Source organism: Lepeophtheirus salmonis, chromosome 1 (genome assembly GCF_016086655.4).
Source record: "Lepeophtheirus salmonis chromosome 1, UVic_Lsal_1.4, whole genome shotgun sequence".
NCBI classification, from domain to species: Eukaryota; Metazoa; Arthropoda; class Copepoda; order Siphonostomatoida; family Caligidae; genus Lepeophtheirus; species Lepeophtheirus salmonis.
Window position 1 is genome coordinate 8,120,154 of NC_052131.2, and position 72,089 is coordinate 8,192,242.

The 72,089-nt window shown below is 31.1% G+C and overlaps 2 protein-coding genes across 3 annotated transcripts in view; one reads left to right on the forward strand and one right to left on the reverse strand.

The window, feature by feature from the left end:
• Positions 1–7,722: 7,722 nt before the first annotated feature.
• On the forward strand, positions 7,723–51,735 carry Invadolysin (leishmanolysin-like peptidase, invadolysin). The gene is made up of 10 exons (XM_040709949.2): positions 7,723–8,065; positions 8,132–8,342; positions 37,697–37,794; positions 45,772–45,802; positions 47,536–47,918; positions 48,611–48,811; positions 48,879–49,101; positions 49,174–49,494; positions 50,423–50,582; positions 50,652–51,735. Exons 1-10 carry the CDS (start codon positions 8,043–8,045, stop codon positions 51,104–51,106), a joined length of 2,106 nt encoding a protein of 701 aa, XP_040565883.1. The 5' UTR covers positions 7,723–8,042; the 3' UTR covers positions 51,107–51,735.
• An 18,625-nt stretch (positions 51,736–70,360) lies between these two features.
• LOC121115810 (uncharacterized) overlaps positions 70,361–72,089 on the reverse strand; it is a 7,636-nt gene continuing 5,907 nt past the window's right edge. The window contains exons 5-6 of one of the 2 annotated variants that reach the window (XM_071888282.1): positions 71,620–71,678; positions 70,361–70,534 (exon numbers count right to left, since the gene is read on the reverse strand). In XM_071888282.1, coding sequence (XP_071744383.1) covers positions 71,623–71,678 — 56 coding nt within the window. In that variant the 3' untranslated portion in view covers positions 70,361–70,534; positions 71,620–71,622. The remainder of the gene's footprint in view (positions 70,535–71,619; positions 71,679–72,089) is intronic. The other variant, XM_040709959.2, reaches the window with a different exon arrangement.

Consider the following 72,089-nt stretch of genomic DNA (forward strand, 5'->3'; position numbering starts at 1 on the left):
CCTACATGGGTATCGCATGAAAATAAAATGTAATTTCCACTTTATATAGTGCCAGGCTCAGTTTGTAAGTTGAAAATCTTACATTTTGAGTTAGATTCCTTGAAATCTTAGAGCAAAATACAAGTACGGTCTAGCATTTTTCACACATATATGACGTCATTAAAATGGGATGCTTACCCCTCTCAAATTATAAAAGTCGTGAACGACACACCTTTATAATACAGTACCTTGGAGGAAGTGAGTATCTTCCCATAAATGAATCTAAAACAGAAAACCAAATAGTAAAACCTTTATAGTAAACATGTCGAAATCAAGGAACATAATTTATATAGTTAATTTCTTTTAATTTATTATGAAATATATACCCTTCATCTGAGGTCAATTCAAAAAGCTTAATAAAACCCAAATTCAATATTGCTTTCTTCTGTAGACTCCTCTTGAAGGTTCCATCAAAATTAAATAAGTGAATGGATAATAATAGCAAACATAAATGATAATGGCATCCACGACCTCTTCATTCAAATTTATAATAAGTTATAACTCATATGTACGTCATACATAAAGTGATTGTATTATTATAAAAGTATTGTATGGATCACTTCATGTTTTCTTTCAATATAAAAATAAATTTGATTGATTTACTACCCCCGACAACAGCTGATATGAAATGCTGCGAAGAGAGCTCCCTTAAGCAATTTATAATTATATATGGGAGAGAGCAATAGAAAAGAATAAAAGACCATCTTACCTTAGTGCAATACTAAAGTATTGAAATTTATGTAATAAATTTTTTTATTTTTCATAAGTTTTGAAATAGTGCTCCCATAAATATTTTTTTAACATTTTTTCTAGTAAAAAAAAAACATCCAACTTTAAATAAGTGTATTTTACCGTATGTTTCTTTACAAAACAGGGACTCAAAGTCATCATCATGTAGCATTTATATAATTACATACATTAAGGTAAATAATTTTATGTAATGTAAGCCTTGTGAAAACTATTTCACAATAACTTATGTATTAAGATAAAAAAATGAGTATGTAATTGGGTAGGTACATTGCTATACCACATTGTTACCTTTATTGCATCTCGCAACATTTCCAACAAAAAAATATATAAAAAACGGCCCAAAATCAGTAGGTAGTCCGCAGCCGATAGGCTTAAAAAAAATAATATATGGGGTTTTTTTTTTTAAATTGAATATATTAAATTTATTAATCTATTTTTATTCCATATTTTTTCCAAAAATTTAATTTTCTTTGAATAGCTATGGATTTTCGAAATTTTTCTGTGTAAAAATTTGCTACTTGAAATTTTTTTGGAAAAAAAAAATCAATATTTGAAATTTTTCTCCAAAAAAAATTAATATCCGAATTTTTTTTGTGAGCAGTTATGGATTTTTAATTTCTCTTGAGCAGCTATGGGTTTTTGAAATTTTTTGAAAAGCAGTGAATTTGTGAATTTTTTTTCCAAGAAGCAGAAACATCAATAGCTGACAACAAAATGCAGTGTACACTTTTTCGTTAGTGCGATAATGTTGTGATGTACGGGTTGGTTCATAATTATAGACCCATTAACTTTGGTGTAATTAAATCAAGAGAATTGTGTGTAGATATTCCATTACTTAAGGGAAAAAAATTGTTACAGCAAGAGCTTACACTTAAAATTAAGTGCAAACAATGTACAATAAAGATTTTGAAGCATTTTTGGGGCTAAACTTTTTGGACTCCCTCTTCACCTGTTCTTAACTCCCTTGACTTTGCAATATAGGGTATGGTTGAAGGTGAGTCCAATGCAGTTTCCAGGCTCAGCAATAAGTGAAGAGATGCCTCTGCCAAATTTTGCAGAACGAAGGCAAGCGCATTGAATTATATATAGGTCAATTTGAGAGCAATGTAATAACAAAACATAATATGTTAGGTCCTTTATATCCACGCAGGAATTTGTGAAATCATTGCTTTTCCAAGGAATTTCAATAAATCACCAAAGTATCAAAGGACTTCATGAAATTACAATTTAAAAAAACAAGTTCATGTTTAAGAGTTAATCTAATCGGGATTTTTTTTTTTTTAAACTGTGATTGTCATTTTTTGTAATTTTTGTTTTAAAATGGTCTTTTAAAATCTCAACACTTTGAATTTGAAACTAAGTCAAATTTAAACAGGGTGCCAAAAATGTCAAAAAAGACTTCAAAAGAGTTCCCAAGACTCATTCAAAAGTCTTGCAAAGGAGGATTTTTTTTTTTTTCATTGCTGGTGTCAAAAGTGGCCTCTCCAACCTCACAAGGATCTTTCCTCCCACTTTTTTTATAGATCTCTGGACAGTCTGATGTGAAACTCTGAGATCTCTTATATGGTACTTCGACTGGGTTGTTTTTTTAACTAATCTGCGGCCAGTTTGGTCATCTTGACAGAGCCCTTCTTCTTCTCCAACGTTTCTGACTTACTGACGAAATAGATGGTGGTCTTGGAGACGTCCAAGTGCTTGGAGTGTGCAAATAGAGATTCGTAGATCACGTCCAAGTGTCATTTTCTCGACTTGTGCGTAAGCTATAGAGCTCATGTGTTTTTTTATTTGGTACTAACTGTTTGAGCTATAAAATTTCGAAATATGAATTAATTTCAGTCACTAAATATTTATTGAATTAGTAATTGTTCAAATTTCAATGGACCATCCGATATTTTATTGCATGCAAAAGAAAAAAAAATGACGGAAGATATAAAAAAAATTATTATTCGTGATCATCATTAAGTATTGTACTACTTTGTTATTGGAAATATCCAAACATTTCATAAAGGATTTTTTGTTTTTGGATATCTAAAGTCTTCATTGTTGTTGATGGATTATTCATCTTTCTTATATTGGATGAAAACCAAGCCTCCATTATCAGTATAACGGATCACCTTCTAACATCATAGAAGATAATGTATTACTCTATCAGAAATGAAAATTAAGGCTTCAGTTATAACTAGTTAGGGTCAGGGCTCTACAGATGAAAAATATTCTTCTCCTGAAGAAAAAATAAGTAGATTATATTAAAGAAGTATAACTATTCATGAATTCAAGTTTTTGTGATTTTAAAATACTCGCAACATACACAATGCTCTTAAACCAAAATTTAAATCATTAATATTAGTAGTTTTAAAGTATTGAAATAAGCAACTTTATTCTATAGTTATCTAAAATTTAATTTGTCATTATATTGGTACACATGTTCATAACGTTTGCATTGTTACTCTGTTTTTGACCCATAAAAAGGGTATATCTTTTGGTTTCTAGTATTAACAAAATGGATAGAAAAAATCAGGAAAATTCTTTAAAATTTTCAAATATTATTTATTCTTCTAAAATATTTTAGTCATGTAAAAAAAATTCTAAATTTGAAGAATAAACTATCTTTCAAAAGTTTTAATGAGTTTTCACTTATATTGATTTTATCTGTTTTTTTTTTTCAATAGTCCAATATTGCAGAGCACACCAAAAGACGTTTAACTTTATTATCTGCCAGAAAGAACCTAACGATACAAAATGGCTAATATTGTCAACATACGTTCTAAACATGTGTACCAACATAATAAAGAAATTAATTTGAGAATATAATGAGAATTGAGTTCCAAATTAGAAAAAAACTAGTTATTTTATAGCACAGTAAAATGATTATTATTGTTTATTTATTTTTGTACCTTTTAATCGTCCAATCAATATATCCAGGTGAAAAACCCATTGTCAGAATTGTTAAATTTTGAATACGCACATTTTTTTAACGTCCGGGTATTATCCCAGTCATCATAAATCTATAACAATTTAATAATTTACCATTAAATTTTGGGCACTGCCTACTAAATTTGACCCAGTGACGGGTCGGAACGGAGCTGCACAAGCGTTTTACGTCTAAATTGTCCTCTTAAAATGGTTGATTAAACACAACTAATTTTTGAAAAGGCGGGACTCTTATGGTACTCGGAAAATTACAAGATGTTATTAATATTTAAAAAAGTTTTATCACGTACATGTATAAAAATATATACTAGAACTTTATAATTTCAGTGCATGGTTAGAATACGTTTTCTATAGAAACTATTATATCTCTGCTTTTATCCATAGTCCATACATGGAATATTGAAGAGTAAACTATTTAGAAATGACTAATGGACGTCCAGGAAATTATAATGAATTTGATTGTTTGTTTCTAGTTTTTGATGATATTTTCACCCATTCATTAAATATACATACATTATATAATCAATTTACATTGCCATTAAAACATTTTGGTTTAATCAGATTTAAGAACACCGTACGTGTTTTCTTGACCTCAGAAGTATATGTTTGGTTATCTGATATTAAGCGAGAACATTTCAAATGTATTCAACCCATTAATAGTATCATGGAATTTTGATCACACCATCTCTATATATAACAGCAATATTTTGACCATAATTAGTAAAATGAATATTTTTGGCTTATTGATTTAAATATATTTCTTTATAATTAAAAAAAAGTTAATCTTTGGATTTTTGAAATTTTTTCCAAAGAATAATTGGGATATTATCCGAGTTCCAAGAACATATTTTGCTTTGGTTTAAAAAAAAAAGAAAATGTGCCTAATCAGGGACACTTTTAAGAGTTTAGGGAGAAAGGAGTTGTGTTAATATTTTGACGTTACTTGAGTTTAATAATTCCTAAAATATTAATAGGATTAAACTAAATTTTCCTTTTTACGTTTCTTTATCTTTAGTTTGACTTTTTATATTAAATTGAAGTGATTTAAAAAAGGGGAATACTAGCAAGGGCGTCTGTAGGATTATATTTTGAGGTAGGGCTTGGTTTTTGGAATTTAAAAAAAAAGGAAATTTAATATTTTTTGGAAAAAAATTCCAAAAATCAAATTTCAAAATATTGAATTAAATAAGTATATTTATTTAGTAAAGAGTAAAAATTCCTTTATTTTTTGGATATAATTTAATTTATTTTGGATCTTGATAAAACTCATAAAATGAACGTTTGATGGATTCATAAAAAAATCTCCGGACACCTCGCAAAAGGTGTACAAAAGAGATAGAACTCTAAATACCTGGAATGAGGAGGTTATTTTTCCATTTCTCAAATGAGTCATTATTTATTTTATTATATACAACAGAGTAAAATAGAGCCGGAATATATTGTGTTTAACGTTCTTAAAGATCTGTCTTCCTAACATTATTTTTATCACACACTTTAATCTCAATAATTTTGGAGAGAAATTTTATTTTTCTATATTTTAAATAAAAAAGTCATTAATTAACACGAATATCGTTTAATATGTTTATTTCCAAAGAATGATCAACAAAACATATATCAAAATCAGGTAAGTTGGCAGGGGGTGGGCTAGAGGGGATGAACCCTCCCCCCCCTATCAGAATTTTCCCAAAATTTCTTCAAAAAAACTTTAAAAATAATTTAATTTTTTGTGAATGGCTATGGAATTTTGATAATTTTTTTCAAAAAATTTAATATTTGAATTTTTTTATTAACAACTGTGGATTTTTTCAGTTAAATTTTCTGTTAATAGCTATAGATTTTAGCAAAAAAATTTCAAAAAATGTAATTTTCTGTGAATAACAATCAATTTTTGAAATTAAAAAAAAAAAATTTTTTTTATAAAAAGTATTTTATGGGCACACACGAATGTTTAATCAGGTTTTGAATATAATTGAATCTATTTAGGAAAGGATTTTCACTACTCAGGAAATAAATAATAATGACAATTGCTAAGGAAAAGAAAATTCATTCTTCAGACTACCAATTCCAAGAAAAGAAAAAAAAGCCGGCTAAAAATTACAGCGGATTGATATCACTACAAATATGGATAGAGAGGGTATTGTGTAGATGTGACATTTAAGCTATTCATTTTAAATAACAACAATAGGTACAGCCCTCTCTTTTAAAGTATTTGAATTCTATATTATACCATCTTGGTGGAAAAAAAAAAGAACACATTCTTTCACAAATAATAATGGCTATATGATTGATTGAATTATTATGTTTTTTCGGAGAAATTCAAGCGAGGGTTTTTTATCATTACATATCATTACTGTTTATTTCTCTTTTTAATAATAATTTCTCTCAAAGATCAAAGATTCTTTCGATTATAGTTATACTACATATATATAGGTATCTATAAACAGCAGATATTATCAAATTTCTTAGAGTAGTTGGGACAGGAGTCCGTTGCAACACTTTTTGTTTTTTAGTTCCATTACTCCGAGCTAGTTAAACTTAACTATGCCACATTGTTACACATTTATTGTACTACGCAACTTTTTATAAGGAAACAAACAGAAAAAGGTCTAAAATCAGGGGCGTCCGCCTGGAAAGGCTGTAACTTACCTCCCCCTTTTTTATAACGGTGAAAAAAATATACGCCCACTCCCAACAGGCGCCCCTGCTATTCTCTTCTGCTAGGTGGGGGGTATACAGTCTACAAAAACCATATAGACTTGAATAATATTCTAAAACGGCATACATGACGTCCCAAGGAGCATGTTACAAAAGTTCCAAAAAATGCCAAACGTATTTTATTCCATTGAAATTTAATTCGTGTGTTATTGCATTTTTTTTTTATTGGGGGGGGGGAATAAAAAGCCCACACATGTCTGCTTAGGGAAGGGTAGGGGAGGGGGTTATAATTATGTGAAAAAATATAGCCACATGGTCTATAAATGACCATAATTAGTAACTTTTGTGTTTTAAAAATTAAATTAATTATGATTTTTCACTCCTACATGCAAGACTCATTTTAAATCACAAGACTTCTTTATTTTGAAAGGGAGAGTGGTTGAGATTTGAAGATTTAAATATACAAATTTCTTAGAAATAAATGGTATATTTGCCTATTATATACAGTACACACATGATAGTTTTGGTAACCCACCTTTAGACTTGACAAATTTTAACACAACATAGTTACTTCATATATCAGCTTTTGTTTGAATCTATTTAAAGGTTAAACCAGTTAATAGTTTTTCCCAAATTGTATTTGAATACCACTTGTTAAACGTTGGAACAATCCCCGTAGCTTGGAACGGTAACAACAGTTTAAAAAATATTTGATTTGACTAAATCATATTTGTTGATTTATAAATAAATAACCTTTTTGTGATGTTGAACGACATTAAAATTTCACAGTATTATATTAGATGTTCATATAATAATATTTATATTAAAGATCTGATAAATTCACTTCTAAAATCCGCTTCAAAGACCTGTTTTGGCTAAAAAACTTTGCTGATGGGAAGTATAATTATATTTGTACTCACCGATACAATATCTCAAATTCATCTTTACTGAGTTTGAAAAAGTATATCAACAGATAGCAAAATAAACAATGATTTAAGTTATTTCATTAATAACAATGAATGACTGACTAACTTCATTATTAAAAAAATAATCATCCTAATAAAAAACTATTTTTAGCCCTCAAAACATTTTTTATCCAATATTTTGTGGAAAAAAGTGTCAAAAATTAATTTATTTTTATTTTCACAACAACTCCCATAATATTATATAATATTTTATGGATCGAGAAAAGGGGACTGTCCGGGATCTCCCCTATTTATATTCAGTACTTATGATAGTTACGCCTTCCCTCACCAGCTTTCTTTTTTGCTACCTCTGGTGGTGCGCTTGTCAAAACAATAAATAACATAAAAGGGAGAACCCTTCCGAAAACACCCAAGAGATGGCGTTACACACCAAGAACGACAACAACAACCGACAAGAGAGGAAGAGAGGGAGAAAATATATCAATAGCTGCTTGAAGAGTCAACTACTACTGCTTCTAGGGGAAATGTCATGAAAGAAAACTCTTTTGGCGAGTTTTGTTGTGAATTCTATATTTATTATATATCTGCGTTAAAGTGATGAAAATTGATTAATTATTGTTTTGTGATAACTGATAATATGTAGAAACCCTGGTTGTACATACTATTATAGTACGTTGAGTATTCGTCTCGTAGTACCCTACGTGCGAGCCTTGTGTGTGGATATATAGAATAAACAGTACAATGCGGACACTTTTTGAAGACAGGCACGCTTCCATTTATTATTATTTATTTTTTCATTTTCTTTAAAACTAATATTGAATTAAAATCAGTTCGAATTGGGTCTCGGATCCATATAAGCCTGTGAGTGTGTATTTTTGTGAGGTGGATTCCCGTAGTATCTTCATTCCTGAGAGGAGAATGCGCGGCTTGGGGTATTCTCGTGTTTTCTTTATACTTTGCAGCTCAGTCATTTTACTACACTCTAGTAAGCCCATTGTTGCACATGGAAATTGTAGACACCATTATCCTAAAGCGGATGAGGTAAGGCATTGGAATGTTATTATATGTATATTAGCGTTTATGCAATTTGAGCCCATGTTGAAGTGGAGGAATATGATACGTTGATGGTTTCTATACAATAAAACTATTCAAAAAAGAAACCACAAGCTACGATTGTTGTAGCATAGTTTCCGTTGTAGTTTTAATAAATAATATGTCTTTAAGGGCTCTTAAATACCTGTTTTATACTTCACTTAAATACCTATAATTGTTCATTGTTTGTCTGATGATAATATCAATTAAACGCATGGGATCTTAAGTGTTTTTGTTACCCTATTAAGATTAATCATTTATAATTCCAAAAAATAAGGCAAAACATTACAAATGCCTGTTTGTTAACAAATATTTGATATTTGGGCTCTTTCAAAACAAAAGTTAGATAAATTATTTTCTCAAAATTGAGTCTCAATTACATTTGTCTATTTCTATCTACAAATTAATCTAATTAACCCTTCAGAGTGGCTGCAAATTGCACTTAAATTAGCAAAAATGGATCGTCAAAATACAAGAATAATCGATTGATTAATTATCAATCTAATGAACTATAGCTAAAAATAAGTGGTTTCTTCAATCACTTATAAAATTTGAAGCCTATCATTGACTCAAATATGTATTTCCAATATGAAATAAGAAATATATATTATTAATTTTTGTGAAGATTATTTTTATGTTGACAAAAAACATTAGAGTTATTATTTTCATAAAACTCTATAGGAACTCTCATAATTGGTAATATTACAGAGGTGGGGAAAAAGTACAACTGGAAGTCCAAATCAATTCCCAACTCTTTTAATATTCTCATCTATTCCAATTCGAGTCCTCAAAAGATATCTTTAGAGCTCTTTTCAGTCGAGTTGCTGAAATGAAATCAAAATCAACTTAAGTCCAAGGCAAGTCTTTGATTGTGAGATCAAGTCCAGTTGCAATTCTTCAAAATATGTATGGACTAAAGTCCAAGTCGAGTTGCTAGTCTCGAGTCCCCGGCCACCTATGGGTATATATCAAGTCAAATTCATAGAAAACTGTCATTTGTACAGAATCAAAATGAGATTTTACAATATTTTAGTATTGATTACACGATTTAAATAGTAATTATACCATTTATGTGTAAAATTAACTCAATTATCATTCGTCTATGGATTAGAATGAATACGTTATGTAAATATTTAATTAAATCATAATTTTTAATTATATATTATGATACGAAAATTTTTTACGGAAATGAATTAATTCATATCTATTAAATGCCATTTTGTAATTATCCAACTGTCAAATTTCCGTTATTTTCTCTTTATTTTCTACCATTGATTAAAGTATAATTCAATCAAAACTTTGGGGAATTATCTATATTTTGTAGCATTTATTTCCCATCCTAAAATTAGTGTACTCAATTATTATTCAAAATAAGCATTTTGTATCTACAAATAAGCAATATGTTGTACAACGTAATTTCTACTGAAATATGCATTTAAAATGCTGTAGAATTTCTCTTTGCTCATTCTAATGATGTCGACATTGTTGCATGATTATTTTAAGCGATTAAATATCGTGGGATATCATACAATGGTTTGTTTTTGTAATATATATTAAAAACATTTATTTGCAGCCCCTAATCTATCAGAAGGCTTTTAATTTATGAGTATGTATCAAAGAATGGGTGTTAATCTCTTTTTAATGAAAAAAAAAAAAAAATGTAGAACATCAGATTATGACCTTTGTATGGATCCCATGTTTTAAAACACTCTCCCCATGGAATCATAAACACACAAATATAAAAATTGATTCTATTTACAAATAGATTTACAAATAGAATTTGTGATAAATGATTGGCTAATGACTACCAACTAATTTTGGGTCGTTTTTCTTTCATTTTTCATTTTTGAGTAAAGTTTGTGATGTATTCAATAAAAGTAACGAATGGTGTTGCAAATTGGTCCGAGACATAATTTTTTTTACCCCGGCTTGGACTTATGTGATTTTTTCGAAATTTTAATCGTTGACCGAAATTTCCTTGTATAAAAATCGATTTTTTAGCAGACATTATTTCACTACCAGATCTTTCCAGACCAAATTTGTACTTACACCGATCTAAGATTTTCAAACCAAACCAGAAAATTAGTAATAACGTTTTTAAAAATTGAATTCGTTCATTATAACCTCAAATATATATATTTTTTATGTAAGAATATAGATTGCTGCTAATTTTAATTACGGCAAAATCAATGTATATATTATTCTTATAAGCATTGGGTGTCAATAACTCTCTTAAATTGATGATGTCGTCATTTTTGGTATATATCTATGATGCTGTCATTTAGCAAAAATCGTTCCATGGCGCATCTTTTACCTTCAAATTGTACGCTTCTTACACACTGCGTTACTTCATTAACACAAAAATGTTCACTGTACATATTTTGTTGTCAATTGCCGATTTTTCTCTGTCTTTTCCACTCTAATCAGTGTTCTGAACGTTGATTGGTGAATTACGATTAGCTCTTATTAAGCTGTGAATAATTCCTAAGGTATAAGGAATTGCAAGAATAGTCCAACAGTTGTCAAGAAGAATTGTCTAACTACTAACTGATTTTAGTGTTTTTACTGTTTTATTTTATAGGAAAGTAAGATACAATAATGATGATGATAAGTAGAGTAGAGGATTCAACGTTTTAGGACTGATGTTTCCCTAGTACATATATTTCAAGACAAACAGTAATGTTATTTTTTGCTTTCTTCAGAAGCATGTTGTGATGGGTTCTCTAAGTAGACTTTTTATTTCCAAAATTATTTAATAAGAATCATTAATGTTTTTACCTATTAAAGTGTGCTCTGCTCTTTGAAACACACCTTCTCCTTTGTTAATTTGTGGATTTCTCTTCTTAATTATTAAAAATGATTTTTCGGAAAATAATTTCTAACTTTAAATAATACCTATCATATACCTATATTTTGTCACTTCGTTTTGAATGGTTAAATTATGATTGGGGTTTTGTTGTTTTGTAAGATACTCTGCATAGAACAAACATGAAGAAAAAAATCAACAAAAAGTCAACTTTTTCTTCGTTTTATTGCTATCAACTTCACAGGAATTCATTTAATATGAGAATGACGAATTTTCTTGATGTGTTTTCATTTCTTTATAGATACAAATATTAATATGGCACCAACATTTGTTTTTTTTTTTAAATACATTTCACATTGCTTTTCAATCATTACGGATACATATCATGAGTGTCCCTCAAAAAACACTTTTTCGGAAAGATGTGCCCCTTTTTGGGGCCTTCTTCTTAGAATGCGTCCAGATTTAAATTAATAACAGTTTTTTACATTGTAATATTTGTATCCATTACTAAAAAGTCCTTTAGTTAAAAAAGCTGTATTTTGTATAAAAATCCCTCCAAACCTTCCGACTCTTATAGTCCATGAGAGTTGCCACACACACTCATGGCATCGTCACTATCAGTTTAACTCCACTACATCATAAACAAATTGGCTCACCAATGACGTAACCTTTCAAATTTCTAACATTCAACCCCAAACAAAGTTATCTTTTTTTGTAAAAAAAGATAACTCCTACCCAAAACAAAAAACCAATGGTACCCCCTATAAGTGACATATCAACTGCCTCAAACGACATTTTTGTTACATATATTTTTACTCGTATAAGTATCAAAAAGTACTGCAACACGTTTACTTATATAGTTACTGGAACTGCTACAAAAATGTTAGGCTCGTAACAATCTATTATGGGGTATTATTTTATATAAAGTGACGTTTTGGTTCTGAACAAACATCTTGCTACACACCATAAAATAAGAGATATCATTTTAAATCTGTAGCTCACGTTTTTTTTTGTATAAGAATCTTTCCTATATTTTTCGTGTGTGTGTTTAATGTATACCTAATCTTTTTTAAAATACCTATATTTTATAATTACAACTTCCTTATTAATAATTAATTACCTATTTGGAGGCATACATGATGTGTTTACCATAATTGAAAAAACAATAATAAAATCACATAATTAAAAGTTTATTAAAAATTCATTAGGTTCATGCTTATTTTCGTCTATTTTTTTCTTCATATGAAAGAATATAATCCTCTTAATCAAAGTCATAAATCATAGCCAGGATCATTGATAGTCTGCCAAATGTAATATTATATTTTCCCCCTTACCTTTTTTTAATATAATATAATAATATTTAACTTTGGAAGGTAGATACGATTTAGTTTCTATAAAAAGTAGATGGATAACTAATATAAAAAGTTTCTCGGTGATGAATTTGTAATGTCATCTTTCTAGTGTAAAATCTACAAAAGAAAAAATATATATATATATATATATTTACATCATCCCTACCTTTTCAGATCCCCTTGGCCTATTTTTAGGGGTGGAGAGAGAGGAGCTAAATGCATTTCTTGACAAGTTTGTGCAGCTCTATGCTCTACTGCTCTTGTACAACCGGATCCCCGTTGGGAATCACTGAAATATAAATAAAGTCCAATTTATATTAATAAGGCAATGCTTATGAAAAACAGTCACCGGGTGCACTGTATAAAGTACTCTCTGGTGTATATTATTTATCAATACACTACAAAGAAAAATAAAGGGAGATCTCGCAGGCGTTCAATTCAACTCTTATTAAAAAAGAGAAAAAAGGGGGAAGTACTTTATATATAATTTTGAAAAAAAGCATGTTACTTTAGATGACGTTCAGGAACGAGTTAAAGTACTCCCTGGCGCATCAAATCATTTTTTTTAAATGTATGTTTTATTATTATTGAGGAAAGAACGTCCAAGTATTGAGTGAGGAGCTACGTGGGAGTGTGTTCATGAAAAACGGAGATTAACACATATCTATATTATTATAGCAAAATTTGAATGTTCGTCGACTCCTAAACACTACGTGCAATACCGTTTACTACCGCTAGTACTGTGTGGTTCTGAACACTTTGAATTGAAACTTCAACAAGATCTAATTCATTAATTATTCATAGGAATTCAACAAAATTAATACCATAATATCATTAATGTAGCTGCCTTTAGCGGCAATGATGGCTTCCACCCTGGGGATGTAGTCTTCTGTAATAGACTCCCAGTGATGACTGATAGTGGCTTTTAGGGCCTGGGTGTTTAGATGATGCACACTGCAGGCCTTCCTCTCGACGTGGACCTAAAAAGAATAGCTATGGATTTTGAAAATTCTCTCCAAAAAAAAAAATATTTGAAACATTTTCTCCAAAAAGTTTATGTTTGAGGCTCAATTTTTGATTTTTTTCTTTTTAAAGTTTAATTTTTATGAAAATTTTCTTCCAAAAAATCAATTTTTGTAAGAAGAGCTATGAATTTTTGATTTTATTTTTCTGAAAAATTTAATATTTGGAATTTATTTTGAACAAAATTAGTATTTTATATTTAATTTTTGTAATTTTTTTCCTAAAGATTTAATTTTTTTGTCTAAAAAAATTTAACTTTCGGATTTTTTTCGACAATAAAATCCGAAAAACATGCCCCCCCCAAAAAAAATTATAATAATAATACTATTTATATAATTCAACGGGTTCTCCCTTTGAACAGGAAGATCATTCGTTTATCGGTTAAGAATGCAATCCAGACTCCATTTTGAGAGAAAATATTCCGGCTTACATTTGTGTTTCATATCTATCCTTCAAAAAACTATGTGTCTTACTTTTTGCCCCCTTTGTAATTCTCATATTAACATGAGCAGTACATGTCTACAATATACGCTTGTCAATTAGGTATCTAAAAAGAACTTTCCTTCACATATAACCTGATTATTTACATAAATACATATTTGTTCGACAGTGACATATTAAATGTATCTTTTATGATTCAAAGTGAACGAGATTCCAATGACATATCTGGAAGGAAAAAAAATGCATCATACATAGTGAATGTCACGTTTGGCTCTTTTCAGTCATGGATTTTGGCCTTAGAAGGTACAATACATATTTTGTTATATATAAATATGTGTGTTCTACTACCATTTTCTGTGATTTACTTGATGCTGAATAATTTTTCTTTTTAAATGCATTTAGAAAGTTTTAGTTTGCTTAGGATTGCATCGGTCCTTAATTTGGGACTTCACGTCCTGTCTCCTCCCTGGAAGATTGATTTATGCTGACGCCACTTGTAGATTTTACTGTTGATTTTATTTTAATCATTGCTTTATTTCAATACCTCATAAGATGTGTTAGAATCATCCGATTTAAGCCAAGTATACCCCATTCTGTTCGATAACTTGTTACTAACGAGAATCCAACTTTATAATGCCCGTCTCGTTGAAGCCCTTGTTTCTATAGGCAAAAAAATCGGACAATTATTTTCACAGCCCTATATTTAGGCAAATTTGCACCCCAAGCCGTTGGCCATAGACAAGAACAGATGGTAAATATTCGGGGACATGCCTGGACTCCAGGATGGATACATAAGGAACTACCCATCCGAGTTCCCGGAGATTCTGGTGTGTCATCAAAGATGTGTGCAGTCTGATGTTGTCTTGTTATCTCATATTCACTAATGCCGTCCGCTTCTGTTGGATAACCAGCTTCAAACAGTCGTGTTGTTTTCAGTAAGGGACAAAATTCAGAAGAAATTTTTTTGCTTGAACCACTACTTTGCAACACGAACCGAAAGAGTATCGGCCCCGTATATATTGTAAATTTCGACGTGATTTTCCCTTTCAGGTAGTAAGGATGTAAAATATGGCGAATTTCTGCCTTTAAGACCTCCATACTCGATGCACGATAATTCATGAATGAGCCAGTTAAGCGCAATACTATCCAAAAAGCGTTTTTAAGGTGTGGGAAATATGAAATTACTTTATCCCCAACCCTATATATGATGACGTCATTCATGAAAAATTGTTCTATGGTACGGTTTTTTAAGTTCCATTTGGAGCTATTCTTAAAATTAAAAACGGGAGGTCCTAATTTTGAGACCTGTACATCCTTAATTTTTATTTCTCCTCTTTTACTGATGATGGTGAATAGAGGTGTAAAGGATGAGATGAATTTCTCCCGGGAAATGGTCTTTGAACGAGATCCTAGGATTTGTTTTTGTAAATTGCACTCGTAAAAAACAACACATACGCAACAAAAAAAAACCTTTTAACTAAAATGTGTCAAATTGCAACTTTTTTTTAAAATCTGAAATAACCCTGTTGGTAAGTATGAGTAGATTTTAATATGATTTTGCATCTGAAAACATGCTAAGTACGTAATTATTAATTAGAAAATAAAAATTTAGCCAGTAACCAAATTTTTCTATATGAACCATCCAGAGGCAACTTTTTAAAAGGACGGAATTAGTTGGTTCCAACAAAAATTATGAGGGCGGTCTATGATTTTAAGACCAAAATACATTGCACTACTTTCTACGTCCGTGATCCGTTGTCCAAAATACGGAACAAAGACGATTAAAGGCTGTCATTATAAATAATGTGTCTATATGGTAAAATAAAGACAAATGCTTATACATACGAATAGTATATACCTAGATAGGTATACATATATGTATAACACAATATCATATTAAAAAGAGAAAATCGTTTCTTTCAAGGTTAAGTTTTTACTATATTTAATCTTACACTTTTTTTCTAGTCGCCATGCGTCGTCCGTCCACGACTCTTTATAAAACGGATTCATATAATATTATGACCTACTGCATAATATCCTTGAAGATGCATTGTTGTATAGGGTTTCTCTTTTGGGATCCCGGGATTTCACACTTATTGAAAAACTGCATTTAATTATTATGTTTATATATGCGTAGCAAGTTAACTGTTAGCCATCGAGTCGGGTTGTGTATTTAACAATTGCACAAGCCAGCCAGGTCCGTAACAATGGGTATGGGGGAAGCCGAAAAATTATTAACACTGTTATATAATTACTTATATAAATTTTATATATATTCTAGCAGAGGGTACTGAGGTTATTTCGGTCAAAAATAGGCTCTTAATTATATAGGAGGCCTGAAAAATGTTCTATGTTTTAGACTGATTTGTTCAACCATTTTGGATTCACTATGTGACAAAACCAAAAACAGACTTATGAAAAAAATATATAAAAATACAAAGGGGCTAGCGATGCCACTATTGATGTACGAACCAAGGATATAGATTTATTTGAAATATAATGAATGCACTTTATAGTATTCCACTGTAAATCCCTCATTATTTATCAGAATTGAATGAGGATGGCGCAATGATGCTAATGAGATAATCAAATTGAATCTTAGTTATACCTCTCCTAACTATGTTATGGATAATTTATATACTACGTGGTTCTTGTAGTACCATAGGCTCAGCTCCTCCTTAAACGATCAATATATTTTTTTGAAATTAATGAATCACCATCTGGTGCTGCTGGGTACTTTATACATACGCAATGCTTGAATGATGTAAGAAGGATAATTATGCATAATGATCCGTCTTGTGTCGATTGTGAAATATTTCTTTATTATTTTTATGTTCAAAGTACTACATACTTTCAAGTGACTCCATACTTCTTTATGGATCTTCTTACTCTAAAAAGAGATGAGATGAAAAACTCACACATCCCATACTGGATGTTGCTCCGAATCTCTAGATATAAAGATACACTTATGAAACGTCAAGGTAATGTGAAAAATCATTGATCAATATGTTGGGAAATAGTTTTTTATATTTTAAACATTTATTATTGGTGAAAGTGTTCAACCTTTTTGGCAAAGGAAAACTTGATGGTGTTTGACTTTGTTCATGTGTATCACTCTACCGTGTGATTCTGAATAAGTACTCGTATAATAATATAGATTATTCGGAGTTGAATAAAGTTTCTTGTTTCTCCTGATTCTTGCTGATATTTGAAGGAATAACTATTTAGTTTCTCAATTACTTAAAATCTTTGTATTTGTGTTAATCAAGTCAGATTATAGTGCTCCGGTTACTTTAAGATCTGAAAACAAATTACTCGGATTTTTTGATATTATTAGGGTGGATATGACCCAAATTTCTTATCGAGCAGCTTTTTCAGACTTATTGTCGTACGTATTTCATTTGAGTACAATCTGGATATTTTATCAAGGTAGTGGATTCTTGGGAAGAAGGAGATAGTCAATTACCCAAGGCTCCGGGACATTGTGAGGGGGGTGAGGCAATGTGAATGTAAACCCAGTTGACTTCTCATTATGGTATGAACTAGACCGGATTCTATCTATCAAGACTCAGCCCAAACTGATATAACTGCTCAGGAGGATAGAGGAAGAAGTCAGTACCCATATTATCAAATTGGATTATACCTGGAGAACCGGATTCTGGTCTGGGATTGCCTAAGGTTCATATATAGAAGGAATTCGGGCAGCTAATCATGCCGAATCTTGAAAATCTGATTAAGTCTGAATAAGTAGTCTTTAAAAAGTTTATCGTTTCCTACGAAATTATCCTTATGTGGTATCTTGGGAAACCAAGTTTTAAATTTCAATATCCAGGAAATGTAGGAAAATGTATATATTCAATTTGTTATTGAATGTCAATAAGTTATCGTGTGGTATAAAACTCCCAAAAATACCCTATTCCTGTACATTAAAGTTTAAGAAATAGATAATATTGAGAAATGCAGCTCAGTCCGGGTCATATTTGGATTAAACAATGTCCTGAAAAGGACTGTTCCTTAAAAAAAACAAAAAAAACATTGGGTATGTCTTAATTTTGATGCAAAAAGGATAACATTATTGCCAATTGCAATATATTATGTTCCTCATCTATCTTCATTATCTTCTTTAGACTATTTTTCAATAGTCTATTACATATTTTAATCAATAATTATTATATTGTGTGTGGTTTTTATTTTATTTTCAATGTCGACTTTCACTCTGACTGAATTAATATTTGTTCATATGTAGGTAGATACATAGATTAAATCGTATAAATACTCCACCCTATGGAGGTAGTTCGATAATGAATTTTACAACCCTTTGATTTTTATTATTTCAATGCCAAGTCAATTTGTACTTGTTTTTATTAGTGATGTGTCAACTTCAGTTGATTGAATCTACTCGTTAAGGATCGACTCGTGCCGATAAAAAAAATACCTACTAGCTTTGGGTTTCGGTCTGGAAATCATAGAGCGGTCCAATAGCTTATAATCTTAACTAATTTGGTCCATCTTCGGTCTTGATCTGATCCCAGGTCATTTTTTTATAGAGTGGGGGCCCAATACTTGTGGTGGCTATGAAGTATAATTGTATCCATATTCTTTTTAATTGCTAGATTTTTCCACGCAACCAAACGACAGCTGAAACAAAATTAAACAGGTTTTGTGTTTATTCCATGTCTCTAAGTGTCAAAACTTTGGTGTTAGTTCCGAGAAGGTAGCAGAGACAATTTGCATCTTCATTCGGCTGCTTCCAACATTGAGAAGTTCATTACAGTCACATACACCCACGAAGAACCAAAACTTCGACAGCAATAATATGGCTGACTTCTTGCCTGCCTCCATGCCTCCCTCTTCCAGTCCTTACCTCAACCCCTTGGACTTTGCAGTTTAGGGTGTCTTGAAGATGAATGTCTCCCATATCTTTCATCCAAATTTGGATGAGCTCCGAGCTGTTATTATGACAGCATGGAACGCCATTCATTATCAAGAAATGCAGGTCGTCCGCAGGATTATATTGGGGAGGGAGGGCTACAGCCCTTCCAGGCCATACCCTGCGGACACCCTTGTCACTCTGTTGAACAGGAATGTCTGAACCAAAATATCGTCAAAGAACGGTCCAAAAAAATCACTTCATACCGAACGGGATGGAAAAATCGGTCTTGGACCAAATTTTTGTTACTATTACTGGTTAACTTTTCATTTAACTCTGTACTGTGCAGATAATTTTAAGTAACTGGGAGATTGTACAATTCGTTACAAAACCATGGTATACCTATGTTTAGTTTGTCTCCTCGAAGATGAGAACCTCATTAGAAATCGTGATCGATTAGAAAAATCACTTATTGCTACGAAGCTTGTGTTTATTCAAATTTGAGAATCGACACAACACTATTTATAAGATAAGTATAGATGTAACTCTGATTTTCTCTCTTTCCGTGAGGGTTTGTAAGAACATTAGATCGTACTAAGTACATACATATGTTTCTACTCTTATTTGGCGAATGTCGGGATTATGCAATGTCTTTTAGAAGAAGAAGCCTTTCGTAATGCAATTTAAAAAAGATAAATGATTAAAATCTTTTTATTTATTTCTCTTCGTCTTCTTTAGCTTAAGTATTTAGACGACATTAAATACAACGGACATTTAATTACTTATATCAATGAATTCTAAGATATAATTCATTGCTTATATATATACATAATGAAAGAAATACATTCTGGACTTTTTGAAGGACTATGTATGTTTGCTGATTTAACCTTTGATAATCATTATTGTTGATGGAATGGATCATGTATATTTTGTCAATAGTGCGAATAAGTGCAATTGGATTATGTCTTTTTTCACTGCTATGTGCACCTTGAAAATTGTATACAGATGCGCCCGCAGGGGGCAGGCTGGAGAGGCTTTAGCCCCCCGATAAAGGATGTGCAAAAAAAAATAATTTGGGATTTTTTTGGCATATTTAGTCATATACATATGTAGTGTTGAAAATCCTTAGCATTTATTCGCGTGCGAGTTTTTTGTTCTTGGCAAACCGACTCCGGCTACAAAATTATTATAGTTTATGATAATAAAACTAATTTATAATCTAAGGCTTACATTGAGTGTTTGTAAAGTTTTTTTTCTTTCTAAATGGTTATAAATTATAGGTACTCAGTACTATTAATTTATGAAACTTGAAAGTTCATCCATCTAAATGTTTATTCCACAAATTTCAAACGTGCTCTAAGTTTATACATTCAAAATTCCCGAACATATCCAAAGTCTAAATTATTATGCTGGGTAGAGCGTAGCCACTTGCCGTGTTAATTAATTACTTAGTTTTGTGAACAGTCAATGACGTCAGAGTAAAGAGTAACTTTGCAGTTTTCGTTTTTTTTAACATAACGATAGGTCTAAAAAAATTTACAACTCTCGTCTCCTAATTGAATTGCATACTTTCAACTGCGATTGGATTAATCATGCATAGCCGATATACTTAACTACTCCTTATTATTGGAAAGTATCAGAATAAATTAGTTTTGTAAGAAAATATTGCTTATTCATGGACGAAGGGTTTATAAATGTCTAGAAGTCATTCATTTCATTCTATACATAAAAATGGTAATAATAGTTATAATTGAAGCTCATAAATTTAGTAATTTGATTTTCTTGCATTTATAATTTTTTTTTTTACTGTTGTTGTTAATTGTAAGTCTGATTTTCTCTTTCTGAAAGAAATGAATATTGTATGTATTGTATATACTAACATTGTTAGGTATATACTACAAGCTTGATTGCAAAGGTCGAGAAAACTTTGACCTCCACTTTCCATACATGCATAGATATTTATTTATGGTATGTTATTATTTAGCGACCTATTTATTACACTCCCATAAATCATTATTTCTCTATCTTTTCTACTCACTCTTAATAGATTAGAATGAATTGTCTTAATTGAATAATCCATTACTTAAATTTTTTTCCAAAAAATTTAATTTTTCCATTTTTTTCCAAAAAAAAAAAATTATTTTCTGTTAATAGATAAAGGGAAAAGAAAAAATTAAGGGCCGCAAGATAAGAATGAAGGTAACAGCGAATAATAGTTATTGATAATTTTTCACACCTACAAAGTATTTTAAGTATGAAAAAAATTGACTATAAGCGTATTTTATTAAAGCCGAATTTGCTTGTATATTGTAAATTTAGATATAACTAAGTTGAGTAACATCATATAAACACAAGGAAATGATGAAATAATAACGAATATATTTGAGTGAAAATATTAACACTACATATACTAACTGTCATCCTTCTAGCGGTCATTTTTCAAAAATAGAAATCTGAACAATAATGACAAACCGATGTCCACGTTTCTTTTTAGTAGGAAAAATTATACAAACATTTCATCTTCATTATATATTTATATTAACATCTTTAGGGTCCTGTCTTTACATGTAATTTTTGTTAGAAGCCATATCAATGCCTAAAATAATGTTTCCTTACACAGAATTAGACTTAATAATAGCCATCTATTCAATAGTTTAATCTTTTTTTTGATCCCCCTCCTCTCCCTTATCAATTGAATTTAATTCGTAAATTAGGCATAATTTAATTGTACTTAATTATAATTATAATGGTTCTCAAGGTTTTTACTTTGTATATATTTTTCCAAATAATATTGATAATATTATAATGGAAGATGAACCCTTCAATATTGCTATTCATTTAAGTACTAATTTGATGATTGCATCAAAAAAGTTCAGTGTAGGGATGAATCTCGGGTATATTGCAATAACAAAAACTCGGCTCCGGGTGTATATAATCGAAAATAATCGTAAACAGGCCCAAAACGCAGTTTCGATAAGAATCAGCGTCAACATAAAAATAATCCCAATAAATTTTGTTACGTCTTATATGTGTTTTTACCCCTTATAGACATATTTGAGTTTATTGTAAGGGTTTTTATTGAAATTTTTTGGGATAAGTTAAGATGCACAAGAATTTCAGCAATATAAGTAAAAAAATTTGTTTTACTTATATTGATATCCTAATCAGTCTTTTTTCTTTTTCAATACGATCTTTTTTAACATTCGATGGCCCCAAGGACCAATACATCGGTCTTTCAATCCCATGCTTGGATTGGAGAATAAAAGAAATAAAAACTAATGGACGTATAAAGATACGTTCTAGTCTCACACTTTTAATTTTAATATCTTGTCTCTTTGAAAGAGGTTATGAATTATGATGAAACTTCTCCTACTCAAAGGAAGTAGTTTCCATAAAAGACCAATAAGGACCCATTTTAAGATTGACAAATTTTATTCAGACAGGACTGATGGGGGATAGGAGTCTTTTTAGACCCATCCAAGAATAATAATTGGTTGACATAATTTGACGAATACTCGTGGAAGAATAAAAATTTAATCCACCCTTAAGTTTGAGAAAAATCATTCCAGCTTGTGTTTGTGTTGACGGGCCACATTTCTACTTTAATTCATATCCTTCTCTCTTCTTTTCTATATATCTTTTTCATTTTTTTTTATGTACGGAGTTGGTATAGCGTGTAGTCGATTTAATTCACTTTGGTGAAAGTAGGACTTTGTACAAGAACATATTGTAATTCGTTCTGCTCTTGTATTTATGTGTGTATTAGGTAACTACTAACTAAAGAAAGAGTGATATTCATTCTCTGTGTACATGATATGTACCTCCATTTATGCATGAAATTCTTTCATATAACATATATGTATATATATTTCTTTAAAAACCTCTTTTTTCTTAAAGAAATCATGAGTGTTATATACGTACATATAGCGATGCTGTAGTGTACATTTATAGTTCCTGTTCTGATTAAATGATACGTAAATCCTTAGGCATCATTTCATATGTAGAGTTGTATAAAATATGACCAACCAGTATGCAAAAATGTAAGAAAACGAAAAATGACATCGTAACCTGAACGATTTGAAGAATGTTTGAGAGCAGAGAAGCTTTGTTGTCCTGTATGTAATACAGGAGATACAAATACACCAAGGAAATGTACTGGAGTTACTCCGATGTCAATCATTAATTATACTCCGTGTCCAATAATGACTTTATTTTTGTGTAGACACACTAATTCTTACAACTAAATTTGTCATGTCTACACGTACTACCACATAAAGGGAGTTTGGGTATCACCATTTGGTGGTGTAGAGAACCATTGATGCTTATTGGAAGCATATGGACATGTAAAAAAAAAAAAGAAGAAATCAAGGGTTGACATTGTAACCCGAACAATTTAAGAATTTTTGGGAGGAGATCAGCTTAGCTGTCAAGACTTCATTAGATAACCTAAAAGCTGCTGTGACGAAGGGAGAGAAGGAACTAAACAAGAAATTACTTTGAATAATAGTGACAACTGTTTATGAAAAGAAAATGCATTCTTTTAATTTCGCAACTACAAAAAAATTGGGCCAGCTACAAAATGCAACGGATTTGTATTACAACTGAGAACCACTGACCTATAGAGTTCTTTCACGTGACATCAGTATTGTTTTTGTCGGTCATAACCTAGGCAATCAAAATATTTATTTTTTCTAAAATGAATTAAAATGTTGAATTATAATTGCCATATATATTTGAATGTCAAAATGGGACTAGCAAATAAAAGGCCCATTGTTGTATATAAAAAAGCTATCATTTTAACGCAGGGTTTCTTAACTTGGATTAACTTTTGCTTTTTTAAGGGGTAAATATCGGTCAAATATATTCTATTAAGTAACTTATAATAACAATTTCAAGAAATAAAATATATAAGATCTCTATAATAATGCGATCATAGAGCTAAATTCCCCTAAAAATGTTATATGGACCAGGGGCTCTAACGTCTGATTTATTTTATATCGGACCCAAACCTGCGTTTAGAACTAAGTTATTATTTCGTTAATTATTCTTATTTATATATTGTAGACAATATTTTCCTACTTTTCTCGTCCCATATCTATCGTAAAAATCTCTATAGAGCATGTTCACTTACGTCATAAATTGCATCATGATTGAAGGACCCTACATAAAATTTACTATATTAAATGGACATATTTCCAATAAAACTTCATCAAATGCCTTTATGAATTAAAAATACTTAACTCTTGCATTGAATACTACTTGACGTCAATGATAGATAGTGATATTTGAATATAATCAAAGTAATATGTACTGAAAATGGCTTGATTTGTACAAATATTATTTTTTTCAATCAATTAAGGACGAGAAAAGTTGGATAATTAGAGAAAAATATGTTATTTTTTCCATTATATTTCTTCATTTCTATATACACTATGGAAATAAGATTGTGTAACGATGTAATAACATATTTTTAACACATTTTAGTGTCTGATATATAATGCAACTAGGCATTATATGGGTTAAATTTGTGATAAGGCAATAAGATTTAAAGCCTTTTATTTATTATTCCTATTTAAACATCCAATAGTTTACTTTTTTTATTAATATGAATGAACAAAGGTTTATAATTCGTATAATAATTGGTTGTTTAAGCCTCTTCCAAAATGGATGGCATCAACCATTCTGACGTCACGTGAAAAAGCTCTGATAAAGAAAAGTTGTTTGTAAAGTGTACTACATTTTGGCATCTTTTTTTTACTAATGTTTCTCTTAACAAATATGTTAAGTACATTTCTTGGAAAAGTAATATCATTTAAGTATATTTTTGCTGAGAAATAAAAAAAACACGCCCATCCATAGTATCCGGACTTTATTTTCCTATTAACCTTCATTTGATTTCTCCATTTTTTCTCTTTTTTTAAATTGAACATATCCTATGCATGATTTTAGAGAAGCATACATAGTTTACGGTTCAGGATCTATTCCCCTTTGCAATCCCTCCTCTAAATCCTTTGTCACGTACGCTATATTAAACACAAAACCATTAGAGCATGGTAAAATCACTGATTACGACATCCATGTGAAGCTTCTACAGATTCGCAATCATATTTCCTTTGTTGTCAAGTATAGAATAATATGACATTTTTCTTCAATGTGTCCCTGACGGACTGTTTTTTCTTTATTTGACACGGCGTGACCTTACTAATATATAAATTTAAGTGGTATCCGGTTTCATTTTTCTACTTCTCTTTAATGTAATCTGATTATGGATTAGTTGAACTCGGCTTAGCTCTTGTTAAGCAACTGTGAACAATTTCAAACAATTATTAATAAAAATAAAAATCCTTCAGCAGGGGCATCTGCAGGATTATATATATATATATTAGGGGGGTTGGTCCAAAGCTATTCTCAAGAATTAAATTTTTTGGAAAGACATTTCAAAAATCATTGGCTATTCACAGAAAATTAGTTCAGGTGGAAAGAAGAACCAGCTAACTACTTCCAACTGATTTTCGACCTTCTCCCGGTTTCTTTTTGAAAAAAAAAGGTTGCGATATTCAATAATTATATAAAGACTTTCCGTGTCAGTTTGTGTATTACGTACGTGTGTCACGAATCCAATACTTTCGGACACGTTCCAGTACAAATATAGGTATCGGTATTTTAGTACTATTTGCAAATAAAAATATGGAACAAAAATATCCTTAAAGGCAAACATACAGGGGTATTTGTATCATTTTTGTTTAGGGTAGGTGCTAGCTCAGTAATTTGAGGAGTTACGTCCTTGGCAGGCCATTTTTTTTTTATAAAGTACTGATTCCAATGTCAGTTTACTAAAGCACCGTTTTAAATGCGTCAATACCACGTTACCACTAAAGTTAGTGATGAAAATCGGATGCATTTTATAGCTTCCCTGTTTTTTTGGAGTTGTCAAACTAAAAAGTGAATTTTCTTTGTTAATCTGTTGTCATTATTATTTAATATTTGAGGAGTTTATTTTCATTTCCACTACATACAATTATGTATATACAAAGCCGGATAGAATATCTGTGTGTGCTCATAAAAGACGGAGATAAAGACTGATGACTGATTGTGGAGTTATAATTGTAAGTCCCTAAAGACTCAGAGTAGAATTGAAGATATATATTGGATATAAATTTTGCGTATGTCATTTATTATTTCCATATCCTATGCCCCTTCGTCACAGCTGCTGTTAGCTGATCTATTGAAGCCTCATTACAGCTAAGTTGCTTTCCTCAAAAACATTCTTCTAATTTCTAGAGTTACCATGTGGATTTTCGGATTTTAGCATCCCTAAAATGCTCCTGAATGCCAAACAATGCTACTAGAACTTGATTTTGGGCCTTCCCCCCTATATTTATTTTTGGAAAAAAGATAGAGTAAAGGTGAATAATTTCAGGGTATTTCGTTGTCAGCCGTTGATTATTCTTAACAATTAATTATTAAAAGATAATTTTGGGGTTGGAAAGAACTATCATCAACTGACTCTGGGCCTTTTTCTCTGTCTCTTTTTGGAAGAAAGGTTACGAGATATAATAAAGGCGTTGAGGATGATGTATAAAATACCATCTTATCTACTTTTAAACATATACATACATATTTAAGATTGTTATTATCGTAGGAATGATGTTTATGTTATTTCTTTCGTTCATAAGGTCTTAGGAGGAAGCCCATAATTGTCATCATATTACAGCATAAACAATGAGACAAGCCCAAATTATTTTGATGTGTTTTTTTGGTAATAGGTATACCTACACTTTCGTACAGTAAGTCCATTTGATACGAGTGCTCCAACATACGAGAGTTTGAAAGAGATACGAGCTAGATTCTTAACAAAAATTTGCAGTGACCCTTAGTTTTTTTTTTATATTTATAGATAAAAGCTGCTGGATAGTTGGGGGTGAGACGAGAGACCAAGTTAAAAGTTATTTCTTATCCGAAAAATTGCTTTGGTTTAGGAGAAGAATAGGGACGAATTAAACTCGTACGTCAAGGCTTTAGTTTATATAGAAAGATATGTTATTTGTGAGCATATCTTGTTTAGTTTGACTATTTATGAGATATTTATGTTCAAAAATGTATCAAATTTTATTAATTGGCATCAACATTTTTGTGTGGCTGCCTTTTGGTACAAGGAAGAAAAAAATATTTAAAAAAACCTTTTTCCCATCACCCTTGTCACCTTTTATGTGTATTGCGTATATCTGAGTGACATAATCACGTTTATGTTGTTGTTGTGTTTTTTTTTTTTTGGGGGAGTTAAGAAATTCGATTGGATACGAAAAACTAATTACAGATTTTTAATTAACGTATCAAGTACTACTACACAAAATTAGATATGGAACGTACTAACTCTATTTTTTATTTTGGTTTGCTTGTGTTATCTTTTCAAAAATCAAGAGATGCATTACGGCCTTTGTCTTTTCATGATAAAAGAAATACTTAAGATGTCCAAAGTAAATTACATATGCATACGTATTAGTGTTGTGACTCCACCAAAATCGATTTTTTCATAATCGGTGCTTTAGTTTCTAGACTTAAGTGCTTCCTGGCTCATCATGTCATATTAAAAAATAATATTTATAATGCCGTTATTATTATTCATTTATTCTTGTGGGGAAACATATAAATATTTAGATATTACGTGTAATTGTACTCATTCAAAACGGTGAGTAACACTGGGGATTTCTTGGGGGAGCTATCTTCAATATTATTAAGACAAAGTTTGTCTGTCCATCGACGTCTTATTATTCAGGGCCATGCTGTATATTTAGTTTTGTGTCAGTCCTTATTTATTCAGCCATCTCTTTGGACCGGTCCTTCGACCTTAATAATCCCAGTCCTTGGGACCCATCCTTGATTGTTTCATAAAAATATCAATAATTTACTAAGTCAAATAAGTTATATATTACAAATAGTGCAAAAAATATCATTTTCTCAATGTACTGCAATACAAGACGAATAATCATATTCTTACTTAGTTATATAATTGATTCTATTTTATAACTAAAGATGAAAATCCTTTGTAGAATGGGCATGTTAAAAAAAAGAAACCAAAAATCAGCATGGTAACCCTGACAATTTGAAGAAATTTTTCGAGGAAAGAAAGAATAATCCCCATGACGTTTTATTAGATCAGTTACAATCAGCTGTAACAAGAGAAGAAGGAGAAAAGGATAAAAAAACGGACATTGGCTAGAATTACTCCCATGTCAATACCAAATTCTACTCTGAGTCTAACAAGGACTTACAATTATAACTCCGTGACAATTCCTCAGAGTTAGGCTCCATCTTTTATGAGCACACACGTTTGGAAATCTGGGGGTTAGATTATCTGGGGACAAATGTACTTTATTGCCATATTAGGGTCTAATTACATCTTCCAATTTAGTTAGTAATGTGTATTTTTAAACGCGCATATACTACTAAAATATACCGAACAATACTATTCTAAACCAAATTCTAAAATACATGGATTAAAAAAAAAAAATCAAAAAGACGGAAATAGTTCCGTTCAACTAAAATTATAAGACTCCCAGGCCTATCTAGGATTTAAAAACCGAAACACAACACTAATATGCATACATGTTTCTAAGTAAAGATATTTATATTTGAAATTACCACCTATGCAAATGAATTTCACATTTGCATCCCTACCATATGTTGCTTGGGGGAACATATATCTGTCATTGCTCCTCCATGATAGCTTGTCCAGGTGTGGTGGACACTTTCTAATTTCTAATTAAATATATTTTTTTATAAGTTTTTGAGATACCAAAAAAAAAAAAAAAAAAATACGATTTTGAGCTGTGAAATATATACGTATACATTATTTATTATTCATCCCAATGTATGTATTTCATGTTGATAAGTTATCATATCATGTCAAGTCAAGAAGTCCTTGCATGTTGCCTCTTGATTGGATAAATGCAATTATAGGAATGAGATTTTTTCTAGATATAGCTAGAATCATGTGAAGGCAGTCCACTGTACATAGGAGTGGTTATTAAATTAGTTTTTTTTTTTTTTTTTTCGATTTGTTGGGAAATTTGATGGCTTTAGTTATGTTTATCTCACTTTTTATAAGTGTGATCGGTTTACGTTAGATGGAGTCAGAAAGATAAGATTTCGTACTAAAATAACTTTTCAGACAGTTTTTCTAATTGTTTGACTAATTAGTGTTTGAGTGTGCGTCAATGATGACCCCTGCAAAGAGAAAATACGTGATATTTTAGATTTTTTCTTTGAACAAGGCGAAAACACAAGCCATGCAGCTGAAAAGGCGAATAGTCTTTATGGTCCTGATACTGTAATAGGCAATCATGCGGTATATTGGTTTCGGGGGTTCCGTTCCGGTAATTGTGATTTCAAAGATACACTACACTCTAGAAGGTCAACGGTTGAAAATGTCGATTAAATAATAGAAATCTTCAAGTCTGGCCGTCATGTAAGCATTGTTTTGATTGCCAAGGAGATAAATATTATTGAAAAAAAAATGCATTTAAAGTAATTGATGTATTTTATTGATCAATGTTTAGAAGTTCTGTATCGCCCTTGAAATTTAAAAATTTAATAGTTTATTGGATAAGAAAATATATTATGTAAACTGAAAATTGTCCGTGTATAAGTTATCATCTTTAGGGCAATAATTTATTTTCTCACACAAATGACAGGCAAGGGTAATTCTGTAATAGCTAGGCAATAGATTACTGGGAAGCGGGAGTAAAATGTGGGAGCGATACTTCTGGTACTACTGACCTTTATTAAAATCAGTTGCCTCTTATATGATTAATTTTTTTTTTCAGAGGGAAGTGGGGAGATCCTTAAGTACTGCTATAATGAGGAGATTCTTCTACATTAAAAATAGCGTTAATGCAGGGAAAATGTTATGATTACATTTAAGCAAATATATATTTTTCCACGCTAATAAACTCGTCAGACAAAATATGAGAGTCTTTAAAAGAACTATTAAAAATTTGTCATTCAAATATTATTTTCCCCCCATTGTCTAGTAAGTAATAATTAGAAACAGCAACATTCTTAACTGCCTAGGGAAAATCAGATCTGTTCATAGAGGGACGCGAAACTCTTTGAATCCGAATAAAATAAATAGGTTTTGAAGATTTACATGCTCTAATGTGCTCGAAAATTAAAAAGAGGTATAAGAAGTTTAAACGAGTTACGAGTAAATATGTGCATTTTTGGTGCACAAGCAGATTTGTTGGTCTTTTTTTTTTTTGGTTGACTTCATAAAAACTTGAGTACCAATTGACGAATTATACTCAAATGGCACATCACTAAGTTTTTTTTCTCCCAAAATCCCATTTTCTCATAATACTTTCTCGTCACACTCTCCAAAAATATCATCCCTAAACAAAAGATTTATACTTTATTTAATAAGATTTTTCAAAGTAAAATTATGTATTTTTTTCATTTCTACCAAAGTTTTGAAATCTCACCTAACCCCCCACCCCCAACATTTCAAGAAAAATCACAATTTAAGAACCCCTCTACTGTACAATGTATATACAAGCATTTGGTCTATTATTGGGAGGGGGGGGGGAGTATTTACATTTTGTAATGAATACGTTCCTAAATGAAATAATTTGCAAAGTATCACGAAATGTTAATTTGTTGTTGGTGTGTTAGCATGGGTAATTTAAGTTATAACGAAGGATTTTAGTATATAGTTAATGAGAATTAAGACAACTGTGCATTGACTCGATTAGCTGCTGCCTGGAAAGTAACAAAATAAATACATATATTGTTTAATGAACAGTCACTTTTTTTCATATTTTTCCTATTATCATTTCCATCCTATAATTAAGTGATTATGTAGATGATAAACATTCATATTATATCGAACCTAACATAAAAGCGATGATGACCTTAGTAATGGAGAAGGAGAGATCCCTTCTCAAAAGTATGTTCCTTCATATGCATATATTCTATTTAAAAGTATATATATATGTATATATAACTATGCATATCCAATTAAGTATTCGATTTCTAAAACCTCGCTCTTTGAATTTCAATCTCTTTTGACACTCCATAATAGTTTAAAAGGTGTTTAATATATTGATATGAAAATCCCACTTGAAATAGAAGGATGTTTATGTATCAGTCTTTCTAGTTGAGTGCTGATTTCGTCGAGAAGCATTCCCCCGGCCCCACAAAGAATACCAGGTAACGAATAAGTCCTGGATCAGCTTTCATACTGTACTTCAATATAATCTGAGTGAAGTCAAATGAACTTGGACATGGTAGACATCAAAGAAAGATTGATTAAATATATATATACGAACATTATTTATTAACTTGGCCGCTATTGACGGCAATGAAAAGCTCCAAACGGAACCAGAAAGCCACCAGCATATATGAGATATACCTGCAGCTCATCTTCTTCCACTTCTTATTCACTTGATAGAACTTGAGGTCGGCAATATTACTGTGGCGTACTCAGTATGCTTTAAAAAACCACTTTTCACCAGATGCTGTAGTCTAGCAGGCTGAGGTCTGGGTTCTGGGATGATGTTTGAGGTCATTAAGTCATAGACACCTACAGCGCTTTGTACGGAATTGTTGATGCTTTCGAGTAAAGTATGGCCTCTCTTTAAACCTCTTTGACCTCCCTCAAGCATATTTGACCACCTTTGACGATGTACAAAGGTTTTTAATTCGGGCGTGGATACACTTGTTGGCCTCAAAAGAGTGTTTGGCAGTTTCTGGAGTTAGCCTTTAAAAAAACACATTCAAATTTAAAAATGAACATTTATCTTTTTACTTACCTTGACAACGTTTAAACTAGCCATACTAGGACAAACGAAATGTTTTGTCAAATAATGTATTTTATATGACGATGGCAAGACGCAACAATTTTTTGAATGTTTTGTCTCACTAAAACAATACTCGACTTTATTGTATACGGCAACCTTTCATCACAAAAGAAACAAGATGAAAAGTTTCAAAAAAAAAAAAATCAGTTGGTGGTAATAAACCAATTCTTTTTCAAACCATGGAATGATTATTTAATAACTATTGGAATTTTTTGAGAGCTTAACATGACCAAGGCCGTTAATATGTGTAAACAAATTACTCGTAAATTTACTATTCATTTCCCTCTCATTTCTATTTTGAATATGTCAACAATCAACTTAATAAGACCTTTTTTCAGTGTCAAGCATTATATTCCCTTTTTTGTATAATAACACTGTAAAAGGGATTTGAGAGGCCTTCATTTTCATGTTTGCATATCCTCTTAGTTGGATAGAACATAGTTACTTATTTAATGATCATTGTTTGTATTTATTTATGCAATTATACATAGCTTCTTCTTGTTTCCTGAGTTCCACGTCATCTTTTGAAGGAATAAAAACCTTGGATGTTCCTATTACTTGACATTCGGTCTATATTTATTTAGGCATTTGCAAATAAATACATACTTACTACTACATAAATAGTTAGCAAAAGAGAGACAACACAATAATATGTTAGAATCAACAAAAAGAAATGACAATCGCATAATATATACATACATACATGTAAGTATATAATATATTTATGCATATTTAAAACTAAATAATAGGTTTGGATTCGAATATGACTCGAACCCGAAAAAAAACTTGACTTTTGAAACAAAGTCAAAAATTTTATAAGAAATCACTCCAATTATACTTAATACCCTAAAAAAAGAATATTTTTTCAAAAATTATGGCTAAACTCGAATATTTCGAGTATAAATTAATCTCACCATCTCCCGTTGTTTCTTCATTTATATTGAATAATGTATTACAAATTTTGCTGTCATATTTTGGCGGTATATTTAAAAAAAAAAAATCTTATTGGGGCCCATGTTTTTTTACTACAGAAGAGGGGGCTAAAGAGGGGTGTTAACTCCCTCCCATCACTGCCTATAATCTTATTGTCAAAATTTGGGGGTTTTTTTTGTCACGCTTCAAAATAACAATATTCATTGTTGTCAATTTTTTACCTTAGTAAAAAAGGACTTTTGTCTAAAAGCTCAAAGCCCTTCCTGCCCTGTTTCTAGAAATTCTAGCCCTTCAAAGCCCTGTTTCTAGACATTTAAATTTTCTAGAAACATCCTGTTTTTTTTTTACTTTGTCAACTTTACACAAAAAAAATCACCCTCATTTTTAGCCTTCATAATATGCTGTTCTAGATAACGGTTCTCCAAACAACGATCCGTGGTTTAAATATGAAAATGTAATTAAACTTACTAAATTACGTACATCATTTGATTAAATAAAATTGACTGCCTTATTTTTTGAGGAAGTCAAACTGATTTAATTGTTGAATAATTTAGATTTTATCAACTTAATGAAAATATATTTTTCAAAATTCGAACTCTAGATAACTCGATAGTTACAACTCGAATCCAACACTTCTAAATATCAATGTATTAATGTGTGTTAATTTACCTACAAATGCATTAAAAATATAGCCGTCAATGTGTCCTACGACATTTTAATAATTATTAAATGAACCTTACTTAAAGTATATAACACATGGGATAAAAAGTCCAGGCCTCCACACTTTGAAGACACTTTTTCTTTAGTATTCACCTTATTTTCAGTTAGTTCCAACCTTCAAAAGAAACCTATCAAAATTTCATAACAGTTTGTTCTTGAGTTTGTGAGCTAAAGCACTGAGGTTGAGCCTAATTTTGTTATATTCTCTACAATGGATTTTAAAAAAATGTGTTATAATTTTGTAGTGCTTCATGATGGGGAAAAACACCGTTCAAGCCAAGCAATGGTTTGAAAAGTGTTATGGGGACTCCACTCTATACAGGAAATAAATCATAATAATAATTTTAAAAGAGCCAATTTTAATCAAAATAAATGTTTTTGTATTTTATGTTCTGCCCATGTATTACATTATTTGATTAATAATAATAGACCGTCTAGTTATTGAGGTCGTCAAACTGACTTCATTGTTAAATGAACTAAGCTTTGATCAATTCAATGACAAAATATTAGTCTGGTTCTAATGTCTTTACTCGAACTCGAAAGTTATGCCTCAAATCCAACACTACAGAATATCAATGAAATAATATATATATGTATATACCTAAACATGCATTTAAAATTCTTCCCGGAGGTAGTACATAGTAGGATCGGTCTCTCCTACATTTTATCTTTCAAGGTAAAAATGCATATTATTTTCATTTTTGATGCACTTAAGACACACACTATATGTAGGTATACAACTTCAAGACAATGCCCAATTTTATATTTTAACTTTTTAATTTCATTTAGCAATGAGTGTCAATGATATATGATTTATTTATAATATATGTATATGCTCTTTCTACACAAAAGCAAGCTTGAATGGTTCTTTTCAATATTGAGTCTGGATAAAGTACATTCGACAAATAATTATACTCCATTTATATCAACCTTTTAATAGTAAGTGAAAATTCCACTCCAAGAAAGCAAAATGTATCGTCACAAGAAAAAATAAGAAATTAATAGCTTTTATTTGAAAATGGCCATATTATTGAGGGGGGCAATATAAGTCTCTTAAATCAAATCAAATTTCTAAACTATATCTAAAATAATAGGATTTTCTCCTTCTCTAGTTTTTAGTGCAAGATTGTTTTTATATTAACGACCACCTATATTATATTCAATATATATTCCTGTGTATGAACAAAGTCCTTTGTCATCACGTGATGTAACTTGTACATACATATATTATAGTCATCGATCTTTTTAGAAACAGTTAATTTATTTTCTCTTTCTCTACAAATATAATTGTCTGATGGATGAAATGTGTTCTTCAAGCTTCATGAGACGGTGATTGACCTTTTCAAAGATAAATGATTTTAATATTATTATAATTATTATTCGAGGGGTTCCCTCAATCCCTCCTTGTACATGTTGGTTTCTATTTGGTAGGAAGTTAGATGATTACTAACTATTCATAATATTATGTAATTCTAGTGGTAGTACCCGACATTGCTGGAGTTATTAGGCGTCGGCGAACATACATATTTTGTTTTAATAATATAGAAGATAATTCCCCAAGAATTACTCTCCATTTTTCAGAGCACACTCACACGTAGAAACACAATATCTGGATGTTATCTACTTACCAATTAAAGAAGAAGAAAAACAACTTGAGAACAAATAATAATATGACGTGATGAGCCGGTGGATACTTTAGTCTCTAGAGTGCTATCTGGCTGAGCTTCCGCTAAACAAGCTCGTTGTTAAAATGTAGACATCATCAGGGCTATATAAAATATGAGTTGATCTCATTATTTTAACATTTGGTTCTTTCCTTTTTTAATATGATGGCACACTTGATGCTACATACATTCAAAGCGTATGTGAGATTTCATTAATATCACTAGGTTTTTCTTTCTTAGATCAAAAATGTCTGCACGGCAGAAATACAAAGGTTTCTTTACTAATATAGATTTATAGTTAGAAAATAGACAGATAATTTTGAATTTACTTACAAGTTAGATCATAAAAAGCGCGGCTTTTTAACCCAATGATTCAAAAAACCAGTTTGGTGCTGTCTTGTGGCAAAAATAATACAACTCCCTGAATAATAAATTTATTATTTGTAAATTCCAAATTATATTTGGGGCTCAAGAATAATAAATGAAAAAGGAATATCCTTTTTCATTTATTTAAAAGGAGCCCCATTAGAATCAAATGGACCTTCTCATAAATCAAATGAAGTTTTTAAGCTATAGTTAGTATGCTTGATGAATTCCATTTATTCTAAGATTTTCAATGTCTTGTAGTAGTATTTTAGAGGAATCCAGAACGATCGAGGGAAATGAGATGGAGGATCGTGGAGGAATATGACAATGTATTATTGTGCTATAAACACGTACAATTATAATATTCAGTAGGTATTAGACACTACTCTCAGGTAGTCGGCCTATTTATACTATAACAGATAAAGGATGTACTTTAAATATATACATAATAATATTAAGAAAGGAAAGAGATCCTTTGTACATACACAATAGAATGTAAGGCCTATAATTGATTGGACTCTATGTGTATATGACGTAAAAAAATAAGAATATAATTTTTCCCTTTTCTTGATTTTTGTTTAAGATTATTTATTGTTAAAGCATCACATAGATAATATTATAGGGATACAGGAAGAGTCCTATTCAAAAACGAACATAAGTCTAAGGCCATGAACTGTTTATACATGCGCATAAATGATTACGACGTTATTTCCTTGTGTGTGTGTGTCAAGCATTATAGGTACAAATATTCATCTAGGATTTTACACGAATCTAATAGATAATCCTCAATTCCTATAAGGTTTACGTATGGTACATAATTTATAGATTTTAATATGTATATATCTATAGTTATTTAAGTCTAAGGGTTAAAGCAGTTATTAAAGAGCCAATCCTCAAGGTCTTTATATAAGTGAATGATTACTTTATTATCTACATATTAGTGTCGAGACTCAGTACGAAAACGGGTTTTTATAGGTTTGGCCTCAAATGATTTAGACCGATTTTTTGGTCAATTATTGGTTTTGAATTCAAATCCATTACTATAAGCTAAGATACCCACGAATAGTAACTATAGTTTAGAACCTTTGCTTGACCTATAAGACATCATATGGCCCCTTTCAAATAACATCTATTGATTTATAATTTTGTAATTGTGACGATTTATTTTTGCGTGCTTCAAGGCAATTTAATGAAATATATGCAAGGGGGTCCGCAGGGTGTGGACTGGAATCTAAAAACCAAGCCCCTCCCAAAATGTAATCCTGCGGGCCTGCATCTATTAATCGTTTTCAAATCGAAGACCATTTTGTCCCCCATCGTAGTTATACGATTAGACTTTGAAATTCATATGACATTATTATACCGATGTTCAAAATTTAGAAACACTTGGAGTTCTTCTAAAAAATCGGTATAGAGCAAACTTTTCTATGTGACCGTTACTGATCAAGCTTCTTTTAAGGACCAAATTATTTAGGTCCAACATAAATTACATGCTCACAGACCGGTCTAGGATTCCTAGACCGAACACTATTTCATATGGTACGTCGTCACTAACGTTAGATTTTAATCTGGAAATTCTAGATTGGTCAGATACTCTTGTAATTTTAACGGTCCATCTTCAGTTTGGACTAGTCTCATTGTAAAATTCGCACTACTAAAAAAATTGTCTTGACCCAGTCCCACAAGTCAATGAGTTTGTTTTTTTAGATAAGAGAAAAAATATATGTATATGGTTCTAAAAAAATCACTTAATATCCAACCAAAAAATAAGTTCGATCCGATACCCAGTTTTAGCACTATCATTTACTTTCATTGTATCTGGCAACCTTTCCTCAGAGCATTGATAGAGTAAAAAGAAGCAAAAAATTGACGACTGACAACGAAATAAAATGTAAACTTGTACATTAGTGTGAGGTAGGACTGTGATGTAGGGATCATGAAGGAACAATCATGATCATTATGAAGAGATTAGTACATGGATGTCAACAACGAGGTGGGTTGCCAAGTCTCTTGTACCTTTTTTTTTTTCCTTCTTTTTTTCGAATTAAAGAACAATAGTTATCATTATGCCTAGAACATAATTATGTTCTTATTTGCCCCCATTCCCCACTTCATGTTTGAATTATGATTTACCTATGTACATAACATAAAAGTAATGTGATACTTGAAATGGGATTCCTACTCTAATTAGTGTATAACAATATACATACATTGAGGAAGGAACTCTAGATATTATGCTTGTACCTATATTGTTTTTTATTTATTTACCAGGTACAACATGTTCATCTCGAGGATCACCATTCCTTAAGGAAGCGAAGTTTGGATCAAAATCTCCGAATTAAGTTATACTACGATGGGAGTGTTTATAAGTAAGTATTTCTCTTTATATTTAAATTAGGGTAAATCAATTTCTGAAGGAGTTACGATATATTAAGGCCACGTGCTCTAGCGTGCATCCAAAGGCCTTATATTCTTTGGTTACTCTACTTATTGTCTTAAAAGTAACAATTAGCGATAGAAAAAATGATTTCTTCGAAATCAGAGGTGGTTCTGAAGGGCTATAACATATTCATCCTTGACTTTCTTATTTTTTCCGAGAAGTTAATCATATTTGGTATCCAATTTAAGCATTTGATGTGTATAACACACAAATATGAATATATTACGGAAGAATTCTCAACATGACTAGGTTCTAGGAAAAAATAAGAAAATCAAGGATTTTTATGTTATGGTTAAAGAAGGGATGAAAAAACTAAGCTTAAAAGCAAAAATGCTTCTTGATTGTGTTCTGTCTTTTCTTTTGTTCATTATTTAATAAATCGTGGGGCTGTTAACTTTCCTCTCTGAAGTAAGCATTTAAACCTATCTTTGGTGTAATTTAAAAAAAAAAAGTATAATTAAATAAATTTAATTATAATATTTTCCATGCCCTATTTCTATTTAAAATGTAGAAGATTTCTTCTTTATAGTAGTAATTCATTTTCTCTTCCGAAAATCAAATATTAGGTATTTGATATTAACTAGGGTAAATGCCTTGCTTCCGCCTTCTCTTTACGCTATTACAAAAACTCCATCTCTAGTTATGGGCCCGAGTACATTAGGGGGTATCACGAGAGCCCAAAATTGAGCTATCACGCATTCTGACCCCTCAAAAGTTGTGAATGATAAATAGAAAAAACTATAAAAAAATCCCGGAGAAAAAAATGTACCCCTCCCTTTTTCTCCGGTAAGGTTTCTGTATGAAGTAAAAAAAATTATAAAATAAAAAGCTTTATGTGCCTTAAAAAATGATATTGTACAATATGTACTTTTTTTCCTAAATCCCTTACTTCTACAGCAAGATAAACGTTGCACGCCCCCCAATTTAGTGCGAAAATAGACGATTACTTAGAAAAGGAGAAAATTATGCCAATATTTTTTTTATTCTATATAAGTTAATATATAATAATGTGGATAATTACCCACATTATTATATATTAATAATGTGGGTAATTATCCTTAATCTTTGCTGAATGCTATTTTTAAACATATTATATGTAAATATGTCAAACTGGGTACTGACACTTGGTTTTAAATTTCCTAAGTTTATTTCTTGATTTTAAAGTTGACAAAATGTATCTGTGTCTTTGGTTATATCCCTTATAACCCTTAGAGGAAGCCTCTGAAACTAGTTTGACTGTCCCTTCTACAGATTGGGAATGGCATGGATATTTCTCTAATCTCAAAGGCTCATTCTTTGCTTTCATAAGTTTCATCTGACCAATATTTTAAGATTGGAGGAACTGAAATTACTATCTTAGACCAATCAACCATATTCATGAAATGATTTGATTCATAGTTTATTTTATTAGGAATTATGAATCCACATTATTATATACTGACTAATATAGAATAAAAAAAAGAAAAAATTGGCAGAAATTTCTCGTTTTTTTAAGTATTTTTTATCTTTTTCGTCTATTTTCTCACTAAATCAGGGGCGCGCATCGATTATCTCACTGTAGAAGTAAGGGATTTAACTTTAGCAAAAAATTACATATCGTGCAATATAATTTTTTAAAGCACATAAAGCTTTTTTACAAATAAGAAAAAAAAAAAGTTTTATTCATTATTATTTTTTTTTACTTCATTTCCGGACAAAAAGGGGGGGCGGTACATTTTTCCCTCCGGGATTTTGTTTTTTCGTAAAACAGATTTCAATTTACAATTTGCAACTTTTGATGGGTCAGAATGCGTGATATCTCAATTTTAGGTTCCCGTGATACCCCCTAGTGTACATATATATATAAGCCAAAGGGGACCACCTAGGACTCCTTCCAATTTCCTTGATTTTTGAGTACATGTTCATATTACCAGGTGTCACATTTAAGAGAATAGGTAAGAAAATCTATCAAGAAGTTCAAAATCACGGGCTCTTTGATGTACCCCACTGTTTAACCTAAAAATTAAGGACCCTGCACGTAATTTTTTCTTTAAAATATTAAGATTCTAAATAAATTTATAAAAAGGACAAAATTGAAGTTAAATTTAATCATAGAAAGAAAAGGGGCACTCACAGTCAAATCGGCGCTAGTCAAAATAATCTTTAATAAGTTTATATCAATATCGCTGAAATGCATTCAATTTTGAGAATTCCCTTTGAGGCCTCTTTATCTAATAATGGCGACTGGACGCCTTTCAGCACTAGTAGAAATATAAAATATAATCAAATGAAAAGCTTTAAAAGTAAAAGTTCCTATTTTAAGCATAATGGACCAGAAAAGTGTATCCTTTCTTTATTTAATTAAAATGACGTATTTTGTGAGACAGTCTTATATATAATAAATCTGAAACTAAAAATCAGTACGAGCAAATGCACAAATACAAATTATATATAAACTAATGGGGCATTAACTAATTAATAATCCACAAGATGGCGCTGAGTTTACACTTAAACTAGTATTTCTACAATTGGAAAGTTCACATAGAACGGTTTTATGTGACGTCTGCATTGATCATGTTGGTTATCTTGTTGACCTAAAAAATCAAGTGTTATTAACCTTTTTTTCCCCATTAAAATAACATGTAAAAGAGTGGCTGTGTAATGTTCTGATTTATAAATAAAAAAACACCCATTATTTTCTAATTCCGAATTCAATTCACATCTCAAATGTTTTTATTTATTTATTACGAATATTCAAACTTGATTTTATAAAATATATATATATTTAGGTTGTTATTTTTGTGTGCTCTGCGATTTCCTACTATTGAAAAAAATGGAAAGAATAAATAAATTTATTGGAAAATTAATAAGTTACTTTTGAAAGATTTGTCATTCTTTAAAATTGAGTACTTTGTAAAAAAAAATTAATATTTTCGAAGAATAAACAATCTTTCAAGAGTTGTTAAATAATTATCTCCTAAATTGATTTATTAATTAAAACACCAGGTCCTTTTTTGAATTGTCGAAGTGATTTATTAAATAAGGTAAATATTCATAATTTTTTTCTAACTGAAAGGTATTTATTATTATTTAAAAATCAAGCCTTTGTAGGCCCCTCATTTGTTATAATAAAACATGTGACAAGGCCCCCCCCCTCTCCTTCAGAATGAACCCTCAATACGACGTTATCTTCAATTATGATGGAACTTGTGACGTCATCAATGAAGCACTATACAATAATAATAGATGTAGACAAAAGTAATCCATTATTTTTTTCAATAGATGACTTTAGTATGTGTATCTCGCGTTGTATAAACGTGATCGGTTTACGTTAGATGAAGTCAGAAGGTTAAGATTTTGTACTAAAAAAGTTATTTGGACAAATTTATATGTGTTTGACTCTGTATTGTTTGAGCGTACGTCAAAGATGGAAACCAGTAGTTTTGTGTCAGTCCTATTTGATTGCTCCATTCCAGTTGTAAGACTAGTCCTATCCGTTCTAGAACTGATACAACACTAGACACAATCAAAGAGAAAATATACCATATTTACAGGTGGTATTTTCTCGCCAAAGCGAAAACGCAAGCTGAAAATGTGAATAGTGTTTATGGTCCTGATACTTTAACAGCTAGTTTTGCATAATTTTGGTATCGTCGATTCCGTTCCTGCGTTTTTGATCTCAATATTTGAAGGGCAATTGTTGAAAATGTATTTCAAATTATATGAAATCCTCGAGTCCGACCATCATTTAAAAACTGTTTTGATTGCCAATGAGATAAACATTTGTGGATTGATTTTTAGTACACTTTGTATTGGTGATGTTTATTTTAATATTCAAGTATTCCTTCATTTTAAAAAGTTAATATACTTTAACACATTATTAATAATAATTATTAAAGAGTAGATATTTGAAGAACTAAGTATGATGTGTAAGAATCGACATCCATCCAAGATACCTTGTTGCACAATACTTCATATTTAAATAATATATTTATATGGTATGATGAAAGTATTTAATCAATGTACTTCTTTTTGTACAGATGATGGCTTAAAGTAGTAGACGCAATCATTAAAACCATAGAGTTATTTAACCAGAAATGTTGTAATTTAAAAAAAAAAAGGAAAAAAACATTTTTTCCCTTTTTTAACAAAATAATTCATTTACATGTCTTTGAAAGTAGGAATAATATACATAAATACCATTTTTCAAAACATGTTATTCATATTTTGCTTGATGAAATGGGAAGTCATAATGGAAACTACTACTTACTTAAACATGCATAGTGAAGGTCATCCGTTTTCTAAGTGGATAAATTATCACTTTTGCATTAATATTGTATGTATAGTGTATAGGTGTCCTAAAATTGTAAACCTAACAGGTTCTCACCTATTTATTTCTTATTACATTTACATTCTTTTCGGTTTTTTATATCTATGGGAAATCCCGTATTTGATTATAAGTTGTCTACCAAAAAGTAGCCTTTTCATCAAGGGCAATTTTGTTGTGAGTGCGATGGAGTTCATGAATTTAAAAAAAACGGTACTTGTGGGTTCTTAAAAGATAACCCGAGCACTATCAATGATAATGATTATATAAAGGGCATGCCAATTGAGAATATATGGATCAGAATTAATATATGAAAAAATTCAATACTTAAATTCCGTAATATTTATTATTTACTAAGGGGATCCCGATATTTCCTGAGATTTCGTAGTTTAAAAATTTGTATCCTAGGATCCCGCTGAAAGATAAGTTCCTAGGATATCACAGGGGCTTCTGTAGAATTTTATTTTGGAGGGGTTTATTATTTTTTAATTACAAATTTGGCCAAATTGGTACTTTGTTATACCATTTTAAATTTGTCCCACAACCAATAATTTTTGGAGGATAAAGACAAAAATTCCTTAATTTTTGGGTGAGGTGGGTACATTACAAACGCCCCTGAATTGCATTGATAGAAGTTAGAACCATATTAACCCTCAGTGCCATAAATAAAACGTATTCCGTATTGGGGGGGGAGGGGGTCGAGTGACTATGAATGAAATGCCATGGATAGATCGATCAATACTATTATTGAAAAAATATTGAAAGTCTCGGCCTCCCCGTGATGATATCCCTGATTTACCGGAATAAAACAGCTTAATCTGACTTACAACAGCTGGAAGATTAAAGCATGCTGCATTGCTTTTGCAGCATGAAAATGTACTACAAATATTATAAAGAAAATATTTTTTTGGCAGCCACTTAGTTGTATAGCCCTGAGTGGTCTATGGGATTATATATTAACATACATATAATTAATGGGAACTTCAACAACAGACAAAGAACTGTAATAACCTAAGGCCATCATTTTTTGGCGGGCGGGGGCATAGGCCAAAAGTTACCAACACCGTAATATAAATAAGGTTATTTTATTTTATATTGAATATATATGATAAAAATTAGGGAGGCTTCAAAAATCTTGGAAGGAACTAGCACACCACGGTCTTATTCATGAATCACTCCAATCCAGAGGCGTACTCAGGGGGGGATCCCCCAAATATATATATATAATCATGCGGACGCCCCTGCAACCAGTCCCCTCCCTCCCTCATAAAAAACTCTGACTACTAAGAAGGTATATACATACAATGAACAATAAATAGATGAAATAGGAAAATGACTTGCATCGAGAATATATGCATCTAAAAAGTCTTTTAAAGAATAGTTTTCTTATTTATGCAAAAAGGCAGTCACTTACAAAAGTTATGATCAATTAGTTAAATTAGATAACTTTTGTACTCCCTTATGTATATTGCATATATTATGAACCAAGGATCGTGTGAGGTAATGGTTTAATAATACCATCAAAATCGATTTCTCCTCAGCTGATTAAAGATAGTAACCCGTTTATTTGACCTTACATAATGAAAATATCGACTCCTTAAATTACATCCATACCTACTATATCTGATACTTTAAGTAATAGGACTGCAAACGGGTTTCTTTGTCTGTTCATTTCAAGGTTAATTTCACTTATTTCCTTGCGTGATTACGTTTTACTTTGGCACCTATCTACACTTCTAAATCCTAAGTAGGCTGCGGCTCTTTTTGTCACCTTTGTTATATTTACCCACGCCCTGCAATGTTTATTCGGATAAGATGTTTCCTTTTCACTTTTGATTGAATAATAATTAATTATTATGTTTCTATAATTGGATATTCATGTTTGGTTGAGAACAAAAACACAAGTCAATTGTTTTATACCGGTGCAGTGAAAAAATCTTTACACATCGTTTTTGCTACATAAATCAAGGTTCTGTTAATGCAGTAAAGTTGTTCCGATCAAATACTAAAAAACAAAACAAAAACAAGATCATCCTAACTGTCTTAGAAGCCGAGAAAATGCCATTTGAACGTGACCAACAATTTGCACACTTTTCGACGCTGGCAAGAAAACAATGGAGATTGCAAAGCAGTTGGGGATCTCCAATATGAACCCGGACATGAACGTGGTATTCCAGCAAGATGGTGTGCCTGCACACGTCCAAAGATGCCCAGAAACTGTTTGAGTACAACTTGCCTTTCATGCCAACCCATTGGACTTTACTTTTCGGGTATATGTTGAGTCCAAGGTCTGCATCCTCCGTCCCCGAAATATCAACAACCTCAAGGACATTGTCAACGTGCATTAGGAAGCCATGTCTGAAGACTACATCTGCAATGGGTTCAAGACCTTCCGTGGCCGCCTGGAAGATATCAATGCTGCCTAGGGGCTACATCGAAGATTAGGGTAGTCAAGACATCATATTAGTTATTTTTATTTTATTGACATAACCTATTACAACTGGTTGCTAAAATACATCAATATAAAGTTCTAGATGGAAATTATAAATATTTTTGCGCCGCACTCGGTATACGTTATCAGGGACAAATGTTGGTATACAGAGTAAGGACTCAAAAATTAGAATCCTCTTCGAAGCCGTATAGCCTCAGTTTTAAAAGTCTGACAATTTCGTACTTGGCACCATTCGAAAGAACTGACAAAAAGCTACAGTTTGATGTTTATTTAGTTTTTTGGACGACCAGATATGTTGAGCAAGAAGTACAACGGCAGAGGGTGTGGGATCTCCGTGCACATGTAGACACTGTTCTGAATAGGAGAAATGATCGCTTCTTGGCTGAATCAAGGGCTCAGGTCAAGGGAACCTTCAAGACCAAACATTCAGCTCAGGTCATGGTCCTTGACGTCGTAGCATCCGACAGCAGCAAGATATCTCTCTACTCCTTAAAGGTCAACGAGAAAGCCAACACGGACGTTTACTTCGAGGTCCTTAGGTACCATGTCTTGCCATGGTTGAAGAGCACGCTCCCTAGGGACAACTATACGTTTACCCAAGACGGTGCCCCAACACAAACGTCCTAGATAGTGCAGCATTTCTGCAAGGAAAACATGGCTTCCTTCTGGCTGGTAGACTTCTGGCTTTCGTCCTCGCCTGACTTGAACTCCCTGGACTTTCCTGTTTTTTTCGTCTAGAAGGGCAAGAAGAACAAAACTTCTCAGCCGAACGTCGATGCCCTGAAGGCTTGATCACGGAGGAGTAGAACAGTTTATCCCTTCAGCTTCATGAAGGCCAGTTGTGTCTCTGTTCGTCCCCGTATTGAAGCCATCATTTAGAATGGAGGGGGACATTTTGAATAAAAAGTGTAGAAAATTGTTAAATTACCAACTTTTACTTCAAAAGTTAGTTTGCCATAAAAATGGCACAAAATAAAAATATGGAGAAGTAAAAATGGTTTTTAAATTTTTCTCATTTTTTTTTTTCTTGTCTCAAATTTTGTCGTGATTGAGTCAAACCAGTTTGTTTTGAGTAGCTAAGCCAATAGCAAAAAGTGTTATTTACAACTGCCAATTGTATCTCTCTATTAATTTTTTTTCTTTTATAGGCTGGCTAAGGAACAGTTCGAACTCATCAATGTAAGTATTTTCTCTTATTTGTATCTCATTAATTATTATATACTTTTATGTGGTGAAACATTGTTAAATAAAATTAAAGTCGGTTTTCTAGCAAATCCTTATCTGATATGAAAGAGTGAAGCGAAAAAAACTCTATAAAAAATGTATACCTTAAGAAATTACATTCAATTATTCGCATTTTTTATTTGAAATTATTAATACATTATTGATGTATATTAGGTATTTTTCAAATAATATCTTTATCAGTTCAAATTCATACAGATTTCCTCCATTTTTTTATTTTTTTTAAATTAAAAAACTTAATGCAATTATATACATTTTTTAGTGAAAGGAAAGATTGATTTATGTAGATTTTTTAATTAAAAATACAGATCTATTTTTATGAAGAAATTTTTTTTTCTCATTTTCTTAATTACAAACCCGTTTAAAGATGCTTCACGACTACAAATATTATTTCATTTAGCCTAGTATTTTAAATTAAATTCAAGACTAATTTTCAATATATATTTCATATATGTGGCTTGGAATATTCAATTATTGCATGATCCTCATCACAAGTACTCTAAAATTTACTTTAAAATTATTCATCCCATGCTTTGCTTTCTACTTGTACAATTTGCGTGTACATGTTACAACTTGTACACAACATTTACATTATTGTTTTTAGTTAACGTATCACATACCGGGCCAACTGTTATTATTTAATCAACTCTATTATGCTAATTTTGAAGGATTAGAGTCATTTTTTACCATTTTCATATTTTGGGGGAGCGCTGCGACCTCTTCTTGTACTGTGTGCTCATGGTGGCGACTAGGACAATGTTTTTCTTGGCAATCGATAGCTAATTATGTGTTCTACATCATTGTTCATAGGAAAATGGTAAAAAAATGACACTTAACCTCTCATCTTTTGTATAATAGAGCTGAGTAAATAATAAGGGTTGGCCCGGTATATATTAAAAAACATTATGGCTACATGTCAAGCTTCATTGGAAAAATATATTTTTGTAAACTTAATCAGAGGAATAAACTAGTGATGTGACGATTCATATAAAAATCCTAATGCCGATTCTTTAATATTTTAAATAATAATTAAAAAATACCATTTAGCTATCAGGGACGCGAACAGATTATATTCTGGGGGGAGAGGCTTGGTTTTCGGATTTTTTTTTTTTTTTTTTTTTTTTTTTTTTTTTTGGAAAATAATTTTAAAAAATTATATTTTTTGGAAAAAATTTCAAATATATCAATTGAATAATTTAACTCTTTTCAAAATACACCATTATTCACAAAAATTCAATTTTTTGTAGAAAAAATTCCAAAACCCATGGCTATTCTCCAAAAAATTTCAAAAGTCTACAGCTTTAATTTCAAAAATTAAATTTCTAATATTATTTTTTTTTCTTTGAATATTTATTTTTGAGAAAAAAATTTGAAAAAATAAATTTTTTGAGAAAAAAAATTGAAAAATTTAATTAAATTGAAAATATTAAGTTTTATAGTGAAAAGCAAAAATTCATTGATTTGGGGATCTATTTTTTTTCCATATCAAAAATAAATAGGAATCGGAATTGCAAATTAAACATTATTTTCACAGTGCCGATTCCAGAAAAAACCCCTGATTCTCCAATTCCGATTAATCGTCCCATCACTAGAGCATACTATGCCTGTTATGAATGAATTATTAGCTGCCATGACTAAATTCTAAAAAAAAAAATTGAAAATTTTTTCAGAATACGGTACTTCCACAAGCCGTCGCATACTGGAGCAAAGCACTCCGTGTTCGTAAAACAGAAAATAAAATTCGACTGAATCGGAAATGTGAACACAATCAAGTCTTTTTCAAAAGTGGGGATCCTCGTCCATATTGTAAGAATAAATGTGAGGCTGCTACAATGTGTGGTGAAGTTCAAGTACCTGAGGATCATTTGGAAGTCTGTTTAGTTTGTAATTCATTCGGTCAAGACTGTCGGGTTAAGGGACCTAAAAAACCTAGTCCTGGAATTCACTCCTCTGATTTTGTGTTTTATATATCTGCAATGGAAACTGAAAGATGTCAGAAGGGAATGACGGTGGCTTATGCTGCTCATTGCCAACAGGAGGCCGCTTTAGACAGGTTGGTTGTTAATTAATATTAGATTGTCCTGCATTCTACTAAAAAAAATTTCCCTGCAAAAAAATATTTTCGCCTGAGCACAATCAAAATCTAACTAAGACAAAGTTTGAATACTCTTTTTTGGGCGTGGTACAGGACATTTTAATTGGAAAAAAATGATTTTTGAGATAAAATGGGCTAGTTTTAGATCTCTTGGGATACTAGGAGTAAAAAATTGTACTTTATACATTTTTTAGTATTTTTTATAAAAAAAATAATGTTCATTCAACGATCCCTTCAATTAGAATTAAATTTGTTATGTCCCCCTTCATAAAACAGAGAAACTACTAATGATTGAGAACATCTTAAACTCTTTATTTATTTTAAATAATGTGCAAAATATCTTTTTTGATATACCGAGTATTAAAAATTATAAAAAGTACAGCTTTTTGACTCATAACATCATATTTGTCATGGTACAAGAATCCTAACATGGCCAATTTTGATCAAAAAATTCGACTTTTTTTTTTAATAATTAAAATGATCTGTACATTACTATAAATTGCCTCAAAGGCCACTAACTTTAGCCAATGTCAGTGTTTTTATTGTCCCCAACAGAAAATGTCTTTGTGCAGGTAGAAAAAAATATTAATCAGAAAACGGGATGGTTCATATTATGTATTTCTTATTTTCATTTATGTGTTACTTAATAGACCCATTGCCGGACATGCGAATCTTTGTCCAAGCTCCATTAGTACCAAGAGACAGGAGTTGGATATCCTTTTATCAACAGTCAAACATGAGATGCTTCACGCTCTTGGGTTTTCAGTTAGTCTATTTGCCTTTTACCGGGATAAAAATGGAGAGCCACTAACTCCCCGAGGCGAAAATGGAAAGCCCGAGTTAAATGAAGAGTATGTATTTTGACTTCTTCGGTTGTTGTTTTTTTTTGATATTTTTAATTGATGAATATTATTTCAGACTTCAAACTCGACAATGGAGCGAAAGAGTGATTAAAAGAGAAGTTCGACAATGGAGAGTCCGTGGAATGACGGTTGAAAAAGAAGTTCAAGTTGTGGTCACTCCACGAGTACAAGAAGAAGTAAGAGCACACTATGGTTGTCATTCGTTATCAGGAGCAGAGTTAGAGGATCAAGGAGAAGAAGGAACAGCTTTGACTCATTGGGAAAAACGTTTATTTGAAGTAATGATTCAATATTTTATTTTTCATAGTATGTACAATAATATATTTATGGCTTTATTTTTTTACTTAAAGAATGAAGCAATGACGGGTACACACACACAAAATCCCATTTATTCAAGGATAACCCTTGCACTTATGGAGGATACGGGTTGGTATAAGCCTAATTATGAAATGGCGGATGACCTTAAATGGGGTCGAGGTCTGGGCTGTGAATTTGTCAATAACAGTTGCCTAGAGTGGATGAAAATACGACAATCCAAAGGGAAATCCATTCATCCTTACTGTAATAAAGTTAAGCGAGATCCCTTAGAGACTGAGTGTACTGATGACCGCTCATCAGTGGCCCTCTGTAATCTAGTACAGCACAACGATGAGTTACCTCCCTATTTCCAAGTTAGTATTACATTTGTCGAGTTTCACTATGAGTGGGCCCTGAGTCAAAGATAAATAATGTTCAATTTGAATTAAATTTTGAATTTCGTTTTATTTTAGAAAATATATGTTGGAGTGGCCCCTACGTTAAATTATAGGATATATGTAGAGCCTGTTAGTCTGGGAGCAAAGACCAAATGTGGGCCTTCTTTTTATTGTAGGGTTTTTATTTTGTGTATGGTTTACAATTTTTTCCGTACGTCATATCCTCTCATTTATTTTGAAATTGGAGACACTGTAAGCGGAAAGTTGAAATTAAATTATTGCAACCTTTTAATAATAAGCAAATGGAAGTGAATTATGTATTATTGGAATAGGAGGAGATCGGAGTCGATCCGTAAACTAAGAGATAACTCTGGTGTTGGAATGGATAATTGCCTTGTAATCATCATCTAATGTATCACGGCTATTTCTTGTATCTATCGTGAATCATGAAAACATAATTACTTTAAGAAATACCTGGTACAGGACTCGTAGCCTGCAAATCCGTCTGTTCTCATTCTCCAATAAGCAATAACATATAATTCGCTTTCTCTGTTTAATGAAGTTATTTTCTTATTATGGAAATATTGCTATAATTGAATTACAACTCTTTCCCTTAATTTTGAGATAGAAAGAGAAAATATGACGTGCGAGCAAAATTGTAGACCATACCCGTTGTTTGTTTGCTTTATAAAAAGTGTTAATATTTCAACAGAATCCTGTGTTTTAATGACCCCTCTTTAAAAAAAGACATTTACCCATTTTTTATTACTTTTATGATAGAAAGCGAAATATATTTTTTTAAATTCTAATAGTCCCTATTCCTTTCAATAAAGTCTGGGGAAGGATCCCCTAAAATCACCACTTAAGACATTTACTCAAACAGACACTATTTTATTTTTTTCAGAATTTCGATAATATTCCTCATATAGCAAATAATGACGTGGGATATTACGGAGGCTCCGTGGCCCTTGCAGATTATTGTCCATACATTCAAGAGTTTACTTGGAGATCAAATAACGTTGTAGTTCGAGGCTCACATTGTATGTACCCTGAAAACAATCCAGGTAATAATTATAATTTGACCTCGTCCATCCCTGTTAGCAAATTCATACTATTCTTTTTTGCATGTTTAGTGGATGATCGAAACTTCGCACTAGAAACCTATAGCCCAGGCTCAAAATGTTTTGATCATACAGATCGAATGTGGGAAGAAAGAACTTGTGAACAAGTTCGTCAATGGCAACATTGGGGATCTGGATGCTACCAGTACGCTTGTGAGGACGGGAGGCTTCATATCCACGTATACAACTACACATTCACCTGCTATTTCAAAGGACAAGAAATTCCTATTTATTTAGAAGCTCATGACTGGCTCCATACTGGAGCTGTTGTGTGTCCATCCTGTGAAGAAATGTGTGGAACGGATTTCACGAGTAGGGGAGAAAAGTGTTTACCTGGGTCTATGATCCCTAAAACCCATTTCTACACAAGACATAATCTAAATTGTCGATTTTCAAGCGGAGCTCATTCCCCTCTTTCGTTAAGAACTCTAATAGTCTTGTTAATAGGAATTAAATACTTGTTATAATAGAAGATTTGGTATGGATCAAGCTCAAAATATTACTGTCGTCTTCATTTTTTATTTTCTCATTTGATGTCGTCCATTTTGCATGTTGATTGAATTGAGACCCATTTCAACTCAGATACATACATTCCAAACCACATTTAACACTAAAATACTTTCTGTTTTTCTTCTTCAGTTGTTACTGTCCCAGGTTTTTCTAGTCAACTGTGATTGTTATCAAACATCTTGCTTGAATATTCACCCCGAGTTTTTGCAAAAAGAAAATGATTTGTAGCAAAGGCAAAATGTTATTCCACCAAAATAAATATTTAAAATATTGAAAGAGTTGGGCATGATTGTCCTGAAGCATTTACATGACTTTATTCAATGATTGCCTAAAAAAAAATGTCATTCAAAATATTTATATATTTTTCAGTTATTTTATATATACTAGCTATATTTTTAGCTATTTCGTTTGTGTTTAACTTAAAATTACATTAAGTTTTCTTCATCTTTTAAAATTTTTATTTCATTTTTAAAATATATTTTCACAATGTAAAGGATTTTATAAATATTATCATAATTATTGTATTAATTTAAAACTGTGATTTACTATATAAGAATAATATTAGAAATAAATATTTGTATCCGAATTGTCTTTCATTTATACGCCTGCATCAATAAGCCTTCTTAAAACGTAAAAATGACGTTATATAGTATAAAATAAAAAAAATCTGGATTAATAGTATTAAATTGTTTATATATAATATTCAAATATGGTATTTTATATATCCGATCGGTCGGCCGATAAATAGTTTTTATAATGGAATATTAATAGTTATAATGCAATATTGATTTTCAATCAAATCAAATACATATCATAATTCAGAAGTGCACCTGAAAAAGATTCTTGCTCAAAGAACTAAAAATCGTCTATGGTCTATCAAAAACAGGATCTAATCAAACACTGGTTACTTCGAAATAGAGAGTTTTAAAATTACTTATTTATTTTATACATAAGTATTCAAATATGATGATTTTTTTATATACATCAGATATAAGAAAAATCAGGATATAGTCAATTGTTCATCTAAAAAATAGAAGTTTCCTTTATCTGGATTGGACTGTGCATTAAAAAAAATAAAACTGTTCATAAGAGTAATTATATTTTGGTTTTGATCATTTCTATTGCTAATCCCCCTTCCCCACATTGCCCTTGGATAAGAATATCATCCAAAAACGCTACTAATATTCCGTAAGGAAGTGTTAAGACATATAAAACTCATTTATACTCCCCATAAATATACCCAATTCTACGAAAATCTTTATTTGACCTTTGTTCCAAACATGATGAAGCAAGAAACTTCACTTGATTATACTTCAAAGAAAGACCTTCATATACGTATAATATGTAAACTAAGTAATGTACTTATTCATATTACCTTGAATGTTAGTAACTAGTTAAGGTTGTACAATTTTGGAGTCAAGGAGAGCTAATTAAATCTTTAATTAAAGAAATGTAAAGTCATTACTTAAATCGAAATTATATAGTTATTTACATGGAGGGGGATAATTGGCCAATCAAAACATGTCTACAAAAAATTATTCTTACAAACGGTTATGATATATTGTATACATATAATGTATATATCAGTTAATAGCTTTCTGCGAATTACATTTGAATGTAATCAATCAAATGTTGCAACTGTCATCTTAGGCTGGGACGGTTGAAACAGTTAAAAAAATTGAGTTTGTGTTATAAATTCAGAAAAATAGACTTAATAATATTTTTTACGATGAATAACTTGACCTTTCAATGAGCTGATTAACTATCTGTCAATGTAATATAACAAAAAAAATTAAGATATAATATGATCTATATTACATATGAGGGATCGATCTAAAAAAAAGAATTACTATCATTCATACCAAGAACGCTCTTAATTTATCTGGACTGCTCTCTTAGAATAAGAAAAGCACGCCAATGTCAAATATGCCTAGATATTTATCTTGTTTCCTTTAGTGTTGATAAAAAGTACAAACTACAAAGATTTGTTATTTTGACGTGGTTATCAAATCATTTTTACTTGGAAGAAGATGGGGTAGAGATGCTGCGCTGTATGTCAGCAGGGATATACCGGCACTCCCAAGATCCCTGGCATCATTTTTCACAGATTCTCAGGCTTCAATGTGCCCCCTAATCAAGAGCTCCAATCGAAGCCATTCCAAGATCAAAAGTTAACAAAAAAAAAGCCAAGAGACAATTTAGACAATAACTAAGAATTCAAGAATCTGCAGCCTCCATCTCATAGATGATGACTTCATCACCAAGTCGGTCGACAAGCAACATGGCCATGGGCGCCAACTAAACAGACATACATGTCTTGCTGTAGCCGATCTTGTCGACTACTTACCATATGAAGCAGATGAAGACTTCATATAAATATTGCTTGTAATGTTCCAGTCCGATAACATTAAAGAAAGATTCGGTTGGTACAGACAACTCAGCAGAGTCAATTACTACTTCAGTGTCAGGCAAATCCTGAAAGCAGAAAAGAAGATCAGAATAAAGTCCCTTGTGATATTCAACGATATGAGAGATTAAAGAGATGTTGTCAGATGTTCACATTGAAAAGGTTGAAATCTTCCTCATTGATTGGCAGCCTTCGGATCTGAAGACAATGACCACTACAGATGAAAGTAATGCCCTGTCTTTTTTTGTGGATACATTGCAAGTTCATTAACATAATGAGCAGAGGAGGTTATCACCTCCTCACTTGTCTCTACGCTCATTCTCTATTTACTTACATTAGCAGCATACAAGAAGAAAAGGACTGCCTAATCTGAACACCAAATCCAAGAACTTCCTTTGTTGTTACCTAAATATGAAAAAATGTAGGAGAGCTCTGAAATAGCAATTGAAGTCATTGTTGCCAAAGAGTGTGAACAGGGTCACAAATGGTCAATCATTCTTGGCAACATTTCACAAATCCTTTTCAATATTATGGGCCAGAACTTGGCTATTGAACTCAATAATGGAATAGGACAAGAGAGCCGAAAAAGAGTATCTGTTAGGAAAACAACAACTGAAATCAAAGCTGCAATCTAAATCAACATAAAATGACTTATATTTACTATGAAGTTTCATATGATTTTTATTAATGAACTCTTACTTATTGTCTACTTGAAATATCCCTTATTTTGATAGTTACTATTGAATAAATTTATCTTTGTTATTGAAAATATGTTTATAATAACATATTTTACAGTATATATCAGGTAAAAGAAGAACTATGTAAAGTTTATATTATTGAATGCACGGTAGGCCACACTCTGAGTTGCATGTTTTGAACTCTGCAATCCATGTTGTAGAGACATACCTGATTAATAAAGTCCCACCTGGGTCAGTGTCGGTGCGGACTAGTTCAGTACTCCATATAAAGTTTGGTCTTTGTTGACGTCAATCGATTTTTTTTTTTTTTTTTTTAATCAGTTATGTTACTGATAGTCTGAAGGATCAACATTCTTAAGCACCAATCCTAAGACTGGACTGGGCCGAATAAATAAAGATTAACTCAACACTAACTACAACACCTAAAGTTACGTAGTTACCAAGCCTAATATAAATACAAGGTTAGAACACAGAGCATATATGTACATATACATATAGAGGTCTAGCTACAGGTAAGGGCTACTGGCAAATGTGGGACAGTTGCGCCCCCAAACCTTCAGGGTGTATCAACAAGACAGGTAAGTAAATAAATCTTCAAAAAATTAAATATTTCAACGAACATTAACTAGGTAAGTTGGTTATAATAAACTTTAAGCCTCTTGTAAGGCACTTTAATATTGCTTCCACATTTTAATGGCTTAATCCAAAATGAAAACGTCCAGGGGAATTTATTGTGCTGCGGTAAATTGTTCCAACAATTGGAAAGCCAACCGTTTGCATTTCTTTAGATTTTTCTTAACGATAATATCTGCAAAAGATGGATTCAAAATTCTCTTCGATCCGGTTTAAGAGGAAGGTCGAGTGAGTATCATGCAACGTAAGTGATAAACATTTTGAGGACTGCATATTCATGAATGCTGCTTCAAAAAAAAAAGACTGATACCTAATGCAATCCCCACTATATTCGTTGTACCTCCCCCAAAGTAACTCTTCAACGTCGTCTTTTTCTACGACTTAGTCAAGATCAGAGCCCAATTCGTTTGACTTTACTTGAAAGACATTCAGCAGGTATGATTATGGTATGTACTTATAAGAAGATATTGGTATTTAAAAAACATTTGCATGAATGTCTCTACAATCTCTGCACTCGGTAAATCTAACGAAGAACTATCTCGAATGCTAAAACTCAGACAATGGATCTATCTTAAAAATGGGACGATAAAAAGATTGCAGCAAGAAAAGGCTAAATTCACACCTCTGACAAATGTGAAAGACATAATCTGTTCAATGCAGCCATACATTTCTAAATTGCAACCTTTCCTTATATCCATTCAGCTCCGTGATGCAGGCGAAAAGATCGAATGCTCCTATAAAAATAAATTCAAGACTTTTGCTGTCAGTGCCTAGTAAAAAAATTCATCGTACTACAGATTTCTTTTGGCAAAGTTCAAACTACCTGCTTTTCATCAATACAGGCCTGAATGTCAAAGTTCCACGTGAATGAGGGGGCTGTCCTAATTTGCTAAGGCTATTGGAATGGAGATGCAACACTTTGGAGGAAAAGGATCGAGTATGCAATTTAATTGTAGATGAGATACCATGGCGCAAATTTGTATATTTTGATCCCATCCTTGATGTGCTGTAGAGAATCAAGCATTAGAATATTTTGCTTGCTATTGTTTACAAAATCTCAACAAGTTACATGTTGGTTCTTGAGAGACATGCAGTTACCTACGCACAAAGCTAACTGTGTTTACAACTGAGATTGAAACTAGTGAAATCTTCTTGTGGCTGAACAGATACAATACAGACTCATCAACACTTTTCTGTGCGGGACCTGGGATACCAAATTTGTTAAGAGCATTTTACTTGAGAGCAACTTCTACTCCTTACGCCACTTATCATACAATACGATTCTTAAGCTCCTAAAAATCACTATTCTTAAGTATATATGTGGCCCCTAACATTTTGCCAAGACTACGTTTGTGAAAAATTAGCTCTACATATTGTCCGTACTTTGCTGCACTATAAAGTCAAACGGATAAATAACGAGCTAAAGAACACTATCAAAAAGGCCGAAAGAAACTAAAAATTATAAAGCATTCGTAACAGTTGTCACATATTAACATCATATCATAAAAATTTGCAATAAATATCCTTTTAGGTAATACTTTATATCATCATTGTGATTGTTCATAAGATTAGTTATACACACTGGGCGCACGAGGGAACCACTATCAACATTAGTTACAATATCGTCTTACTAGACCTCTATATGTATTTGTTCCTTGGTTATAATTTTTCAATCTGATGTATTGTACCGACTGCTGGTCAAGAAAAACAGATTTTGACAAAACATGTAACCCCTCATCTACATGACGTATTAAGATATATTATTAAAAGCATGGTGGAAGTCAAACATCAGTCGTACACGCGTTATGGTGTAGCCTTGTATTTCTATTAACCTTGGTAGTTACTAAAATTTACCTGTTGAAGTTTTCTCATAACCACAGAATTTGAATTCCGCCCCATAACCTACCAGAAGGTGTTACCTCGCTAACAAACAAATATTTTATTTATTGACTAACACGTTCCCCACCTTCCTTACTCATTTAATTTAATGTCAGTTTATATTAAGAGGATCTCCAACTCTTTTTTTTTTAACCGAATGCATTTTTGAAAGGGGAATAATTAATTTATAATATGGCCTATGGGGCATTTCAAACATATCAAATTCCATAGCAATAATAGAGAGACATGTCTTGAATAACATAAATATCATATGTGTATTATTGATTTAGAATACCATACGAAGAGATAATCAAATTTGAATATTAAGGATTATCAGAGATATATTAGATATAATACTACATAATATAAGGAGGTAATAATACTTTGTCTAATTTCTAATAACCTATGACAAGGAAGGCTTATTTCATGCACTAGCAGGAGCGCCCGCAGGATTATATTCATATATCATGTATGTTACGGGCAGTGTGGAAAATTGGGCAATCTTTAAAATTTCCAATAGAGTGGTCAATTTACTTTTATTTACATTGTCAGGTAAAATAATTTTGGAAAATTGGATTTTTAAACAATTCATTAAAGATTTAATAAGGATCAATTCACTGCAAGTAATTTGATAGTCGTGTGCATTTTCATTGAAATTTATACTGTATTCGGACAATCAAACTCATTTATGATCAAAAGGTGGCTTATTGAGCATCAAAGACCCTTTAAAAATCACATTTTCAAAATATTTATAACAATAAACTAAAAAAAAAAAAAAAAATTAAAATATGACGCAGAAGATATGATTGAAAACAAAGAAATTGCATTCTTTGTTTAATCACACATGTACTCCAAAGTGTTCTCACTCTTTCTACGTATTTTTTAAATATTTCTGGGACTGTATATATGTTTAACAATGAAATACAATTATTTTTGCGTCTTTTTTATATCTTTGTCGTTCAATACTTTGTACGTGCGCCAAAAACCCCACCGCCGTCTCTTCCCATGACCATCAAGGACCCTAGTTATTCTAAATTGCTCAATGGCTTAACTATTTTGCTATTATACTTAGAGGGCTCTGTTAAGGTATGTGAAATTTTTGTTGTGGTTAATGACCCTCTTGCAGCTTCTCCACAACCGAAAAGGTTTAGTTGTTTTTAACTAATATAATATATACCAAACAGGTGAGCAATTTGAATGAACGTGATAAAATGTGGGCATATCAGGATTACTACAGCAACAAGTAATAAAAATGTACATAAGAATCGTTGATCCTATCTAATAATATTCGAACTACACAGTTGTATATTTTATTATATTCTTCAAAACTTAAAAACAAAAAACTTATTTCAAAAGAATTGGTGTGGTCTGTTTCAAAGTGACTTCATTCTCTTTGGGAACTTCATTAATACTTAGGGATGACTCCTTGCATGGCTCAAATTGGTTTCTTATATAGAGTTGTTTTAAGAGCCCATTTTTTGTACCTAATTTATAATATCCTGTCTCTGTTACATTCATCACAACTGCCAAGATGTTGTGGGGATCTGTTTTTACACGGTCCATACTTGGAACTGGTACTTTAACACTTATTTATCATATTGTCACGTTGGTCACATCATAACAATGTCTTGGATGTCGCGATTGGCTCTCTCAACGGATCCCTGAGATTGTGAGTGACGGGGCATTCCATGCACAAGTTTGCAGTCTGGCCACATTGTAACCAGTTCTAGAATTATTATATTAGCAAACCCCCTAACATTGTCACTTTCTAATGTATGTGTGCTCACTAAAGATGTGAAGTAAATTATGAGCAACCTCATCAGGGGTTTTTGTCTTCAAGAGACGCAGGCATACAAATTTAGTGAGGTGAATGAATGGTTTAAAAATCACATTTTTTTCAAATTATTTTACTTCACATAGTAAATTGGAAATTTTATAAATTGCCTGGGCAATGTGCTACATGCTTTTTTTTGAAAAATATATATTTTTTTAATTTTTCAAAATCCACAGCTATTAACAAAAATTTAAATTTTTGAAAATAAAATTTCAAAAATCCACGGCTGTTCACAAAAGTTAATTCTTTTGGGAAAAAATTTCAAATATTAAATTTTTTAGTAAAAAGCAAAAATTCCTTTATTTGAGGAGGGTTACAGGTCCTCCTGCCCACTACCTATGTATGCCCAGACCAGGGTTGGGTTTTAGTTCTAGACAGGTCTGACATAACTATAACTTTATCTACTTAGGTCTGAACTAGTCTTGTGGTAAAATTCGCTAAACAAATAATTACCTCGATCTTGCTACTGTACCACGTATATATCTATTTTCTTAAAAAAGGAAATATGGGTCTAGTATTTTAAAAATTTAAGTGTCTATTCAGAATCTGATATTGTTGAACTTCAAAAATATTTTTGGAATGTGATTAAAAGATACTCAAAATCAGGTAAGTCTTACTTTTGGAATTTTTTTTTTAAATCCAAAAATTAGATATTTTGGAAAACAAATTTATCAATTAAATTAAATATCAAATATTACATTATATGAAAACAAAATTTTAAAATTAAATTTTTTTTTAATTTTAAAAAATCCACAGCTATTCACAAAAACTAATATTTTTGAAAAAAACTTAAACATTAAATTTTTTGGAGAACATTTTCGAAATCCATAGCTCTTCTTAAGAATTTCAAAATTCCACAGCTGTTTACACAAAATAAATTTTTCGGGAAAAATTTATAATATTAAATTTTTTGGAAAAAGTTTTCAAAAATCCATAGCTATCCTTAAAAAAATTTTCAAATTAAATTTTCTAGTAAACAACCAAAATTTCATAATTTTTTTTTTTTTTTTTTTTTTTTTGGGGGGGGTCCAGTCCCTCCAGGCCAACCTTTGCGGACGCACATGAAAATTGCACTATATTTTCAAATTTTTGGAATGTTTAGAATAAAAAAGGTTGTGAACTTGGTTTTAATTCAGAACAAGCAAATGTGATAATTTATAGGAAACATTGCTGGATTCATTTTAAGGTAGGAGACACCAACGATTTTTTTAATTTATTATGTAGTTTTGATAAGTATAAATAACTTCATCATTAAAAATCTAGAATTCATAAGTAAACCTTAATGCAAGGGAAAGCTTGCGAGAGGAGATACGCTATGGGGTATTCTATATTTTTGCTTTATTGATATGTGTATTATTGTAAATATGAGCAGATGGCTGAATTTAATCAATATTAGTAATAATATTGTACAATACAATTATACAATAAAAATTTTTTTATAAAAGTTGAAGAATATTATGAATATTTTTTATAGAATAAATCATATTCCTCACTATTCAATTTTTAATCCTTTTTTACTCTTTCGTTTTTATTTTTATATCTTTTTGAATATTATCATTTACTTCAGAAACTAGTTTCTTTGTCATGCAATTGATAATTTGCTCGAAATATAAAACGATCAAAATGATGCTCTTCATCACATTCAACGTCAATAATTCCTATCTAAATATGGGTCTTCTGCTATTAGTTTTAAAATATTATAGTTAGTGAAAATATTCTTTTAGATTTTATTGTTGAAGATAATTTTTATTTTATTTATTAAAATATTGAATAACTAAACATAGACACTAAGAAAAGTAAGCACTGTACTGAATTTTTTTAGACTTTGATCCCTTGTAACTACTACGGTATTCTGGAACGAAGCAGACACTTATGAATAAACCTTTGACAAATGAGAGTAGTCAACAAAATCTTATGTTTTTACAACATACCTAAATATTTACTAGTATATGATTGTAATAAGTGTAAATCGTAGTAAATTAATCAATTATAAGGCTAAACAATTAACACAAAATAAAAAAATAAACTTAAATCAATGAAACATATGAATAAATACATATTTGCATTAGACCATGATTTACAATTGATAAATAATAAAATAATTTTATTGGTAATGTCCTATTAATATGCTTTACAATTGTCATGGAACATAATTTATAATTTAGTCAATGAATACTCAAATAATCGTTCTTATATATACAGTTTTGTTCCATCGTAAGTATTTAATGTAATCCGTAATTTATTTATTGAATATTGATGTGGAGATCCTAAATCCTCACGATTGAGTGATATTTAAATATGATCACAAGTGATCTAGTAATTCAGAAAATGACTTTCAACTCACTAACTTTTAAAATATATTAAACGATATTCATATTTTCCGATATAACTGTACTAAAGTTATAAGATCACCGATAATTTATTAACATAGGAATCACATAATAGTTCCCATGAACTATTTATGCATATTGCATACGTGTGGGTAATAGGAGAGTAGAATATGTTTTGCAGCTTTCCTGATATATATGTAGAAAAGAGGCCCAAATTAAATTCATGTTCCAAGATCGTCTTCTATTTTTTTTCTAATGAAAGAACTAAGGAAAAAGGATCTAGAATAACAAAAATAATTCAGCCTTATAAACTTTATCAGTGTCATAGATATGAGTTGTTTGTTATATACATTAATGACATTTTAGGACTCCAATCAATGAAAGAGTTTTCTACGAATATTAAGAGACGAAATAAAGTAGACATTGGAAGGAGTTACAATTGAAGAAGGGAAGTTCTTTGTTCCTCTCTTTACATTTCATTCCAGTATTACTCCTCTTGATTAAACATATTCTCAGTTATTATAGAGGTATGCAACGATTCTATTCAAGATATAGAGGAACGGATGTGTATTTGAACGAATGTATGATATAGTAACAGATTTGGACGTTAAAGGACATCATCACATTGACTGCTACTTCCATTAAATAAGATTATATCCATCGAGTAAGGCGCAAGAACCTTTTCTAAAGAGATGAAATCCCAGAATATGATGGATATCCAAATGCAACGAATTCTTCAATGTCCAATGTGATAAACATTTAGGAGGTGAATGGAACAATGAGTTGACTTAAGCTCATATACTCGTATGTTCCGTTAAAAAGATCCATCCAAACCATACTTATCGTCTTATTATTAATTTGATGACAAAAGTTTATCACAATAACTGTTTAGTCGTCTCACAAAAAAGTGCTCAAGCCTAAATCATTTTATTTATTTCTCTTTCACCGGTTGAAGTAACTTGTTTGTAGGAGGTTTCGTGACATTTATCATTCTCTTTTCCTTAGGTATAATTGGAATATCTTATTATTGTTTGCGTAAACCAAAAAAAAAAATATAATATGCATGGAATTTTTATAACTATATATACCGTCTACCATAAGGTTGATTTACTGCAAATTGCAATGATTAAATGATAATTTATTGAGTCCTTTCATTATGAGGATACTTCAATAGTTGGCTCGAACCGTTGTAACAAAACTCATGGCACTCGAGAAATTAAATACATGCTCCCATCTCTATAAACCTTCCAAATAATACTCGGTATTTTTCTCTGCAAAATAATTGGTCACAAGACACTTTTTGCTTTTGGCTCAATTACTCCGACTCAATGCTGTGATATGTCTGTTATTGTTTGAATCTATTTACTGATTACACTTCTACAAAGAAATATTTAATAACAGCTCAATACACAATTTTTTCCATTTCCATAAAAATACTCAAGTCAACTCACTCAAACAACTGTAACATAACAACTGCGCTTCCAAAATTGCTGAAACTTCATTGAATTGGTGTCAATAGATACTAGAAAGATGTGATTAGGTTTTATTAACGAGCGCTTCCATCTTCACGTTGAGATTGTAAACTTTTAAGACCACTCTCTGATAAATATATATATGTTAATGACAATATGGAAAATGGGGTATTTTGAATCATGTCTGTGCAATCTATAAAATTTCCAAAAGTGTGGTCATTTTACGTTCATTTACATTGTCAGATAAACTGATTGTGGGTAATTTGATAATTAAACAATTCATTGCAAGCAATTTGATCATTGAGGATTTGATTAAGGTACCATTTCATGACACATCATTTGATAATTTAGTGTATTTTCATTGAAATTTATATTGTATATTGTTTATTGTGTTGATAATCAAACTATTGTATGCTAACAAATTGTCACGAGAGACCACTTTCTACTTTGCAAAATATACCTTAGCCAACATGTTGTACATGTGGACAGCTGGTACCTCAGGGGGATCAAAACCAATCGCCACCACTATCCTGAGTATCTAGTACATCTTTTAATATATTATAAAACACCCTTGCCCACAGATTACGTAAGCGAACTGTTTATTATATATTGCGACCGCTTCCCTGAACGTCAAGGACCCCTTTTGATATCTTATAATACGTTCCACCCACGGGTTGTTCAAAAGAGCTGCAGGTTTAAAAGGTGGATCATTACTCACCGCTTCCCTGAGGATGAAATACCTTTTTAATATCCTATAATACACCCCAGGTTGTGCAAGTGATCTGCTGGTCGAAAAGTTAGGTAATTAGCTACCGTCACCGCTTCATTAACCATCAAGGATTCACACAAATCAAGGGATTTAACTTTTTTTTTTTTTTTTGGTATTATAATTAGTGGGCTCCGTAAAGGTATGTGAAACTTTGGTTGTGGTACCGTCATACAGCTTCTCTGCAACCGGAGGGTTCAGTTATTTTTAATACAAGAATGTTAGCCAAAAAGGTGAACAATTTGAATGAACGTGATAAAATGTGGGCAAATCAAGATGACTACAGCAACAAGTAAAGATATAATACAAATTTGCATTAGAACTGTTGATCCTATTTAATGATATTCAAACTACACGGTTCTATATTTCATATAAATTATATAAGTCTCTTCACAATGGACAAAAACATATATTTTAGAGCATCAAAAGGAATAATTTCAAAAATAACCTTTTAGAACATTCCTAACATACTTAATTTTTTATATAAATATTTTTACTTAATATATCCTAAACAAACACACATTAACCAAATAAACAACTTTTGCAACATGTTGTGCTATTAATTATTATGGTATTTGCTATTACAGAGGTGTCCCTTTTTTGCAGATGAACGTATTTGTTTGGAGTTTATGCAATTGCACCGCTTAAAGCCTTTTTCATTTCCATCTGACAGAATTAATGTGGTCAGTCACAATATAACTTCCTTCTCTCTGGGATATTCATCAACACTGAAGAATGACTCCTTTCAGACCTTGCATCATCCTGTTTGCTTCTTGTTCTTGCTTGTGATTCGCTCATTTTTGTTGCTCTTGGCATTCCAGAGCAGATTGTCAATGTGAGCACTTTATATTTGTCAAATCATCTTCATTTTCCACATGGCAACAGTGGAAGGTTCTGAAGTATGTCATTTAAGGCTGCAGATGGCACAATTTTCTTCTTCGGATACTTATTGTTGAATGAATATACATTTATTGTCATCAACCGTAGTTCTCTCTATGCTCTCCACTTCAGGCCTATCCTGGTTTATATTTCCATATATCTCTAATAGATGCTAATCTGTGGTTATATCATATTCTTTCAATAAATGTAAGCCCTCAAGTCCAGCCTATATCGGATAGCCATACCCGGTGCAGTGAAAAAATCTTAACACGTAGTTTTTACACGTACTACATAAATCAAGGTTTCTTCAATGCAGTAAAGTTGTTCTCGTCAAATACTAAAACTAAACAAAAAACTAGATCTCCCTAATTGTCTTAGAAGCCGAGAAAATACCATTCCACAGGACCACCAAAAAAGTTGATGAAACTCTTCGGACTCTCACTACCACAAAGCACCCTACCACTATTATTTCTATTTATATTATATATAAAAAACTGTTAGAAGGAGTTCTTAATCCTCAATGAAGCGGTGGCAGTGGCTAATGATAGTGTATTATAGGATATTAAAAGGTGTTATTGATGATCCATCAAGCGGAGGCGGTCGCTAATGATCCAACTTTTAAACTTGCGGCTTTTTTTATCAGCCCGTGCATGGGGTATATTATAAGATACCAAAAGGGGTCCCTGATGTTCAGAGAAGTGGTAGCAGTGGATAATGATCCCCCTTAAGGACAAACAGTCCACTTGCATAACTTGTGGGCTGGAGTGTATTTTAATATATTAAAGGTGTTCTTGATACTCAGGATAGTAGTTGGGATAGGTTTTTATCCTCCTTGGGAATAGCTGTCCACCTGCACAACCTGTTAGCCGATAAAGTTTGCAAAATAGAATGGAGTCTCTCTTGATAATTTCTTATCACACAATAGTTTGAGAGTCGGAATACAATATAAATTTCGATGGAAATGCACTAGATCATGGATGTCCAACCTCTTAAAGTAATGGGCCTTATCGCAAAATATTTTAATGGGCCGCAGAAACTATTAAGTTAAATTTCATGAAAAATGGATGAATAAAACAAAACTATTAAATACAAATTTATTTCAATTTTAGGCCAAATTATGAAAAAGCAAAATCTAATTTTTAAAAGCGAAACTGCTTAAAAAAGCCTATCTGGCAACCCTGTTAGAGTCTAAGAAAATACGAGATGACGTTAAATATTGGTACATATTATGATTGTTCTACGCGTTATGATGTTTTGACAATTATGCTAAAAAATACTACTTGAAGCGATAATGAGTAGTGGGCCGCACCTAAATATTGGGAGTCTGCATTTCGTCCCGCGATTCATAGGTTGGCGATCCCTGCACTAAAATGCTTGCAATGAATTGTTCAATAATTTTCCCTGACTATGTAAATGAACGTAAAATGGCCACTCTATTAGAAATTTTATAGATTGGCTAGGCATTTTGCACATTACCCGCTCCAACAGGCATTTTGCAAAATGCCCAATTCTCCGCATTGCCCGTAACATATATAATACAGCATACGCCCATGTGTGTAGTGTAAGGATGTTCGTCCAATGACAGAACCATCATGATGATTATGGAGTCAGATATGATAGTTAATTATTGAACTCCTAATTTTTCAATTTGTTGTGAATAATTATATCTTTTATCTTTTAAAATTGGAGTAAAATGAATGGGAATTATAATGACGTAGCATTGCAGCATTAATCATTATAGAAGATTTAATTTTTTTTTTAAGTGGCAAAGTGTCCATTCGGCAGAGTGGCATTCAGAAAAATGTCCTAGAACCCTTTTTATTACCACTACTACAATTTAAATATTTTGGTCAGTTTTGAGGGTGTCAAAGTAATAAGTATTTTTTTTTTTTGGAAAGGAAATTACGATCTATGGTTTAAGCCTGTCGTCTGCACCAAAAAATTGGTCTAAAAAAATATTTAAGACCGAACCAAAGTTATTGGTCCTAGTCTCATCACTAGAAACTAGTTTTTTTTAGTTTCCTTATCTAAAGTTCACTATAGAATTATTATCTATCAAGAACGTTATCATTCCCGCCTTTATTATTCAATATTAGTATAATATTAGAGGGTGATAGTCGATATAGATCTGAATAAAATGCCTAAAATAACGTCGCCTTCTGTCTGGATTTATGAAAATGGAGGCCCAGGAATTTGGAAAATACTTACCGGATGAGAAACAGATGGTTTGTCGGATTTGTCGATATACCGATAATGACAATACATAATGGTCTAACCTTGTATTTCTATTAACCTTGGATAGTTCATTGTTTAGAATTTATTCGTATATTTAGCAATTATTAGTTGAGGTTTAGTGAATTTGTTTTTTCACTGTGAGGAAGTGTAGCATTCTAGTAGCAAATAATAGTACAAATATGGCAAATTTCTTCCCGTAAACAACCCCCCTAAAAAAAAAAAAAAAAACCAACACTTTTAAGGGTTTTTTTTTGTAGGATTTCTTTTCTAAAAAATGTAATTCGATCAAATTAAATTATAGTGCAGAGAATAACTAACTTCTCAAATTTTTTTAATAAAATGTAACCCTCCCAAAATATCCGGCAGACACACCCGCCGAGAATTTGTTGTAGAGATAGAATTTTTAGCCCTTATTGGACTCAAGGAATAATTGAGTAATTGAATAAAATTCGTCAAATTGTCAGGGTTACCATGTTGATTTTCAGTTTCTATTTTTAATGCACAAAATGTTATGGATTAGCATCACTAAACATGATGCTAAATAGTACATAATCTGAATAAATGCAACTTTTCCACGTAATTTTTAAGAGGAAATTTTTTGGAAATGCACAGATCTAGAAATATTCTTTGATTACTTTTTTTTTCTTCTCGTTTGTCTTTTCTATTTTTATTCTGTTATTTTTTTTTTTTTCCCGAACCAAGTTGACACTGGTTAATTGAACTTGGATATAACAGCATATATTTATATCCACGAGAAGAAATTTGTAGTACTAGTGAGGTTGCTCCTGACATGAAATTTAATGATGAGTGATGACGTCAAAAAAAACCAATGAACCAATGTGCGTTAATTACTGTTTCATCACTTTTACATAAGTACTTGAAATTAACCATCAATAGGAATAGATATGTGCCCAGAGATTCAAATAATATGAAACACCGGTATGTTAAAAAACAAAAAACATTGTTGCGTGCTCAATAAATAACCATTCGACTTCTTTTGTTATTGGAATGTCGGTCATGCAGATTATTTTGTGATAGATGTTATGAATTTTGTTCTTTGGTTTGCCTAATATAATTCATTAATGTTCATTTCTATAACTTTAATTTTGTTTTGTTTTATGATTTCATTAATTACAAATGTTAATAAGGATTAATCATTTCAATTCCTTGCAATTTAAGGACAAAATTCACTATGTCTTTTGTTTAATTTTGTTCGGTATCTTAAAAAAAACCCGAATAATACAAGCCCTAAAGGATCTAATTATTTAGTTGTGCATTTCATGAACAAAAAAAAAAGTAAGAAATACATTGTCACTTGGTGCTATAAAACATGGGATTATTTTCACTTCAAATAAGAGCAAAGTCTGTATAAAACCAACATTTATGCTGAAATATAGGAATTACTCTTATCTGGAGTTGACAGTATATGTGATTATGAAAAATGTTATCCAACCAATTGAAGAATCAATGCTAATACTATGATTAAAAGTTAGAAATAGTCATTTAAGTATGCAAAGACTCTGCCCTCGGGATTTATGGTAGTTTTACATCTGCAAGAAATTGTGTAAACCTAAATAATCTTATATCAACAAAAATTTAATTGCATTTATTAATATATTATGAAATTATAAACGTTATTCATACAGCAAAAAATAGTTAATGTCGTAATGAAAGGAATTAATACATAGTATAGCTTTTAACTGTTATCAGTATAATTAATATGTATAAAGAAATCGGACAATTATAACTTTTTAGATGAATAATTCATTATATACTTTTTTATAGGAGCAAAAGTTTATATGGGCCTTCTTACATAACAAAATATTAGCTAAATGGGGGATATTATTCTACAAAAATATAAAGAGCGATTGGCTAACAAATCCTTTTGTTTAACTTGTTATTGTAGCCAAAAATTAATTTTTTTTTTAAACAGAGTTCAACTTCTGTTGCCATTCATTTTAATTGAAGGTACTTTCTTCCCTGTTTGTAAGGATATTTGGAAGGATTAGACTCGTAGACTAAAGGCGGTACATACAATGAACAAGAACTCTAAAATAGAATATATTAATAGTAGTTAATACCATAGTTAATTTCAGAGGTAGGGAAAAAGTCCTTGTATCACAGTTCATGTCGAGTCTCAAGTATTTGCTCGTAAGTCCTTAAATATTTTTTTGGAGTCCAGTCCGAGTCCTCAGATTTATTTCGAGTTTGTTAGAAGTTCCATAATTATAATATATTTAGGTTGCATAGTGTTAAATAGGGGTTTTCTACAGAGACCCCAGAATTTCTGAAGGTTTTATGGCTAGAGGGAAAACTTGCATTTAGTTATTTCATAATATAAGTTTCCTTTAATTATATGTAAATAGTCAATTAAATTAAACGTTGAATACATATTGAATGAAGAATGAGTTGGTTAAGAATTTTTACGATTAAAGTTTTTTTTGTCGCGGGTTACAGGACCGGTGGGCTCTTAAAAATTCAGGCACAATTTAGTGATAATGATAAATTGAGAATATATGGGCATGAATAGTTTAAAATTTATTCTTCACTCTAAAATATAAATACTTTAATTAAACAGTATTTATTATTTACGAACGAGATCATACTCAACGAGAATATCCCCAAAAATAAAAACCCCAATGTTAATGCTTTTCTTGAATTAAGTTTAAAATAGTTTTCTAGACTAAGTCAAACCCATATTCCTTGATTATGAGATCATATCTAGTCCATTTCTTCAAAATATGAATTTAAGTGTAAGTCGAATATCAAGTCTCAAGTCCAATTCTCCACCTCTGCTTAATACTAATAAAATATGAATAAATTAATTTAATATACCTACTTTTACTTGATAAATTATTGTGATCCTAATAAATACAATTTAAATAAAATATAAGCCTTATAGAAATAACAAGCAATCATCTCCTTCAGTGTCAAATCAGATATTTCCAAAATCAAACTCAATTGTTTCAAATTTCTGTTCAGTCGATTAATTCTCCTGCGAACCCTGTTTTTATCATTTTTTGTTGGGATTCCAAAGATCCCTTGAAGGAAATGGGGTAATACGAAGGATGTGATATCAGACATTATCCGATTTAAGGCATTGCCATGTTTCTTAATTTTCAGTAAGAAAAAGCTGAAGGTTATCCACGTTATTATTCTAGGAATGATTTTCTCATCGTTTGATCGATAGTTTTGTTGATGAGGATCATCGAACGGGAAGAGAATGAAGGAAGGGTATAAGGAAACAGATCCAATGAGGACTCCAATGGAGAAGTTTTGTAAAGCTTCCTGAATAATCATTGAGGAGGATCACGTATTAGAACAAAATATTTGGAGCTATAATTATACTATTAACTAGTTAGTAGTTCACTTGTATACCATTTCTCAATATTGTTTATAGGGAGGAATCCAATTCAAAATTCCGGTTGAAACGGATCGCACTCAACTTAAATTATTATAAATCAATGAAATTGAATAATAATCAAATGAAAGGACAGTAGCCCAACTAGAGTACGCGTGAATCCCTCGGAGTGATACAACTCAGAAGAGGGAGGTGGAGTGAGGATAGAAAGACTACAGGAACATTCCTGTACACTTTTTGAAATTTTGGTTTCCCGCTAAAAGATTTTAAAGGGCGAGGGAAAAGCGTGAAATGCTCCAAACGAGGGAGCGTGGTTAGAATACCATGGTGCCTTGTGAGTAGTGAAATGTCGTGTGTCAACGTTACCGATGTTAAATGTAGCGCATCAACACAAAAACAATCTTAAACCAAAAATTAAGAAATTCCCAAATTTTTCTTTTGGCAAATCAATATAAACGAATCAATATTTGATTGAATTATTTTGACAAGATATAGGGTTTATGTTCTAATTTCAGGGGTGGATTGAAATATGCAGTATTATGAGCCTTTATTTAATATATAAGGAATAAAACTAATGTTTGTAATTTTTGAATTACAACAATTTGTCCCTTAGCCCACGAAATGTAACCAGACTCCCATTTTGAGTAAAATCATGCCAGGTTGCTTTCGTGTAGACGGACCACATATAATTAATTGATTAATTGTTAACAGCAACGGATAATTGAGAATAGTATATGTATATTTAATATATCAACAATTATTTGAAGAACACACTCAGAAGTCAACAATGTTATTTGCATTCAATCATGCCTTAAGTAACAACTCATCAAGTAATGAAAATACGAACGACATTAAAGAATCTTTCTCCATACAATGGCTTCATCATGAACACCTGAAATATAATAGAGATTTGAGATATTGTTCACATTTAATGAATAAATATTAATGATATTTATACAGGGGTGTCCGCCGGATTATATTATGGGGGGAAGGGGGCTATGTTTTTGGATTATTTTTTTCAATCCAAAAATTTAAAAATTTTGGAAAAAGAATACCAAAAATCCATTGCTGTTCACAAAAAATTAAATTTTAAATATGATTTTTTTTTTAATTTCAAAAATTCATAGTTGCTCACAAAAAAATAAAGTATTTTTTAGAAAAAAATTAGAAAAATTATATTTTTTGCAAAAAAAAAAATAATTATCTTTTTTGCAAAAAAAAAATGAAAAATTATATTTTTGCAAAAAAAAATTGAAAAATTAAATATAATTTTGAATTTAAAAAAAAAAATTAAAATTAAAATATTAAAATTTTCCCCTGCAGACGCTCTTGATATTTGATATTGGGATTATAATATTCTGTTTTTCTAGAAAAGCCTCCGTACACCGTTTTTTAAATTGGGGGGGGGGGGGTGATGTGTATTTTTGGTAATTTTAAGCATTTTCAGTATGTAAAAAAGCCGAAAAATGACATGGTAACCCTTATTTACCTTTTTTTAGTTGGCAAACTGAGGTTTTTTTGTTACTTTCCAAAGCTTAGAAAATACTTATCAAAAATTTACATCCTAAAAAATGCTTAAGATTTACACTAAGACACTTGGATGTATTATTATTATTTCTAAAGTGTTTTTTTTTAATATCATTATTATGAAATTAATAAAATTTAAGAATAAAATATTTAAAAAAATTATTATTGTTTAGGAAATATATTATCGGTCTTCTTTTTTTTAATTATTATTTTTATGGGATTTCTTTAGTCTTTTTCATTTCATTAGTTTAGTTCAATCTTCAACAAGATAAAACACAAGACACTGTATGAATGTATAAAAAAAAATACCGGGACAGAATGCAAACTTAGAATTAATGACATTTTAGGAACCTGTATCTCTCAAGCAGGAGTTAACAAACTTTTCAGTGAAAGGGCGCGTAATTAAGGAAATTGTAATTTTTAAAAGGCTGCATTCATAAAAAAACTTACTTTTTACATTCGTATCCCCAAATCATGAACAATTTCTACAAAGTGTCCTTGCAACCTATCTTCAAAAAATGGAAAGAAAAAAGGCTTGAAATCAGTTGGTAGTAAGCCAATTCTTTCCAGCCATGGAATTGTTACTCAACGTAATTGTAAGGATTTTTTACAGTACCTTAAGAAGAGCAAATTCGAAATCAACTAATCATCTTTTAGAAGAGGAAAATAAACATACAAATTCACATCTGACAACAAAATGCATAGACATTTTTTTAAGTAACTGAAGTAAACCCTTCCTATTTTTTGTCAGCATTTGATATTCAACGTTTGTCAAGGCATTACTTTACAGATTTACTCTTTATTTTATTGGCAGCAGTTGATTTTTCTAATCTTTTTCACCTTGTGAGTATTCTGAATATTAATTAGTTGAATTCGAGTTTGCTCTTCTTTAGTTATAAACAATTCTCAACAATTATTGA

What these genes read in the sequence shown, in the direction of transcription:
- Invadolysin (XM_040709949.2), top strand. Translation starts at nt 8,043, where the DNA reads ATGCGGACACTTTTTGAAGACAG. An exon ending in AACAGTTCGAACTCATCAAT is followed by an intron (nt 45,803 to 47,535) that starts GTAAGTATTTTC and finishes AAATTTTTTCAG; the next exon opens with AATACGGTACTTCCACAAGC. An exon ending in CAGGAGGCCGCTTTAGACAG is followed by an intron (nt 47,919 to 48,610) that starts GTTGGTTGTTAA and finishes GTTACTTAATAG; the next exon opens with ACCCATTGCCGGACATGCGA.